Raw genomic sequence first — 64,128 nt, forward strand, 5'->3', positions numbered from 1 at the left:
AGTTTTGGCAAGTCGGTTAGGATATCTACTTTGTGCATGACACAAGTAATTTTTCAACAATTGTTTAGAGATATAGAGATTTAGATTTAGAGATTTATATTATTTCACTTGTAACTCAAGTGTTCTGTCTACTTTAGATGAAAGTACTTTGGTGCGAAAAGTGCAAATCAATCCCAGAACAACAGCAAAGGACCTTGTGAAGATGCTGGAGGAAACAGGTACAAAAGTATCTATATCAACAGTAAAAAAGTCATATATCGACATAACCTGAAAGGCCGCTCAGCAAGGAAGAAGCCACTGCTCCAAAACTGCCATTAAAAAGCCAGACTACGGTTTGCATCTGCACATGGGGACAAAGATCGTACTTTTTGGAGTAATGTCCTCTGGTCTGATGAAACAAAAATAGAACTGTTTGGCATTAATGACCATCGTTATCTTTGCAGGAAAAAGGGGGAGGCTTGCAAGCCGAAGAACACCATCCCAACCGTGAAGCACGGGGGTGGCGGCATCATGTTGTGGGGGTGCTTTGCTGCAGGAGGGACTGGTGCACTTCGAAAAATAGATGGCATCATGAGGGATGAAAATTATGTGGAAATATTGAAGCAACATCTCAAGACATCAGTCAGGAAGTTAAAGCTTGGACAATGACCCCAAGCATACTTCCAAAGTTGTGGCAAAATGTCTTAAGGACAACAAAGTAAAGGTATTTGATTGGCCATCACAAAGCCCTGCCCTCATTCCTATAGAACATTTGTGGGCAGAACTGAAAAAGTGTGTGCGAGCAAGGACTGACTCAGTTACACCAGCTCTGTCAGGAGGAATGGGCCAGAATTCACCCAACTTATTGTGGGAAGGTATCGGAAGGCTACCCAAAACATTTGACCCAAGTTAAACAATTTAAAGGCAATGCTACCAAATACTAATTAAGTGTATGTAAACTTCTGACCCACTGGGAATGTGATGAAAGAAATATAAGCTGAAATAAATAATTATCTTGTCATGAACCTCGCCGTGATGGTGCCTGTTCCTGTTCGGGCGGTGCTTATTAGCTGCCATCGATTCCCTTTCCATTTGTTTTTGGTTATTGGGTAATTGGGTACACCTGTTTTGTATTAGGGTTTGTTTGTAGGTTATTTAAGGGAACTAGGCACGCTGGGTATTTGTGCGGGCTTGTTTCTTGTTACTCTGTGTTGAATGGTGTTATTTGTTCGTGTCTTTATTCTCCGGACTATTTTTGTCCTGTTGTTTGGACTGGCAACTTGTATATGCCCTGTGTGTTGGCGTGACCGTTTTTGTTGCGCTGGTGAATAAATTTGACAAACGACTGAACCCTGCTCTCTGCGCCTGATTCCACCCACCACTCCTAGTTTATCGTAACAGAAGCCCGCACCTCTCAAAAATGGAGTCAGCAGGAGCAGCGACCACCCCTCTCCCCACTATGGAGGAGCGCGTCCATCACCACACAGCTGTCCTCCATCGGATCGGTACAGCGATGGACCAGATGATGGAGAGGATGGAACGATGGGAGAGGAGTGGTCTACCGACGTCTACCCCAGCTCCCCCACTTCCGACACCAACTACTCCACCTACGCCGTCCTCTGGGTCCAGCGCGCTGCGTCTCTCCCCCCCGAGGGAGTACGATGGAGCGGCGGCTGGGTGCCAGGGATTTTTGCTCCAGCTAGAGCTCTACCTGGCTACCGTGCGTCCGGTTCCCTCGGGTGAGGAGAGTGTGAGCCTCCTCATCTCCTGTTTAACGGGCAGGGCCCTGGACTGGGCTAACGCGGTCTGGTACAGTCCGGACTCGGCTCGGGACAACTACCTGGAGTTCACCCGCCATTTCCGAGCTGTGTTCGACCACCCACCAGAGGGTAAAGCGGCGGGTGAGCGACTGTTCCACCTCAGACAGGAGACGAGGAGTGCGCAGGACTTCGCGTTGGAGTTCAGGACCCTAGCTGCTGGTGCTGGGTGGAATGACAGGGCCCTGATGGACCATTACCGGTGTAGTCTCCGGGATGACGTCCGCCGGGAGCTAGCTTGCAGGGACACAACTCTCTCCCTGGATGAACTAATAGACATGTCTATTCGATTGGACAACCTGATAGCTGCCCGCGGGCGTTCAGAAGGGGTCCTGTCAATTCCACCTTCGAGCTCTCCCACTCCCACTCCGATGGAGTTGGGAGGAGCTGCATCTAGGGGGACCAGAGGAGGGGGCTCCTCCTGCTCCTATTGTGGACAGAGAGGACACACTTCGGACCGGTGCTGGAGGAGTTCCTCTGGGAGTCGAGATGGTTGAGTAAGCACACTCCTCGGCCACCCCAGGTGAGTAAGCACCAAACTCACCCAGAGCTCCCTGTTGGTCACATGTTTTTGTCAATTTTTTTCCCTGCGTTTTTCCCCTCTCTTCAGCATAAGGCGCTAGTCAATTCAGGCGCAGCTGGGAGTTTTATGGATCGCGGACTCGCCCGTAAATTGGGTATTCCGTTAGTGCAGATAGACCCACCTGTCCCCGTGCACTCCTTAGATAGCCGACCGTTAGGGTCAGGGCTGGTCAGGGAGGCCACGATTCCGCTGGACATGGTAACGCAGGGGAATCATAGGGAGAGGATCAGTTTCTACCTTATTGATTCACCTGGGTTTCCAGTGGTGTTGGGGGTTCCCTGGCTGGCTATTCACAATCCCCTTATTTCCTGGAAACAGGGGGCTCTTAAGGGGTGGTCAGACGAGTGTTCAGATAGGTGTATAGGAGTTTCCATCGGTGCCACGACGGTGGAGAGTCCAGACCAGGTTTCCACCGTGCGCATTCCCCCAGAATATGCTGATTTGGCTATCGCTTTTAGTAAGAAGAAAGCGACCAAATTACCACCCCATCGACGGTGGGATTGCATGATAAACCTCCAGGAGAACGCTGCACTTCCCCGGAGTCACGTGTACCCACTGTCACAGGAGGAGACGCTGGCTATGGAGACATGTCACGGAAGCTCTGAGACAGGGGTACATTCGGCCCTCCATGTCACCCGTCTCCTCGAGTTTCTTTTTTGTATGGAAAAAGGAGGGCGGTCTGCGTCCGTGCATTGATTATCGAGGGCTCAATTCGATCACAGGGGGTTTTAGTTATCCGCTACCTCTCATCGCTACGGCGGTGGAATCATTCCACGGAGCGCGTTTCTTCACAAAACTGGACCTCAGGAGCGCGTATAATCTGGTGCGTATTCGGGGAGGAGACGAGTGGAAAACAGCGTTTAGTACCACATCAGGCCACTATGAGTACCTCGTCATGCCGTATGGGTTGAAGAATGCTCCAGCCGTCTTCCAATCCTTTGTAGATGAGATTCTCAGGGACTTGCACGGGCAGGGTGTGGTAGTCTATATTGATGACATCTTGATTTATTCTACCACACGCGCATGTTTCCCTGGTGTGCAAGGTTCTTGGGCGACTGCTGGAGCATGACCTATACGTCAAGGCTGAGAAATATGTGTTCTCCAAACCAGCCGTTTCCTTCCTGGGTTATCGCATTTCCAGCTCGGGGATGATGATGGAGTGTGACCGCATTAACGCCGTGCGTAATTGGCCGACTCCGACCACGGTAAAGGAGGTGCAGCGGTTTTTAGGGTTTGCCAATTACTACCGGAGGTTTATCCGGGGTTTTGGCCAAGTAGCGGCGCCCATTACCTCACTGCTGAAGGGGGGGCCGGTGCGTCTGCGGTGGTCAGCAGAGGCTGATGGAGCCTTCAACCAGTTGAAGGCACTGTTCACTGGGGCTCCCGTGTTGGCGCATCCGGACCCTTCGTTAGCATTCATAGTGGAGGTGGATGCGTCCGAGGCTGGGGTTGGAGCTTTGCTGTCTCAGCGCTCGGGCACGCTACCGAAGCTCCGTCCCTGCGCTTTCTTTTCTAAGAAGCTGGGTACGGCGGAGCGGAACTATGATGTGGGCGACCGGGAGTTACTAGCTATGGTAAAGGCCCTGAAGGTGTGGAGACACTGGCTAGAGGGGGCTAAACACCCTTTCCTCATCTGGAGTGACCACCGTAATCTGGAGTATATTCGAGCAGCGAGGAGACTGAATCCGCGTCAGGCTAGGTGGGCCATGTTCTTTACACGTTTTAGATTTACGATCTCTTATAGACCAGGTTCCCTCAACACTAAGGCCGACGCGCTGTCCTGTCTCTATGACACCGAGGACCGGTCCATCGAACCCACTCCCATCCTTCCAGCCTCTCGGCTGGTGGCCCCAGTGGTATGGGACGTGGACGCGGACATCGAGCGGGCGTTGAGGGTTGAACCTGCGCCTACACAGTGTCCGACTGGTCGAAGTTACGTACCGCTTGGTGTCCGTGATAAATTGATTCGGTGGGCCCACACACTACCGTCTGCGGGTCATCCGGGGATTGATAGGACAGTGCGGCGTCTTAGGGGGAAATACTGGTGTCCCACCTTAGCTAAGGATGTCATTTCCGGTCACAACTTGCAGACTTGTTTTCGAGTTGCTGTGCGTTTTGTTGCCAACCTATTTTGCTACCTGACAACTTTACGGTTTTTACTTTTTAATTACCGTTTATATTTTTGTTTTTTTTCCCTCAACTTTTTCACTCCGGACGCTTTATCTGGACACGATTCGTCAGGACCTCCAACAGCCAAAGCTAAGTAGTAACATTAACATGATGCCTTCTAATTGCAGTCGCTGTACTCGCCTTACGGCGAGGATAGCTGTGCTGCAAGCCCAGCTTCAGACGCAATCGTTAGGCAAGGGTAATTTCAGTGTAGGAAAGGATGAAACAGCATCTGTGCCACCAGTAAGTACAGATAATAGTATAAATCCCCTGGCACAGTCCCCGCAGCCGGACAACTTTCTCACGGTTTCTGGAAGCAAATGCTGTAGGAACGCTCAACCGGTGTCGGTCATTCAGCCGACAGAAACTTTCAACCGGTTTTACCCAGCGAGTCGGAGTCAGAGGCCGAGTCTTCTCTGGTCTCTACTCCTCTCGTTACGGGGTCTGAGACGCCGAAGCTTCCCACCATTAGCTCTGACAAATTGAAAACTCTAGTCATTGGCGACTCCATTACCCACAGTATTAGACTTAAAACGAATCATCCAGCGATCATACACTGTTTACCGGGGGGCAGGGCTACCGACGTTAAGGCTAATCTGAAGATGGTGCTGGCTAAAGCTAAAACTGGCGAGTGTAGAGAGTATAGAGATATTGTTATCCACGTCGGCACCAACGATGTTAGGATGAAACAGTCAGAGATCACCAAGCGCAACATAGCTTCTGCATGTAAATCAGCTAGAAAGATGTGTCGGCATCGAGTAATTGTCCTCTGGCCCCCTCCCAGTTAGAGAGAGTGATGAGCTCTACAGCAGAGTCTCACAACTCAATCGCTGGTTGAAAACTGTTTTCTGCCCCTCCCAAAAGATAGAATTTGTAGATAATTGGCCCTCTTTCTGGGACTCACCCACAAACAGGACCAAGCCTGACCTGCTGAGGAGTGACGGACTCCATCCTAGCTGGAGGGGTGCTCTCATCTTATCTACCAACATAGACAGGGCTCTAACTCCTCTAGCTCCACAATGAAATAGGGTGCAGGCCAGGCAGCAGGCTGTTAGCCAGCCTGCCAGCATAGCGGAGTCTGCCACTAGCATAGTCAGTGTAGTCAGCTCAGCTATCACCATTGAGACCGTGTCTGTGCCTCGACCTGGGTTGGGCAAAACTAAACATGGCGGTGTTCGCCTTAGCAATCTCACTAGGATAAAGACCACCTCCATTCCTGTCAGTATTGAAAGAGATCATGATACCTCACATCTCAAAATAGGGCTACTTAATGTTAGATCCCTTACTTCAAAGGCAATTATAGTCAATGAACTAATCACTGATCATAATCTTGATGTGATTGGCCTGACTGAAACATGGCTTAAGCCAGATGAATTTACTGTGTTAAATGAGGCCTCACCTCCTGGCTACACTAGTGACCATATCCCCGGTGCATCCCGCAAAGGCGGAGGTGTTGCTAACATTTACGATAGCAAATTTAGAGCTTCTAGTCATGAAATCTATGCAGCCTATTCAATCACTTTTTATAGCTACTGTTTACAGGCCTCCTGGGCCATATACAGCGTTCCTCACTGAGTTCCCTGAATTCCTATCGGACCTTGTAGTCATAGCAGATAATATTCTAATCTTTGGTGACTTTAATATTCACATGGAAAAGTCCACAGACCCACTCCAAAAGGCTTTCGGAGCCATCATCGACTCAGTGGGTTTTGTCCAACATGTCTCTGGACCCACTCACTGTCACAGTCATACGCTGGACCTAGTTTTGGCCCATGGAATAAATGTTGTGGATCTTAATGTTTTTCCTCATAATCCTGGACTATCGGACCACCATTTTATTACGTTTGCAATTGCAACAAATAATCTGCTCAGACCCCAACCAAGGAACACCAAGGAAAAGTCGTGTCATAAATTCACAGACTACACAAAGATTCCTTGATGTCCTTCCAGATTCCCTCTGTCTACCCAAGGACGCCAGAGGACAAAAATCAGTTAACCACCTAACTGAGGAACTCAATTTAACCTTGCGAAATACCCTAGATGCAGTTGCACCCCTAAAAACTAAAAACATTTCTCATAAGAAACTAGCTCCCTGGTACACAGAAAATAGCCGAGCTCTGAAGCAAGCTTCCAGAAAATTGGAACAGAAATGGCGCCACACAAAACTGGAAGTCTTCCGACTAGCTTGGAAAGACAGTACCGTGCAGTACCGAAGAGCCCTTACTGCTGCTCGATCATCCTATTTTTCAAACTTAATTGAGGAAAATAAGAACAATCCGAAATTCCTTTTTGATACTGTCGCAAAGCTAACTAAAAAGCAGCATTCCCCAAGAGAGGATGACTTTCACTTTAGCAGTGATAAATTCATGAACTTCTTTGAGGAAAAGATTATGATTATTAGAAAGCAAATTACGGACTCCTCTTTAAATCTGCGTATTCCTTCAAAGCTCAGTTGTCCTGAGTCTGCACAACTCTCCCAGGACCTAGGATCAAGAGAGACGCTCAAGTGTTTTAGTACTATATCTCTTGACACAATGATGAAAATAATCATGGCCTCTAAACCTTCAAGCTGCATACTGGACCCTATTCCAACTAAACTACTGAAAGAGCTGCTTCCTGTGCTTGGCCCTCCTATGTTGAACATAATAAACGGCTCTCTATCCACTGGATGTGTACCAAACTCACTAAAAGTGGCAGTAATAAAGCCTCTCTTGAAAAAGCGAAACCTTGATCCAGAAAATATAAAAAACTATCGGCCTATATCGAATCTTCCATTCCTCTCAAATTCTGGCCTGGTTTAGATCTTATCTGTCGGAAAGATATCAGTTTGTCTCTGTGAATGGTTTGTCCTCTGACAAATCAACTGTAAACTTCGGTGTTCCTCAAGGTTCCGTTTTAGGACCACTATTGTTTTCACTATATATTTTACCTCTTGGGGACGTTATTCGAAAACATAATGTTAACTTTCACTGCTATGCGGATGACACACAGCTGTACATTTCAATGAAACATGGTGAAGCCCCAAAATTGCCCTTGCTAGAAGCATGTGTAGACATAAGGAAGTGGATGGCTGCAAACGTTCTACTTTTAAACTCGGACAAAACAGAGATGCTTGTTCTAGGTCCCAAGAAACAAAGAGATCTTCTGTTGAATCTGACAATTAATCTTAATGGTTGTACAGTCATCTCAAATAAAACTGTGAAGGACCTCGGCATTACTCTGGACCCTGATCTCTCTTTTGAAGAACATATCAAGACTTTCTGTCCAAAAATGATGCAGAAAAATTTATCCATGCTTTTGTCACTTCTAGGTTAGACTACTGCAATGCTCTACTTTCCGGCTACCCGGATAAAGCACTAAATAAACTTCAGTTGGTGCTAAATACGGCTGCTAGAATCCTGACTAGAACCAAAAAATTTGATCATATTACTCCAGTGCAAGCCTCTCTACACTGGCTTCCTGTCAAAGCAAGGGCTGATTTCAAGGTTTTACTGCTAACCTACAAAGCATTACATGGGCTTGCTCCTACCTATCTCTCTGAGTTGGTCCTGCCGTACATACCTACACGTACGCTACGGTCACAAGACGCAGGCCTCCTAATTGTCCCTAGAATTTCTAAGCAAACAGCTGGAGGCAGGGCTTTCTCCTATAGAGCTCCATTTTTATGGAACGGTCTGCCTACCCATGTCAGAGACGCAAACTCGGTCTCAACCTTTAAGTCTTTACTGAAGACTCATCTCTTCAGTGGGTCATATGATTGAGTGTAGTCTGGCCCAGGAGTGGGAAGGTGAACGGAAAGGCTCTGGAGCAACGAACCGCCCTTGCTGTCTCTGCCTGGCCGGTTCCCCTCTTTCCACTGGGATTCTCTGCCTCTAACCCTATTACAGGGGCTGAGTCACTGGCTTACTGGGGCTCTCTCATGCCGTCCCTGGAAGGGGTGCGTCACCTGAGTGGGTTGATTCACTGATGTGGTCATCCTGTCTGGGTTGGCGCCCCCCCTTGGCTTGTGCCATGGCGGAGATCTTTGTGGGCTATACTCGGCCCTGTCTCAGGATGGTAAGTTGGTGGTTGAAGATATCCCTCTAGTGGTGTGGGGGCTGTGCTTTGGCAAAGTGGGTGGGGTTATATCCTTCCTGTTTGGCCCTGTCCGGGGGTGTCCTCGGATGGGTCCACAGTGTCTCCTGACCCCTCCTGTCTCAGCCTCCATTATTTATGCTGCAGTAGTTTATGTGTCGGGGGGCTAGGGTCAGTTTGTTATATCTGGAGTACTTCTCCTGTCCTATTCGGTGTCCTGTGTGAATCTAAGTGTGCATTCTCTAATTCTCTCCTTCTCTCTCTCGGAGGACCTGAGCCCTAGGACCATGCCCCAGGATTACCTGACATGATGACTCCTTGCTGTCCCCAGTCCACCTGGCCGTGCTGCTGCTCCAGTTTCAACTGTTCTGCCTTCTTATTATTCGAACATGCTGATCATTTATGAACATTTGAACATCTTGGCCATGTTCTGTTATAATCTCCACCCGGCACAGCCAGAAGAGGACTGGCCACCCCACATAGCCTGGTTCCTCTCTAGGTTTCTTCCTAGGTTTTGGCCTTTCTAGGGAGTTTTTCCTAGCCACCGTGCTTCTACACCTGCATTGCTTGCTGTTTGGGGTTTTAGGCTGGGTTTCTGTACAGCACTTTGAGATATCAGCTGATGTACGAAGGGCTATATAAATACATTTGATTTGATTTGATGTGAGGCTCTATGTCTCTTCCTGTTCGGTATGCGCCCAGAGTAAGGCTCCTAGGCACCTTCCTAGAGGGAAGTTACAGCCCCTCCCGGTTCCACAACGGCCATGGTCCCATCTCTCGGTAGATTTCCTTACTGATCTTCCCCCATCTCAGGGGAACACTACCGTTCTGGTCGTTGTGGATCGGTTCTCTAAGTCCTGCCGTCTCCTCCCATTGCCTGGTCTCCGTACGGCCCTACAGACTGCAGAGGCTCTATTTACCCACGTCTTCTGGCACTATGGGGTTCCAGAGGATATCGTCTCCGATCGGGGTCCCCAGTTCACGTCCTGGGTTTGGAAGGCGTTTATGGAGCGTCTGGGGATCTCGGTCAGCCTTACCTCTGGTTATCACCCCGAAAGTAATGGGCAGGTGGAGAGAGTAAACCAGGAAGTGGGTAGGTTTCTGAGGTCGTATTGCCAGGACCGGCCAGGAGAATGGGCGAGGTACGTCCCGTGGGCGGAGTTGGCCCAGAACTCTCTTCGGCATTCGTCCACGAATATGTCGCCATTCGAATGCGTACTGGGCTACCAGCTGGTCCTGACTCCGTGGCATCAGAGTCAGACCGAGGCTCCTGCGGTGGAGGAGTGGGTACAGCGCTCTAGAGAGACCTGGCGGGCAGTCCAGGATTCTCTCAGGCAGGCCAGTGAACGGCAGAAGAGAGACGCTGACCGCCACCGCAGTGAGGCCCCGTTGTTCGCACCAGGGGACAGGGTCTGGCCCTCGACCCGAAACCTGCCCCTCCGCCTGCCCTGCCGGAAGCTGGGGCTGCAGTGTGTGGGGCCATTTAAAGTCCTGAGGAGGATAAACGAGGTGTGTTATAGATTGCAACTTCCCTCTTATTATCGCATTAATCCCTCGTTTCATGTGTCTCTCCTCAGGCCGGTGGTAGCTGGTCCCCTACAAGACAGTGAGGTACCGGAGGTCCCTCCACCCCCTCTGGACATCGAGGGGTCCCCGGCGTACACAGTACGAGCTATTCTGGACTCGAGACGCCGGGTGAGGGGCCTGCAGTACCTCGTGGACTGGGAGGGGTACGGTCCGGAGGAGAGGTGCTGGGTACCGGGGAGGTACATTTTAGATCCTTCCCTCTTGAGGGATTTCCACCGCCTCCACCCGGATCACCCCGCGCCTCGTCCTCCGGGTCGTCCTCGAGGCCGGGGTCGGCGCGCTGCGGGGGGGGGGGGGGGGGTACTGTCATGAACCTCGCCGAAGATGGTGCCTCTTCCTGTTCGGGCGGTGCTCGGCGGTCATCGTCGCCGGCCTATTAGCTGCCATCGATTCCCTTTCCGTTTGTTTTTGGTTATTGGGTAATTGGGTACACCTGTTTTGTATTAGGGTTTGTTTGTAGGTTATTTAAGGGCACTAGGCCCGCTGGGTATTTGTGCGGGCTTGTTTCTTGTTACTCTGTGTTGGATGGTGTTATTTGTTCGTGTCTTTATTCTCCGGACTATTTTTGTCCTGTTGTTTGGACTGGCAACTTGTACACGCCCTGTGTATTGGCGTGACCGTTTTTGTTGCGCTGGTGAATACATTTGACAAATGACTGAACCCTGCTCTCTGCGCCTGATTCCACCCACCACTCCTAGTTTATCGTAACATCTCTCTACTACTATTCTGACACATCACATTCTTAAAATAAAGTGGTGATCCTAACTGACCTAAGACAGGGGATTTTTACGAGGATTAAATGTCAGGAATTGTGAAAAACTGAGTTTAAATGTATTTGGCTAAGGTGTATTTAAACTTCCAACTTCAACTGTATATATATAATTTTGGGGGAGGCTTGCCAGTTTTGCTTGTTATGTTTTGCATTAATACGTGTCACATATCAGTTTGCAAACAATGTAAAAAATGTAATTGATTTAATGAATCCACATACAAACATGGTCTCTTTTTGGTTTTCTTCAGTAAGGCAGCTCCAAAATGCAGGTGTTTCAGCTGAGCTCAGTGGTTTCTGTGGTGGTGGGGCAGGCCAGCAGAAAATACAGAGCGTCGGGCCTGATTTGCTCAGTTTTCTGCACTCATGGGACAGTACGTCACACCATTGTCTAAGGTTAGAGCTCGAAGAATGTTGCCCCTTGGGTGCTGCCATAGAGTTATATTTGAAGTGCCCATCCAAGAAGCCTCAAAGTCATTGGCCTCAGATAGAATGACATCAAATCATGTTAAGTCTACAGTAGCTTTGATTGGATTGATCATGTCAACATCATACTTTCAAAATCATAGCTAGCAAGCTTGCAGTCGTCATCGTGAATCAAGTCGACAATCTACTGGCAAAACATTTTCAATCTTTGTCATATGAAGAGAAATTAGAGATTAAACATCTCAGTGCTCATCGGCCGTTGGACATAAACATTACACAACAAGTTTGAAATCGAGATATGTTACTGTAGCTAAGAAAGTAATACTAAGTGTATGTTGTGTAGTAAGCTGTTAGTAGCCCATGTGCCTCACCCTAATAATTTGGTCTATTTTCAACAACACGGTACTGTAAATAAATCATTTGTGGCAGGTGTGTGCTTGTTTGCAAACTTTTTTTGTACAGCTTTGAATGTGCTACTGATAGTAGCACACTGTAAGAACGGCCCATGTTCTGAATTCTGTCGCTGTATATTTCAAAGTGCTGAACAAATAGTTACACTGACTACGTCCGTCGTCGCTCGCTCATTAATGTCTTAATCGAAATTACGGATGGCCTCTTATCCGCTGGGCGTCTCCTTATGTCATAGTTTGTACATCTCAATTGTCAGTAGAAACCACATTTGTTTAAGCAAGTCAGCCATATTAGCTATGTTTTTTTTAAAGGAAGCAAATGAGGCTGAATGAACTTTTCTGCTGCCAGACAAGGCTCCGCTGAAAGCCAGTTGTAGCAGTGGTAAGGTGTTGGGACTGCTGTTGGGACTCTGCTGTTGGGACAGCTTTATGTAGGCCCAGTTTGTCACCGTTATAGTGTAATTAATGTATTGCTTAGTGTTGTGATGTGTAGTGGTTTTCCTGGAATTTAACCCACTTTTTTATAGACTATGATTTACATGCTAAAATCGCCACTGATAAGACTAAGCATAGGTGATTTGATGATGTTGAAATGTTGAAGTTGAAATGGTGCTGGAATAGTGGAGGCAGCTCCTGTTTTCTTTGTGACTTGCGGTAACTGTCCATGGTTCTAAATCAATAGTTGTTTAGTATTCTGAAAATGTCAGAAACATTAACTTACTTGACCATGCTGCAGGTCATGTAACTGTTTGTTACATGCCATATGCTTTGTGGGCTACAGCGGGAAGAGGTTGTTCTCCGGTTTTGTGATGAAACAAAGGTGTAGTTGAATTTATTGTCTGAGCCTTTAGGCCTAGAATCTCGATTGCAAGGCATATGAACTGGCAGCTTATAGAGCAAACCACTCCTTTATCACAACACATCGGTTGTAATATGGCTTTTTGGGGGGGGGATTGGCTTCCTCAATGATTTTACCCACGCAACTCTATTGGTGAGCATAGGCAGACGTTGCAATTGGAGAATGCATTTTATGCGTATTCTTTAACAGGGCTCTACAACCTTGTTCATGGAGAGCTATCATCCTGTAAGTTTTCATTCCAGCTCACCTGATTCTAATAATTAGCTGGTTTATAAGATTAATCAGGTTAGTTACAACTGGGGTTTGAGTGAAACCTGACAGGATGGTAGTGCTCCAGGAATAGGGTTGGAGAGCCCTGTAATGATAGGCTATTCAATAGGCTACATCTGTCGGTACAAACTTTGATTGAGGAAATGATAAAGTCATTTAAAAGACATTTATGCTCCCTCACCTGAAAAGTGTAGCACTACAACACTGCTTATTTTCAACATATCAAAAAACATGTCAAGATCAGGATATGGAAGAGAAGCTTCATATCTTGAATTTGACGGGAAAACACAGATATCCGATGTATACAGTCAGTATTTGTCAACATGAAGAGAGAAAATAGGATGACACATGCGTCCACAGGAAATGTCCATGTGTGATATTAGGAGTAATCCCAATATCATACACAGTATGTTAAAAAGACACATCGGGATTCAGAATTCATCAGGATATGGTTAACATCAATGAAACTCAAAACATGTATTGGAAATGGTCTGTATACACCGGAATATAAAAAATGTATATCCCCTGATATGGACCCTTTTTTACCCAGTTTAGTCTCAAAATATATGTAAACAGACCATAAATGTCTCAGATTTTTCTTTCCTTGGTAAACTGTGAGAGCTACTATAAGATAGTTGTTGAATTTACAACTTGTGTAAGTCCTATCATATACTGGTTTGAGTCAGTGTATGGCTGTGGATTGAGTACATTGTTTGAATGAAATGTTGGTATATTGGTAGTTAACTTGAACAAGGTATGGAATCATTCCTCTAAAACTGTCGGGCTAGCTAAGACACAGCACAGATATATTGTTTGCATGTTTGTTTTCAGGTCTGGGGCAAGGGGGTTGGGGATTGTTTTCATGTCTTTTTAAAAACATAATTTTTTACCTTTATTTAACTAGGCAAGTCAGTTAAGAACAAATTCTTATTTTCAATGACAGCCTAGGAACAATGGGTTAACTGTCGGTTTCAGAACGACAGATTTGTACCATGTCAGCTCAGGGATTCGATTTTGCCTTTTGGTTATTAGTCCAATGCTCTAACTACTAGGCTACTCTGCCTCCCCTATGGGAAGGGTTGTTGTCAGGTCTAGGGGAAGGGGGTAGGAGTAGAGGGCTGGGTTTAGAGGTATAGAGGTTGTTTTGGGGTCTAGGGGAAGGAGGTTAGGGGTTGTTTTGGGGTCTAGGGGAAGGAGTGAGGACTGGTTGGAGAGGTAGAAGGCTGGTTGGAGAGGTAGAGGGCTAGGTGGTGAGGTAGAGGCCTAGGTGGAGTGGTATCAAGGTTGTTTTGGGGTCTAGGGGAAGGAGTAGAGGGCTAGTCGGAGAGGTAGAGGGCTGGGTGGAGGGGCAGAAGGCTCGGTGGAGAGCTGGGTGAATGGGTAGAGGGCTGGGTGGAGGGGTAAAGGGCTGGGTGTAGAGAGTAAGGGTTGTTTTGGGGTCCAACCTCCCAGTTGTAGGGGTAGAGGGCTTCAAGGATCCGGTAACCGTTGGCCACACTGCAGTTGAGGGGCATGCCGCTCATGACGATGACGTACATGGAGCCAGGGTCTGGTGGACAGATGTCCGCCTCTCCAGCGAATGGCGACACAGTGAGGGTGTGTGCATAGGGAGAGGAGTGGGTTGGCTGGATACTGGACATACCACCGTCCACATAATACTGTGAGACAACACACACAGCTTTTATAGCATTCTTTTTCTATTCCAGAGATAGCATACCTGATTCAACTTCTCAACCAATCATCAAGCCCTTGACTACTTGAATCAGGTGTGCTAGTTCAGGGCTACAACAAAATTGTAAAGTGTTTGCTGATAGCCTGACTGGAGTGTGTATGTCTTGCATGCAGGTGTAAAAGTGTTTGAGGGTGTGCATTAAGTGAAAGTATGTTAGGATTATTATTAGCCTACAGACAGTGAGCAGTGTGAGCACTCACCACTCCTTTGTAAGACGGTGGCTGTATACCATGGTACCCAGGGATAAAGCAGCTGCACAACAGCGCCTCCATGTAGGGAAAAGAGGAATGCAGTTAAACATCACTGCCTAATATATAGACAGTATGACCAAGTTCTTCACATGTTGATTCTTCTATCTAATGCTTTAGGGTGAACAAGGGTCAACTGAGATTTACACAAAATATTAGCTTTCTTAATGTCATAGTCTATAGCAAAGCACATGCACTCAACCCCCACCCAAACACCTGCACAACGTCCTCTCGGGATGTGAACTCTGACACCACAGTATTCTGTCCATCTGGGATGCGTGTCATGGCGACGGCGAGGCGTCCACTGGCCCGGATGTGGGCGTCGTCTGGTAGTGAGCGGCGCAACAGACCTTCTATCCACACAAACACGTTCCTCGCCAGGTGCAGTGGCCCCCTACTCTGCAGCGCAAACCTCAGCATCTCATCACGCACCATGTCTGCATGTCACACAGTCAACATGGCACACACACAGACAGAGGCACAGAGAGACAGGCATAGACAGTCAGCATGACATACAGTCTGCATGGCACAGATGTAAGCTACACTTACAGTGTGATAAAACCATGAATCAATGCATCTCACATTACATGAGGGTCTGGGTGTTGAGGGCACTGCACTCCCCTGGCTACCCACTACATCTCCCTCAATGGCCACACCTCAGACTCAGCTACACTTTTACAGGGTGTCTGACCCCAAGTAGTTGTGCACGGCTCAGCTGTTTGTTCACCTTGCTAATAACCCATACACAACGCCGGATTATATGTGAAAAAGTGAAAATCTGAGGCCAGCCCCCAACCTTAACCCGCAAATATAGAACATGTGCTATAGGCCACAGTCAAAGATGGCAGAAAAATGTATTGATAGGTGGTGCAGGATTTCTTATGCTTGATTAAGATATGTTTCTTATTATAATTTCTGACATTTTGGTAGGCTATTTGTTAGTCATCTTGTCTATGATTAGATCAGCGGGGACCCGTCATTCAGGGCAGGTGGGACCGACCTGTTTTGCGCCCCGCATTTTATTAAAAATATTAAAATATTAATAAATCATTGAGTTAATAAAGCTGCATGCAAACATGGTCTCTTTTTTGCTTTCTTGAGTAAAGCAGCTCCAAAATTCAGGTGTTTCAGCTTAGCTCAGTGCTTTCTGTGGTGGTGGGTCAGCCAGGAGTTGGTAATGTTCTCTAGTTGCGCCGTGATTGGCTCAGTGTTCTTTCACCCATGGGGACACCACGTTACCGCCAAGTCTAAGGGTAGAACTTGAAAATTCAAGCCCCTTGGGTGCTGCAATAGCGTTACATTAGAAGTGCTCATTAAGGAAGGCTCAAGGTCATTGGCCATAGCTAAAATGACATCAAATCACGTTATATCTACAGTAGGTTTGATTGGAGTGATCAGGTCAACATCATGCTTTCAAAATTTTATTTTGAATTTTTTCATCATGAATCAAGTCGACAATCTTCTGACAAATCCTTTTTAATCATTGTCATAGAAAGATAAATAATGAAGGGAAATTATAGATAGAACGTATTGAACTGCTATTGAACATAAACATTACACAAGAAGTTGGGAATTCCTAATTCAACAATTAGTGGTTTGGAAGGAATCAGTGGCTAACTGCAAGCATTGCAAAGCAATCACTAGCCTGCTATTCAGTGGAGTGGCTGTGTGGTCCCAAGTCTGGGTTTAAGGGTCTCTTTTCCAAGCTTAAAATGATAAAAATTGACATTTGACCATGCTGTCAATGAAGCATGATTTTTTCCGCTCTCAAAACAACTGTTAACTCGGAACTGGGAAATCTGACTTCAGTGAGTTCAAGACAACTGGGAACTCTGGAAAAATACTTTTTGAACGGTCATCCAACTTGGAATTGTAAGTCAGGAACTCGGGCCTCTTTCTAGAGCAACGACCTGAAGATCACTGACGTCATCATGATTTGACCTCTCAGTTGTCTTGAAAGCACCAGAAATCCAGAGAATGCCAGACTTCGATGACAAAGTTTGATGACAAAATTCGCTCACGGAGGACTGCCACTCAACTTTCCTGTTCAAGTGAGTACAGCACAACAAAGTGAGTCCAAAAATGTCTTATATGCTGCTGCATAAAGGATGTAATATGACAGGGAGATATGTATACTGTAGCTAAGAAAGTAATACTAAGTATATGTTGTGTTGTAAGCTGTTAGTAGCACATGTGCCTCACCCTAATGATTTGGTCTATTTTCCCCTCTTAATTTCAACTACTGTTCTGAATTGGTGGTGCACATGTAGCCTATAAGCTGTTTTAGAGAAATATAATCATTGAATATTGTAAGAGCTTTCATTGTCTGCTTATATGCCCTCTTTATTTATCCTACGGTTCTGACCTGGTGTACAGGGAGAACGCTGTAAGAACGGCCCATATTCTGAATTCTGTCGCTTTACTTTTCAAAAGTGCTGAACAAATAGTTATACTGACTACGTCCATCCTAGCTTGCTCATTAATGTCTTAATCGAAATGACAGATTCCCTCTTATCCGCTTATTGTCCCCTTATGCCATAGTTTGTACATCTCAATGGTCTATAGAAATCACATTTGTTTAAGCAAGTCAGCCATATCAGCTATGTTTTTTTTAAATGCAGTAAATGAGGCTGAATGAACTGTTTCGCTGCCAGACAGGGATGCACTGATAGCCAGGTGTAGCAGTGGTACGATGTTGGGACAGCTTTATGTAGGCCCTAACAGTTTGTGGGTGTCACGACTCCTACCGAAGGTGGCTCCCCTTCCTGTTCGGGTGCTGCTCGGTGGTCGTCGTCACCAGCCTACTAGCTGCCACCGATCCCTTTTTCCCTTTTCTGTTGGTTTTGTCTGATTTGTTTCACCGGTTTCCTGTTTAGACTTTTAGTTTGGCTATTTAAGCTCTGGTGCACCACTCCCCCAGGTTGGATAACTACTCTAGCCCTAACCCTCCAGAGTGCAGGCACAGGTTGAACTGGGCTGTGGGTAAGCATCTCAGATCTAGTGCCTACTACCCGCACCTCTCCCTTAGGCTCCACTCCCACATTTGCCCGGCACGAGCGGAGCGCAGGCATAGGATGCACTGCACCCTCCCAGCACACCGGAGACACAGCGAGCAGAGCCGGCGCAGGATACCCTGGACCGAAACGGCGTACCGGCGACCAGACACGCTGAGCAGGCACCATACGCCCTGGCTGGATGCATACACTCGCATGACACTTTCGGGGGGCTGCCCTATAGCGCACCGGGCTATGGGCACGTACTGGCGACACCGTGCGCTTAACCGCATAACACAGTGCCTGACCAGTAACGCGCTGCTTATAATAAGCACGAGGAGTGAGCTCAGGTCTGCTACCTGGCTTTGCCCCACTCCTCGTGTGCCCGCCCCAAAAAATGTTTTGGGGCTGCCTCTCGTACCTGTCGCGCTGCCGTGCTGCCTCTGTCTGTTACCACGCCGCTTGGTCTTTGGTTGGTGGGTGTTTCTGTAAGGGTTTTCCTCCTCTTCGTCTGAAGAGGAGAGGCGAGAAGGATCGAAGGACCAATATGCGGCGTGGTAAGTGTCCATGGTTCTTTTAAGAAGAAATACTCAACATGAACACAACTGATACAAAAACAATAAACGTGAAACGAACGAAAACCGAAACAGTACCGTGTGGTGAAAAAACACAGACACGGAAACAAACACCCACAATCAAACAGTGAAACCCAGGCTACCTAAGTATGATTCTCAATCAGAGACAACTAACGACACCTGCCTCTGATTGAGAAGCATACTAGGCCGAAACATAGAAATCCCAAAATTATAGAAAAACAAACAGACTGCCCACCCCAACTCACGCCCTGACCACACTAAATAATGACAAAACATAGGAAATAAAGGTCAGAACGTGATACTATGCATATATTAGCAACTGAGACTGAGGAGCATGCCGTTTACTTTGGGCAACTTATTCATCCATGCTACTCAATACTGACCCCCAGCCATAAGAAGTTAACATAGCTAACATTTGCCACCTAGCTACAATTTGGATATATCATACATTTAGCAAATTTGTAAACATATTGTACATTTTTGCTAATTCATACCTTAATGCATATTGCTACTTTTAACATAAAATACAAATTGAAAGTAAAGAACTTGCAAAATGGGTGATGGCCATCAACAAATGTATACACACCATACGAAACATACTAAATGGAGTGTTGCGATTTACGTACAGAATAGTACGAAATGTTCTGAGAACAGGTGATCACACATACTGTAATTTAGCCAGCACTGCTATCATCCTCTTTCACCACCTCACCAAATCTTTCCCAAACACAACTTTTCTGGCCCTTCTCCTTATTTTCAACTCTCCTTTCACAGATTATGTCTCATTGAATTAATCTCTGACAATGTCCTTTTTGTCTCAATGGATTGACTAACTTTTTCTGCCTTTTAATTATAATAAAATAATTTGGCAATTGGCGTGTAGGCTATTTGGCGCAAGTACAGTTAGCCTAAAATAATGAAAGAAAAAAAATCGATGTAACCAATCAATATGAATTGTACAATAATTATAAATGTATGGATTTTTTAAAAGTATTTTATTTTGATTCAACCGCCCACAATATTTAACGATCCTAAACCCATCCACCCTGCAAATATAACCAGGGAGACTGCGGGTTATGAGTCAACCCATGCATTACTATACTCTAGAGCTCTGTGCTGGGTCCCTTACTCTTCATCATCTACATCCTCTATCTTGGTCAGATCCTACGTCACTTCAACCACTACTATAGCGATGACACCCAGATGTTCCTCAGCACCAAATATCTCCTCAACCCACCTCTGACCCACATTGAATCCTACCTCTCTGCAATAAAAACATGTATGCAACAAAACTTCCTTAATCCCTACAGTGATAAAACAGAACTTCTCCTCAGAGGGACCAAATCCACCCTCACCAAAGCTGGCTACCTCACCCTCGACATTGTTGGCACCACTGTCTCTCCCTCCCTCCATGCACTCAAGCCAAAATTCCAAAAGCTGGGCCTAAAATTGTGTATAAGAGATCATACAAAATATTTTGCTGTGACTCTTATGTGGATGATGTTCAAAATATTTGTTGATCTAATGTGATTAATAAGGAGCATCCAGATGCTGCACTTTTTGAAATTGCTTCTTCCAATTATTGATAAAGTAACTGACTGTTGGGTTGATGTTGGTTGATGAAGAAGTGAAAAACTGTATGGTTAAAATAGATGGGGCAAAGGAGTGGCTAATATTTATGGCTACATTATTGAAAATTACTGCAAATATGTGACTAAACTCAAAAAAAGATGAAGAAACTGTATTATGAAGCCAACATCAAGGATATAAAGAATGATGGAAAAAACGTTTGAGGGCAGAAAGACAAATTCAGCTCCATCTTTCATCGAATCAGATGGCTTATTCATCACAAAACCATTTGATGTAGCCAAATATTTTTGATTGATTACTTCATTGGCAAAGTGAGCAAACTTCTGCAGGAAATGCCAACAACGAACAGTGAGTCATTGTATTCATGCATAAACAAATCAATATTGAAAGAAAAACAATGGAAGTTGAATCTTGAAAAGTTGTGTAGGAGTGGCATTGACTAGAATACAGTAGAATACAATATATACATATGAAATGAGTAAAACAGTATGTAAACTATTATTATTAAAGTGATGTAATGTAAATTGTTGAGTCTTTTGTTTGTAATGTATTCTTTGTTATGTGTCGGACCCCGGTAAGACCAGCTGTTGCCATTGGCGTTGGCTAATGGGGATCCTAATAAATCAAATCAAATCCTGGACTCCACCCTCATTCTTCGACCTCCGCAACAATGCCAAAGTCAGGTCCTCCCTCTCCCATCCTGCCAATGAAACCCTCATACATGCATTCATCTCCTCCATCTTGACTACTGTAACTCACTACTCTCCGGCAAACTAAATCTCTCTCTATAAGCTCCTTGCTGTCCTCAGTCCACCTGGTCATGCTGCTGCTCCAGTTTCAACTGTTCTTCGTGCGGCTATGGTACCCTGACCTGGTCTCTAGATGTGCTACCTTGTCCCGGACCTGCTGTATTTGATTCTCTCTCTACCGTACCTGCTGTCTCTAACTCTGAATGATCGGCTATGAAAAGCCACATTTACTTCTGAGGTGCTAACCTGTTGCACCATCTAAAACCACTGTGATTATTATTATTTGACCCTGCTGTGTCAATGAAAATAAAACCTAATATAACTCAAACTGAAAGCATTTGCATTTTTGCGCAGTCCAGGCAGTGCTGAGAGGGATAGTTTGAATGTTTGAACATCTTGGCAATGTACTGCCTTGGTTCCTCTCTAGGGTTCTTCCTAGGTTCCTGGCTTTCTAGCGAGTTTTTCCTAGCCAGTGTGCTTCTACATCTGCATTGCTTGCTGTTTGGTGTTTTAGGCCGGGTATCTGTATAGCACTTTGTGGCATTGGGGGATGTAAAAGGGCTTTATTGATACATTTCATTTAATTTGAAACAGCCCGACACCTCACCCGCACGAAATCCTGGTAGCACATCACCACTTTCCTTCGTGAACTCTGCTGGCTCCCTGAAACTCCCTCCCTTCAGCCATCACTATCTTTCAGTCCATCCTAAAGCCCCACCTAAGCCCCCCCCCCCCCACACACACACAAATAAATACACTACAAAGACACTCCTCTTTTCACCATACTGAGCATAAACCTAACCCTTACCATACCCCTCACCCTAAACCAGATTCGTATCCTAACCCCAATCCCGTGCCTTACCCTAAACCGTGTTTGTATCCAAATCCCAACACTACCCTCCCCATACATCACAATCTTTCCCTTCTTGGAGCTCACCTCTCTCTTAAATTATGTTTTGTTTTGACTCCTGTTGTTTTTGTATACTTTAAAAAATATATATTTTTTATTGTAAAGCGACTTTGGGTCCTTGAAAATCACTCTATTGGTCCAATGTTATTACATGTACATTCAGCCAACAATAAAACATTAACAATGTAATGTACCGAATAAACCTTCTCACCTAGGCTGGATCCACAGACCAAAGCAGCAGCTACCAGGGACCCGGCCGAGGCCCCCATTACCTTAGGGGCTGCTTGTAGCACCAACGGGGCCAGGTCCAACATGCTCTGGGCCACACCCAACTGGTAAGTGGCTTGGAACCCTGATGCAGAGAAGGAGATGGACAGAGGAGCAGGCTCAGATTGACCAGCCATAAGCGGACTGGACAGAGAAGGAACAGACGTATACTGTTGACCAGTAGAGAGAGATTCCATCGACTGCCCAGTGGAGAGAGACTGACCATGCACAGACTGAACATCCACAGAATGACCAGACACAGACTGCCCCCTGGGAAGCGGTTCCATAGACTGACTAGCAATGAACTGACTAGCAACAGACTTCCCACTGGATATAGACTGAACAGCATCAGATAGACCACTGGACTTTGCTGGAGACATGTTTAGGCTGCAGGAATAACAACCGGACTGTCTTTGGTGTCCAAGGAGAGGAGAGGAGAGAAGAGGAGAGGATGTCTGACTAGTCTTCTTCTCAACCTCTATGGGGTATCAGTCTTCTTCTCACCAGGAGAATATCTGAGCTTTTAGCAAGCAGAGCAGTAGCGTGGTTCTTTTCCAAACTTCACATCAATGTCTATCTAGACTTGTTTGAGGTTCTTGTTTGAGGAGGTGAAACAGAGTGAATAGAACCGAAATACTTCACTTGAGTTGCTCTTTAAGTAGTCCAGTAGAGAGTAAGTGTATCAGTCCACACTAGTTCAGTCTGATGACAGTGATTAGCAGCCCCTGGCTCTCTAGGTGAAAGGTGTGCCGTCCTCAATTTTACACATCATAGACTATCAATCAAATTAGATTAAACACAATCAGTTGGAGGTCTCTTCTCTCCCAGACCTCTTCTATCCCAGTGTGTGCATGTGTCTCTCTGCTGTGTTGTGAATGAATAGTCTGCTCTGATGTCTCTCTGTACTGTAAAAACAGGAAGCTGATCTACATAGCCATGGTAATCAGAGCCCAGGGCCCTATTCACAAAGCGTCTCTGATAGTTACTGCTGATCTAGGATCAGTTCCCATCTTTTACTCATTATAATCTAAAAGGCATAAGTGATCCTATATCAGCACCCCTACTCTGAGGTGCTTTGTGAATACGGCTCCATGTGATGTTCTAAAGCATCAATCTGATTTTGTTTCAGCTCCCCACTGAGACTGATCTGATTTCCTCACTGCCTCACAACTTCAACCAGGGTGCCTTGCTGCCTACACATACATAAGAAGGGTGTATTCACTAGAAACCAAACAGAAGCAAACAGAACAAAACTGGGCAGGATCCACCTTCATTCATCCAATAGAAACATTTCATTGCAATTTTTATTTCGTTAGGAGTAAACAAACCGTATCCATTTAAAACAGTTTTGCTACGGTGTCTGACTAATACATACACCACTGATAAGGGTGCCCACCCCCATAGGGTCTCAAAGACTGGAGTCTGTGTATTGTGTGGTTTAAGGATCAACTCTGCATGTGTTGCTTGTTCAGTTCAGTGATATAACAGTGTCATGAACTACAGTCATACACACACTACAGTCATTCACAACCACCGGTTCAGGAACATCACAGATTAAATCATTTTTACAAAACATTTGAATTGAAGCATTAAAGGATAATCTGGGATTCAAAAACATCAAACTGGACACCCTGACACTTTTTTTGGTAAACAGCTGAGGGACTGGGCTGGAGAAATGTGGATGTACCAATAATCAATTACCCCTTTAATACACTTTCTGAAATTGGCCAGCAGACAGGGCACAGGAGCTGGTAAGAATTTGTTCTTAACTGGCTTGTTTAGTTTTAAAAAACAAAGTAGAAAAGCTATATAGGTAGATTATTTTCAATTTTTTTTAACAAAGATCAGAAAGAAAACTTATCAAAGATACCAAAACCTTTGTCTTCATCAGACTCCTCCTTCTTATTCGTCTCCTTTTTCTCTTCATCTGAAAGAAGAGATGAACAGATTAACATTTAGGAAAAAGTCTAGTCCACATAATGACCGTTCATTTCACAATTGGTCATTTCATTTATTTCCACTAGATGGAAGCAGTGTATAATGTAGCTGGGACAGGCTGGTATTTACCCCACACAGTGAAAAACATGGAGTCTATTTCACTGACATTCATAATCAAATAACTATTAAAAAAACACAAAACGTTATCAAATTAAGAAATGATGATGCAAATTTTTATGTTATATGCAATTTTAGTAAATCAATAAGAAATAAGATGGTGCGATACTGTATAAAGTGTGATATATACTGTACAGATCAAACATACTGTATAAGGTGTTATTACTGTATAGGCCAAACATACTGTATACAGTGTTATTACTGTATATGCCAAACATACTGTATACAGTGTTATTACTGTACGGGCCAAGAATACTGTATAAGGTGTTATTACTGTATAGGCCAAACATACTGTATACAGTGTTATTACTGTACGGGCCAAACATACAATATACAGTGTTATTACTGTACGGGCCAAACATACAATATACGGTGTTATTACTGTATGGGCCAAACATACAATATACGGTGTTATTACTGTACGGGCCAAACATACAATATACAGTGTTATTACTGTGTAGGCCAAACATACTGTATACAGTGTTATTACTGTATAGGCCAAACATACTGTATACAGTGGTATTACTGTACGGGCCAAACATACTGTATACAGTGTTATGACTGTACTGGCCAAACATATTGTATAAGGTGTTATTACTGTATGGGCCAAACATACAATATACAGTGTTATTACTGTACGGGCCAAACATACTGTATACAGTGTTATTACTGTATAGGACAAACATACTGTAAGGTGTTATTACTGTACAGGCCAAATATACTGTATACAGTGTTATTACTGTATAGGCCAAACATACTGTATACAGTGTTATTACTGTACGAGCTAAACATACTGTATAAGGTGTTATTACTGTATAGGCCAAACATACTGTATACAGTGTTATTACTGTATAGGCCAAACATACTGTATACAGTGTTATTACTGTATAGGCCAAACATACTGTATAAGGTGTTTTTACTGTATAGGCCAAACATACTGTATACAGTGTTATTACTGTATAGGCCAAACATACTGTATACAGTGTTATTACTGTATAGGCCAAACATACTGTATAAGGTGTTATTACTGTATAGGCCAAACATACTGTATAAGGTGTTATTACTGTATAGGCCAAACATACTGTATACAGTGTTATTACTGTATAGGCCAAACATACTGTATACAGTGTTATTACTGTATAGGCCAAACATACTGTATAAGGTGTTATTACTGTATAGGCCAAACATACTGTATAAGGTGTTATTACTGTATAGGCCAAACATACTGTATAAGGTGTTATTACTGTATAGGCCAAACATACTGTATACAGTGTTATTACTGTATAGGCCAAACATACTGTATACAGTGTTATTACTGTATAGGCCAAACATACTGTATAAGGTGTTATTACTGTATAGGCCAAACATACTGTATAAGGTGTTATTACTGTATAGGCCAAACATACTGTATACAGTGTTATTACTGTATAGGCCAAACATACTGTATACAGTGTTATTACTGTATAGGCCAAACATACTGTATAAGGTGTTATTACTGTATAGGCCAAACATACTGTATACAGTGTTATTACTGTATAGGCCAAACATACTGTATACAGTGTTATTACTGTATAGGCCAAACATACTGTATACAGTGTTATTACTGTATAGGCCAAACATACTGTATACAGTGTTATTACTGTATAGGCCAAACATACTGTATACAGTGTTATTACTGTATAGGCCAAACATACTGTATAAGGTGTTATTACTGTATAGGCCAAACATACTGTATAAGGTGTTATTACTGTATAGGCCAAACATACTGTATAAGGTGTTATTACTGTATAGGCCAAACATACTGTATACAGTGTTATTACTGTATAGGCCAAACATACTGTATACAGTGTTATTACTGTATAGGCCAAACATACTGTATAAGGTGTTATTACTGTATAGGCCAAACATACTGTATAAGGTGTTATTACTGTATAGGCCAAACATACTGTATAAGGTGTTATTACTGTATAGGCCAAACATACTGTATACAGTGTTATTACTGTATAGGCCAAACATACTGTATACAGTGTTATTACTGTATAGGCCAAACATACTGTATACAGTGTTATTACTGTATAGGCCAAACATACTGTATACAGTGTTATTACTGTATAGGCCAAACATACTGTATACAGTGTTATTACTGTATAGGCCAAACATACTGTATACAGTGTTTTTACTGTATAGGCCAAACATACTGTATAAGGTGTTATTACTGTATAGGCCAAACATACTGTATACAGTGTTTTTACTGTATAGGCCAAACATACTGTATAAGGTGTTATTACTGTATAGGCCAAACATACTGTATACAGTGTTTTTACTGTATAGGCCAAACATACTGTATAAGGTGTTATTACTGTATAGGCCAAACATACTGTATACAGTGTTATTACTGTATAGGCCAAACATACTGTATACAGTGTTATTACTGTATAGGCCAAACATACTGTATACAGTGTTATTACTGTATAGGCCAAACATACTGTATAAGGTGTTTTTACTGTATAGGCTTACAGTGGCTTACACAACATGCCAAGTGGCTGTTTGGCCCTGTCCGTGGGTATCATCGGATGGGGCCACAGTGTCTTCTGACCCCTCCTGTCTCAGCCTCCAGTATTTATGCTGCAGTAGTTTATGTGTCGGGGGACTAGGGTCAGTTTGTTATATCTGGAGAACTTCTCCTGTCTTATCCGGTGTCCTGTGTGAATTTAAGTATGCTCTCTCTAATTCTCTCTTTTCTCTTTCTTTCTCTCTCTCGGAGGACCTGAGCCCTAGGACCATGCCTCAGGACTACCTGGCATGATGACTCCTTGCTGTCTCCAGTCCACCTGGCCGTGCTGCTGCTCCAGTTTCAACTGTTCTGCCTGCGGCTATGGAATCCTGAGCTGTTCACCGGACGTGCTACCTGTCCCAAACCTATTATTTGACCATGCTGGTCATTTATGAACATTTGAACATCTTGGCCATGTTCTGTTATAATCTCCACCCGGCACAGCCAGAAGAGGACTGGCCACACCTCATTGCCTGGTTCATCTCTCGGTTTCTTCCTAGGTTTTGGCCTTTCTATGGAGTTTTTCCTAGACAACGTGCTTCAACACCTGCATTGCTTGCTGTTTGGGGTTTTAGACTGAGTTGCTGTACAGCACTTTGAGATATCAGCTGATGTACGACGGGCTATATAAATACATTTGATTTGATTTTGATTTATGTTGCCTCTCTGATTAATGCCCTCCTTGCCTGGTCCGTGAGTTTTGGTGGGCGGCCCTCTCTTGGCAGGTTTGTTGTGGTGCCATATTCTTTCCATTTTTTAATAATGGATTTAATGGTGCATCGTGGGATGTTCAAAGTTTCGTATATTTTTTTTATAACCCAACCCTGAACTTCTCCACAATATTGTCCCTGACCTGTTTGGAGAGCTCCTCAGGCAACACTGCCTGAGCCATGTTCCTGTTTTAGGGTGGCCTAAACAGAATGTGTGAGGTGACAGGTGAGTCAAATTGTTTTGTGTCACATAACATCATATGAAATATCATTCATGATCAGGTTTTATTTGGATTAGACATGGAACATGGTGGACCAAGACCAGGTTGCACAAGATATGTATCATGTGGTTTTAAGATGTCAGATTAAAATCTCCAACAGTAAACATTGTATATCTGCTATGGATGTGGTTATGAAGCTACTGAGAATAGTTTGTTAGTTAATAGTATTTTGATAAAGTGGTGACATTTTGTTCCAGTGGTGCAGTTTAGTGTGTTGACATTTTTAAGTGGTTAAAAGCAAGCTCCTGTGAGTCTGGTTTGTGCAATGTAAGCTGTGTGCTTAGGGTGTTTGCGTACACACTCTGGCTCATATGCTTTAGGCCCTGGATTGTGAAAGCCCTTAGTGGCAGAAAACATTCTGATTGTGAAGACATCAGTGGCACGACTGTGGGCTTTGTTCTTAGTTCTTACACATTAGCACTACACGTGCACTACAGTTTAAGGTCAATGAAATGCCTATGAAACTGAATGTAGAAACACAGTCATTTTATAACCGCCACCTCTGACAGACCATGAGAGAACTTTTACCCCTAGGGATAGATTTCCTACCTAAGAGGACTCAACCTCGCTAAGAACTGTCACACCCTGACCATAGTAAGCTGTTTATTCTCTGTGTTGGTTGGGGCGTGATAGTGACTTGGGTGGGTCATCTAGGTGTTTTTGTAGTTCTATGGTGGCCTGATATGGTTCCCAATCAGAGGCAGTTGTTTTTCGTTGTCTCTGATTGAGGATCATATTTAGGTAGCCATTCCCTCATTTGTGTTTGTGGGATCTTGTCTATGTTTAGTTGCCTGTCAGCACTATTTGTATAGCTTCACATTTCTTTTGTTGATTTTGTTGTTTTTGTTCGGTGTTCATTTAAAAGGAAAATGTAAGCCTACCACCACGCTGCACCTTGGTCTAATCATTAGGATGAGTGTGACAAAGAACCAGGATTCAATACAGGCACCGGAGGGGATGGCTGCCTTTTTGCGGGCTCCCAACTACCTGTGCTATTTTGCTTGATTTTTCACATTGTTTATAACTAATTTTGCACATAATGTTGCTGCTAACGTCTCTTATGACTGAAAAGAGCTTCTGGACATCAGAACATCGATTAATCACCTCAAACTGGACAACAATTTCAACAAGAGTCCGACGCAAAGTCAATACAAGTGTCACAATGTTAGAGAGGAGTAGGCAGGAGGCAGTCACAGGATTAGAACTACTGAGTTTATTAAAGCAATATATATATATTTATATATAAAAGCGTGACGATACCCAAAGTGCAAAATATTAAAGTACTTAGGAAAATAGTAGGAGAGATTCCTCTCAGGAAAACAAGCAACATTTACAATGACCGACAAAGACAAATGACAGAGGGAGTATATATATACAGTGATAGAGTCGGGATTGGAACCAGGTGTGTGTAATGATGACGAGACAAGTCCGGGGTTGATGATTGAAGGGTGTTTGCCAGCAGCAGGTTCAGCAGCAGCTAGAAGGCCAGCGACGCTGAACGCCTGAGATGGACACGAGGGGGATTCAAAGCAAAGGCTGGTGTGACTACAAGGCCCAAATCGTAGTCCACAGCGTGAAGAAAACATGGAGGAAAAGTGGGAGGAGTGCGGGTTGCCTTGTAAGAATTTGCAGACAAGTAGATAAACCACCACTACCCTCCGTATTATTGGCCAACATGCAATCATTGGAAAACAAACTGGACAATCTACGATTGAGACTATCCCACCAATGGGGCATTAAAAACTGTAATATCTTACAAATCTCTGAGACGTGGTTGAACGACGACACAGATAATGAAGAGCTGGCTGGCTTCTCTGTGCATCTGCAGGACAGAGCAGCTACGTTTGCTAAGAAAAGGGGTGGGGGTGTGTCTATTTGTCAATAACTGCTGGTGCGCAATGTCTAATATTAAAGAAGTCTCAAAGTATTACTCGACTGAGGTAGAATACCTCATGATAAACTGTAGACTACACTATCTACAAAGAGAGTTCTCATCCATATTATTCGTAGCCGTCTATTTACTACTACAAACCGATGCTGGCACTAAGAAGGCACTTAATGAGCTGTATAAGGCCATAGGCAAACAAGAAAATGCTCATCCAGAAGCGGGGCTCCTAGTGGCCGTGTATTTTAATAATGCAGGTTGTCACATGTGCAACCAGAGGATATAAAACTCCAGACCACCTTTACACCACACACAGAGACTCATACAAAGTTCTCCATCGCACTCCACTTGGCAAATCTGACCATAATTCTATCCTCCTGATACCTGCTTACAAGCAAAAACAGGAAAGTACCAGTGACTCAATCACTCAATAAAGCAGGAAGTGCCAGTGACTCAATCAATATGGAAGTGGTCAGATGACATGAATGCAGGACAGTTTTGCAATGATACAGACTGGAAAATGTTCCGGATTTCATCCAATGGTATTGAGGAGTATACCACCTCAGTCACCGGCTGTACAGTGACCGTACATACATTTCCCAAATAAAATCCATGGGTTACAGGCAATATCCGCACAGAGCTAAAGGCTAGAGCTGTCGCTTTCAAGGAGCCGGAAACCTATCCGGACACTTATAAGAAGCCCTGTTATGCCCTCAGACGAAATATCAAACAGACAAACCGTCAATACAGGACTAAGATTGAATCCTACTAAACCGCTCGTCAGATGTAGCAGGGCTCGAAAAATATTACTACAAAGGGAAACCCAACTTCGAGCTGCCCAGTGACGTGAGCCTACCAAACGAGCTAAATACCTTTTATACTCGCTTTGAGGCAAGCAACACTGAAGCATGCATGAGAGCACCAGTTGTTCCGGACGACTGTGAGATCACGCTCTCCGTAGCCGACGTCGGTAGCCATGAAGTGCTTTGAAAAGTTGGTCATGGCTCACATCAACACCATCATGCCGTAAATGCTAGACCCACTCCAATTCACATACCCCCCAACAGATCCACAGATGACGCAAGCTCAATTGCACTCCACACTGCCCTTTCCCACCTGGACAAAAGGAACACCTATGTGAGAATGTTGTTCATTGATTATAGCTTAGGAATGAGGCAGTTTCAAAAAATGCGGCACTTCCTGATTGGATTTTTAACTGGGTTTCGCCTGTAACATCAGTTCTGTGGCACTCACAGACAATAACTTTGCAGTTTTGGAAACGTCAGAGTGTTTTCTTTCCAAAGCTGTCAATTATATGCATAGTCGAGCATCTTTTCGTGACAAAATATCTTGTTTAAAACGGGAACGTTTTTCATCCAAAAATTAAAAGAGCGCCCCCTATATCGAAGAAGTTAAAGTAATGATGGACTGCCATTTCTCTTTGTTTATTTGAGTTGTTCTTGCCATAATATGGACTTGGTCTTTTACCAAATAGGGCTATCTTCTGTATACCACACCTACCTTGTCACAACACAACTGATTGTCTCAAACGCGTTAAGAATGATATGAATTCCACAAGGCACACCTGTTAATTGAAAGGCATTCCAGGTGACTACCTCATGAAGCTGGTTGAGAGAATGCCAAGAGCCAAGGCAAAGGGTGGCTACTTTCAAGAATCTCAAATATAAAATACATTTTGATTTGTTTAACACTTTTTTGTTGACTAAATTATTCCATATATGTTATTTCATAGTTTTGATGTCTTCACTATTATTCTACAATATAGGAAATTGTCAAAATAAAGAAAAACCCTTGAATGAGAAGGTGTATTCAAACTTTTGACTGATATTGTATTTATATATATTTATTTTCAGTTATAATGAAAAACGAAGAGTTATGGATGCTGGATACCCACGGTACATCACTGACTTCCCATGGCTCAATAATACTATCGATGCAGCTGTCTACAAAGATGGTAAGTTACTATTATATCACAACAACAAAGGCCATGCCAGCTCAATTTGAACATGTTATTTTGTAAAACTCCTTTTAATTGTTACATTTTTGTTTATCCAAGACTTCATCTACTTCTTCGTTGGACAACAAGTTTCTAAGTACGATTATACCCAGAAACAAGTTGTTGGAACTGAGAAAGCAAATACCTAGCCCGGATGCTGAAGGATTTTGATATGAAGTGACCAAAACATTTAATGGGAAATTAAATGTTTGTGCCCAAAATGCAATAAAGGCTATGCAAAGCTGTATAAAATTGTTGGCATACTTCTAACATGTTGAGTTCAGTCCAATGTATTGGGTTGTCTGTAAGAAAAAAAATTTGGAAAAATTTGCAGGTTCACGAATCAATACCGTGAGAAAGGAATGTGTTACATAATACCAACATGCTCCCAGCACATCAGGCAGAAATTAGTGGGTGAGTTTCTATGGCTAATTTCATAAACATTTCCTAAATCACATATTTCAATACAGACATCTACAAGTACGGTTGAGATTGTAATGAAGATGTCAAACCAAACCGAGAGTATCTATGTTATTGGAGCTGTGTGCCAATGTCACGAATATTACCGAAGGTGACTCCCCTTCTTGTTCGGGTGGCCCTCGGCGGTCATCGTCGCCGGTCTACTAGCTATCACCGATCCTTTGTTCTGTGTTCGTTTGGTTTTGTCTAATTGGTATCACCTGTTTCTTGTTTGGTTGTTAGGGTGGGGTTATTTAAGTTTGTTCAGCCCGCTTCTGTTTCGTGCGGGCTTGTTCGTCTGTTTTATGTTAGAGTGTATTTTGTTGGCATTTTGGGTTTCGCGCTGTCCGTTTATATTTCTGTTCATTTGTTTTCCTACTTTTGTTCATGTTATTTTTCCTGGACATCAAAGCGTGTTTTTCCCCACATCCTTTTGCTCTCTGCGCCTGACTCCACACCTCTTCACTCATTGCATGCTACAGAAGCCCGCACCTTAATATGGAGTCAGCAGGAGCAGCGACCACTCCTCTTCCCACGATGGAGGAGAGAGTCCTTCATCACACGTCCATCCTCCATCGCCTCGGATCAGCAATGGATCAAATGATGGAGAGGATGGATCGTTGGGAGAGGAATGGTCTCCCTACTACCCCACCGACCCTCCCACCAGCAACTCTACCATCTCCCCCCTCGGGATCCAGTTCCAGCGCACTGCGCATTACGCCTCCGAGGGAGTACGATGGAGCAGCGACGGGGTGCCAGGGATTCCTGCTTCAACTAGAACTCTACCTGGCCACCGTTCGGCCGGCTCCCTTGGACGAGGAGAGCGTGTGTGTCCTCATCACATGCCTTACGGGTAGAGCCCTTGAGTGGGCCAATGCGGTCTGGAACGGGCCCGACTCAGCGAAGGGCAATTACCCGGAGTTCACCCGCCGTTTCCGGGCCGTGTTCGATGACCCTCCAGAGGGTCGAGCGGCGGGTGAGAGGTTGTTCCATCTCAGGCAGGGGATGAGGAGCGCGCAGGACTTCGCGCTGGAGTTCCGGACCTTGGCCGCTGGAGCAGGGTGGAACGACAGGGCCCTGATAGACCATTACCGGTGTAGCCTGAGAGAGGACGTTCGCAGGGAGCTGGCTTGTCGGGACACTACACTCAGCCTGGATGGACTGATAGACCTGTCGATCCGGTTGGACCATCTGCTAGCTGCTCGCGGATGTTCTGAAAGGGTCCTGTCAGTTCTACCTCCTGACCCTCCCGCTCCTATCCCGATGGAGCTAGGAGGGACCGCATCTAGGGAGATCGGAGGAGGAGGCTCCTCCTGTACCAGTTGTGGCCGGAGAGGGCACACGTCTGGTCGGTGCTGAAGGAATTAATCTGGGAGTCGAGAAGGCAGGCAGAACACTCCTCGGTCACCCCAGGTGAGTAAGCACCACACTCTCCCAGAGTTTCCTGTTGGTCACATGTTCTTATTAATTTGTTTCCTTAATTATTCTCCCTCTCTCCAGCATAAGGCACTGGTAGATTCAGGTGCAGCTGGGAACTTTATAGATGGCGGACTCGCTCAGAGGTTGAGGATTCCGTTAGTAAAAGTAGACCCCCCTTTTCCTGTGCACTCTTTAGATAGTCGACCATTAGGGTCAGGGCTGGTGAGGAAAGCCACAATTCCGTTGGAGATGATTACGCAGGGGAATCACAAGGAGCGAATTAGTCTGTTCCTTATCGATTCACCTGCGTTTCCGGTGGTGCTGGGGATTCCCTGGCTAGCTATTCACAATCCTACAATTTCGTGGAAACAGGGAACTCTCCAGGGGTGGTCTGATGAGTGTTCAGGCAGGTGTGTAGGGGTTTCCATCGGTGCGACAACGGTGGAGAGTCCAGACCAGGTTTCCACCGTGCGCATTCCAGCTGAGTATGTCGATTTGGCTATCGCTTTCAGTAAAAAGAAGGCGACCCAATTACCACCCCATCAAATCAAATCAAATCAAATTGATTTATATAGCCCTTCGTACATCAGCTGATATCTCAAAGTGCTGTACAGAAACCCAGCGTAAAACCCCAAACAGCAAGCAATGCAGGTGTAGAAGCAAGGTGGCTAGGAAAAACTCCCTAGAAAGGCCAATACCTAGGAAGAAACCTAGAGAGGAACCAGGCTATGTGGGGTGGCCAGTCCTCTTCTGGCTGTGCCGGGTGGAGATTATAACAGAACATGGCCAAGATGTTCAAATGTTCATAAATGACTAGCATGGTCGAATAATAATAAGGCAGAACAGTTGAAACTGGAGCAGCAGCACAGTCAGGTGGAAGTTGAAACTGGAGCAGCAGCATGGCCAGGTGGACTGGGGACAGCAAGGAGTCATCATGTCAGGTAGTCCTGGGGCATGGTCCTAGGGCTCAGGTCAGATGAAACTGGAACAGCAGCATGGCCAGGTGGACTGGGGACAGCAAGGAGTCATCATGTCAGGTAGTCCTGGGGCATGGTCCTAGGGCTCAGGTCCTCCGAGAGAGAGAAAGAAAGAGAGAAGGAGAGAATTAGAGAACGCACACTTAGATTCACACAGGACACCGAATAGGACAGGAGAAGTACTCCAGATATAACAAACTGACCCCAGCCCCCCGACACATAAACTACTGCAGCATAAGGGGTCAGGAGACACTGTGGCCCCATCCGAGGACACCCCCGGACAGGGCCAAACAGGAAGGATATAACCCCACCCACTTTGCCAAAGCACAGCCCCCACACCACTAGAGGGATATCTTCAACCACCAACTTACCATCCTGAGACAAGGCTGAGTATAGCCCACAAAGATCTCCGCCACGGCACAACCCAAGGGGGGGGGGGCGCCAACCCAGACAGGATGACCACAACAGTGAATCAACCCACTCTGGTGACGCACCCCCTCCAGGGACGGCATGAGAGAGCCCCAGCAAGCCAGTGACTCAGCCCCTGTAATAGGGTTAGAGGCAGAGAATCCCAGTGGAAAGAGGGGAACAGGCCAGGCAGAGACAGCAAGGGCGGTTCGTTGCTCCAGAGCCTTTCCGTTCACCTTCCCACTCCTGGGCCAGACTACACTCAATCATATGACCCACTGAAGAGATGAGTCTTCAGTAAAGACTTAAAGGTTGAGACCGAGTTTGCGGCTCTGACATGGGTAGGCAGACCGTTCCATAAAAATGGAGCTCTATAGGAGAAAGCCCTGCCTCCAGCTGTTTGCTTAGAAATTCTAGGGACAATTAGGAGGCCTGCGTCTTGTGACCGTAGCGTACGTGTAGGTATGTACGGCAGGACCAAATCAGAGAGATAGGTAGGAGCAAGCCCATGTAATGCTTTGTAGGTTAGCAGTAAAACCTTGAAATCAGCCCTTGCTTTGACAGAGGTAAAATATATAGTGAAAACAATAGTGGTCCTAAAACGGAACCTTGAGGAACACCGAAATTTACAGTTGATTTGTCAGAGGACAAACCATTCACAGAGACAAACTGATATCTTTCCGACAGATAAGATCTAAACCAGGCCAGAACATGTCCGTGTAGACCAATTTGGGTTTCCAATCTCTCCAAAAGAATGTGGTGATCGATGGTATCAAAAGCAGCACTAAGGTCTAGGAGCACGAGGACAGATGCAGAGCCTCGGTCCGATGCCATTAAAATGTCATTTACCACCTTCACAAGTGCCGTCTCAGTGCTATGATGGGGTCTAAAACCAGACTGAAGCATTTCGTATACATTGTTTGTCTTCAGGAAGGCAGTGAGTTGCTGCGCAACAGCCTTCTCTAAAATTTTTGAGAGGAATGGAAGATTCGATATAGGCCAATAGTTTTTTATATTTTCTGGGTCAAGGTTTCGCTTTTTCAAGAGAGGCTTTATTACTGCCACTTTTAGTGAGTTTGGTACACATCCAGTGGATAGAGAGCCGTTTATTATGTTCAACATAGGAGGGCCAAGCACAGGAAGCAGCTCTTTCAGTAGTTTAGTTGGAATAGGGTCCAGTATGCAGCTTGAAGGTTTAGAGGCCATGATTATTTTCATCATTGTGTCAAGAGATATAGTACTAAAACACTTGAGCGTCTCTCTTGATCCTAGGTCCTGGCAGAGTTGTGCAGACTCAGGACAACTGAGGTTTGGAGGAATACGCAGGTTTAAAGAGGAGTCCGTAATTTGCTTTCTAATAATCATAATCTTTTCCTCAAAGAAGTTCATGAATTTATCACTGCTAAAGTGAAAGTCATCCTCTCTTGGGGAATGCTGCTTTTTAGTTAGCTTTGCGACAGTATTAAAAAGGAATTTCGGATTGTTCTTATTTTCCTCAATTAAGTTAGAAAATAGGATGATCGAGCAGCAGTAAGGGCTCTACGGTACTGCACGGTACCGTCCTTCCAAGCTAGTCGGAAGACTTCCAGTTTGGTGTGGCGCCATTTCCGTTCCAATTTTCTAGAAGCTTGCTTCAGAGCTCGGGTATTTTCTGTGTACCAGGGAGCTAGTTTCTTATGAGACATTTTTTTTGTTTTTAGGGGTGCAACTGCATCTAGGGTATTGCGCAAGGTTAAATTGAGATCCTCAGTTAGGTGGTTAAATGATTTTTGTCCTCTGGCGTCCTTGGGTAGGCAGAGGGAGTCTGGAAGGGCATCAAGGAATCTTTGTGTTGTCTGTGAATTTATAGCACGACTTTTGATGTTCCTTGGTTGGGGTCTAAGCAGATTATTTGTTGCAATTGCAAACGTAATAAAATGGTGGTCCGATAGTCCAGGATTATGAGGAAAAACATTAAGATCCACCACATTTATTCCATGGGACAAAACTAGGTCCAGCGTATGACTGTGACAGTGAGTGGGTCCAGAGACATGTTGGACAAAACCCACTGAGTCGATGATGGCTCCGAAAGCCTTTTGGAGTGGGTCTGTGGACTTTTCCATGTGAATATTAAAGTCACCAAAGATTAGAATATTATCTGCTATGACTACAAGGTCCGATAGGAATTCAGGGAACTGTATATGGCCCAGGAGGCCTGTAAACAGTAGCTATAAAAAGTGATTGAGAGTTCGGTGTGCGCCTGTTCGTTGTGTTCCTGTTCGGTGTGCGCCCAGAGTAAGGCTCCTAGGCACCTGCCACGAGGTAAATTACAACCTCTCCCCGTTCCACAACGGCCGTGGACCCATCTATCGGTGGATTTTCTTACTGACCTTCCCCCCTCTCAGGGTAACACAACGATCCTGGTCGTTGTGGATCGGTTCTCTAAGTCCTGCCGTCTTATCCCATTGCCCGGTCTCCCTACGGCCCTACAGACTGCGGAAGCTCTTTTCACCCATGTCTTCCGGCACTACGGGGTGCCCGAGGATATAGTTTCTGATCGGGGCCCCCAGTTTACCTCCCATGTATGGAGGGCATTTATGGAACGTCTGGGGGTCTCGGTCAGCCTGACATCAGGGTATCACCCGGAAAGTAATGGGCAGGTGGAGAGAGTGAACCAGGAGGTGGGTAGGTTTCTGCGGTCGTATTGCCAGGACCGGCCAGGGGAGTGGGCGAGATACATTCCCTGGGCAGAAATGGCCCAGAACTCACTAAGCCACTCCTCTACCAACATGTCACCATTTGAGTGCGTGTTGGGGTACCAGCGGTCCTGGCACCTTGGCATCAGGGCCAGACTGAGGCTCCTGCGGTGGAGGAGTGGGTGCAGCGCTCTAAGGAGACCTGGAGGGCTGTCCAAGAGTCATTACGCCAAGCGAGTGTTAGGCAGAAGAAGAGCGCTGACCGTCACCGCAGTGAGGCCCTGTTTGCACCTGGGGACAGGGTCTGGCTCTCGACCCGAAACCTGCCCCTCCGCTTGCCCTGCCGGAAGCTGGGTCCGCAGTGTATAGGGCCATTTAAAGTCCTGAGGAGAATAAACAAGGTTTGTTATCGATTATTACTTCCTTCGTATTATCGTATTAACCCCTCGTTTCATGTGTCTCTTCTCAGGCCGGTGGTAGCTGGTCCCATGCAGGAAGGTGAGGTTCCGGAGGTCCCTCCGCCCCCTCTGGACATCGAGGGGTCCCCGGCGTACACTATACGAGCTATTCTGGACTCGAGACGCCGGGTGAGGGGCTTGCAGTACCTCGTTGACTGGGAGGGGTACGGTCCGGAGGAGAGGTGCTGGGTTCCGGTGGGGGATATTCTAGATCCATCTATGTTGTGAGAGTTCCATCGCCTCCGTCCGGATCGCCCGGCGCCTCGGCGCCTGGGTCGTCCCCGAGGCCGGCGTCGGCGCGCTGCGGGAGCTACGCGTCAAGGGGGGGGTACTGTCACGAATATTACCGAAGGTGACTCCCCTTCTTGTTCGGGTGGCACTCGGCGGTCGTCGTCGCCGGTCTACTAGCTATCACCGATCCTTTGTTCTGTGTTCGTTTGGTTTTGTCTAATTGGTATCACCTGTTTCTTGTTAGGTTGTTAGGGTGGGGTTATTTAAGTTTGTTCAGCCCGCTTCTGTTTCGTGCGTGCTTGTTCGTCTGTTTTATGTTAGAGTGTATTTTGTTGGCATTTTGGGTTTTGCGCTGTCCGTTTATATTTCTGTTCATTTGTTTTCCTACTTTTGTTCATGTTATTTCTCCTGGACATTAAAGCGTGTTTTTCCCCCACAACCTTTTGCTCTCTGCGCCTGACTCCACACCTCTTCACTCATTGCACGTTACAGCCAATTGACACATTACGACTAAGGGAAGACAACACTGGCTATTTGACACGTGCAATTCAACAGTTCAGCCAAATAATTCCAGTATAGTAAAGATAGTACAAATAACTCTAGTCTAATACAGTTGTTGTTTAAAAATCATGGCCAAAATAAGGCCAAATAAGGCCATATGTCATTTGGACATTTAGGAAATATTAGAAAGACTATTGACATGCAAAATCAGGAAACAATATACTTGGTAACCAAAGTAACAAGCCCAGTGTTGACAGGTAGGGCTATAGGACATCCCTTTATCCCGTTTCACACTTGTTTACCTCGATTGAGGTAAACAATATATAGTTCAGGGTTTTCCATAGACTAATTATTCTTACCACACACCTCATGGTAATAGCTGCAGGTAGAACTGCTGCAACTGGAGGATTGAGGGCTTGGAAACCATGTGATTCACCACAGACCTTAAGCATGCTCTTATCTATAAAGCCATGGGCTGTAAAGAGCTTGTTCATTTAAAGATGGAGTGGCTCTGGCCCTGGATCCAAGTTCTGTGCTTTCTAGTGCTCACAGACCTGTTGTGGACTTCACCTATCTCTAAGGAACAATGGCCAAGGCTTGAGGACATGGAACTGGCTGAGGTTTGTGTCTTCATCCACTCTTTAGAAAATCTTCTGGAAAATCCTATCTCTAGAAAAAAAAACTGTATTGGAATACATTGATTGTGTTTTGACTATTTTCCCAGGTATTGCATTTCTAGTTATTGTCTGTTTTTCAATGGTAAATGTTGAGTACATTTATGAAGTGCACTTTAGAACAACTTAATGTTAAGACTACTTTAGGTCAAGCAAAATCTGTCATCTTCTGGACAACTTAAAGTTGTGCCTACTTTAGGACAAATAAGACTTACCAAGAGAAGTGACCTGCTATCAGTGGAAGTTTGGTTAGTAACCAGCTGTATGATAGGGTTACCTGAGGAGGTTCTACCACATGAGCCCCAGCAGTGGCCCCCAGCCCCGTAATAGGAGGGCCACCGCCACCTCAGCCCTGGGGGAAAAGATCAGGGAGATGCAGGGTTTCTTCAGTCTGAAGCAGACTGGCAGACTGGACCTCCAGACACTCTCTGTGATGAGGAAGCATAGGTGTGGAGTGCCTGACATGGAAAACTACAGCTTTTACCCTGACCAGATCAAGTGGAAGAATTCCACCATCACATACAGGTGCATATTATTATCTGTTATCTGTCTAGTATCGGTTGTCGGTCACAATGTCTTCTTTTTTGCTGACAATTGTCTTCCATCTGTGTTATCCATCTTGTTGTACAATTTTTTTAATCCCCTGCCCCTGCCACACAGGATGCCTTTGGCCTCTAGCCAGGCCGTCATTGTAAATAACAATTTGTTCTTAATAGACCTGACTGGAAAAAATAAAGATAAAATAAATACATTTCATCTTTTGGGATTTGCTCTATTGATATTCAAAATATCTGTCAGAATATAGATATTACTTCCTAAAACAGACTTTCAAATGTTTTAACTGCAGGGAATTACACTGAGTGTAGTAAACATTAGGAACACCTGCTCTTTTCATGACATAGACTGACCAGGTGAATCCAGGTGAAAGCTATGATAGCTATGATATTGATGTCACCTGTTAAATCCACTTCACTCAGAGTAGATGAAGAGGAGGAAGCAGGTTAAAGAAGGATTTTAAGCCTTGAGACAAGTGAGACATGGATTGTTTATGTGTACCATTCAAAGGGGGAATGTGCAAGACAAAAGATTTAAGTGCCTTTGAACGGGGTATGGTAGTAGGTGCCAAGCACACCAGTTTGAGTGTTTCAAGAACTGCAACGCTTCTGGATTATGCTCAACAGTTTCCCATCAAGAATAGTCCACCACCCAAAGGACATCCAGCCAACTTGACACAACTGTGGGAAAATTTGGAGTCAACATGGGCCCGCATCCCTGTGAAATGCTTTCGACACCTTGTAGAGTCCAGACCCCAATGAATTGAGGCTGTTCTGAGGGGGAAATGGGGTACAACTCAATATTAGGAAGGTGTTCCTGTTTTGTACACTGTGTATAAAAGGAGTGACATAATCCCCAAAATGAACCATGTTTCATCATAAAATCACAGTTTTGTTTCATCACTGAATTGTATAGTGGTTCAAGCGTTGGGCCAGTAACCAAAAGGTTGCTGGTTTGAATCCCCGAGCTGGCGAGGTAAAAATCTGTCGTTTTGCCCCTGAGCAAGGCAGTTCCCCAGGCGCCGAAGACGTCGATGTCGATTATGGCTGCCCCCCCCCCCCCCCCCCCCCCCGCATCTCTCTGATTTAGAGGGGTTAAATGTGGAAGACACATTTCAGTTGAATGCATTCAGTTGTTAAACTGACTAGGTACCCCCCTTTCCCTTTTAAAACCAGACAGCTGCCAATAGATTACCAGCTCACTGGATCTAACTAGCCCAGCTTTTTATGCTTTCTTTCAGGCTGCTTCATGTTTTTCTGTGTTGTCTGTGTGCCAATGACCTGCAGGGTTGATCAGTACACCACTGACCTTACACAGGAGGAGGTGGATACTTCCTTCCGTTTGGCCTTGAAGATCTGGAGTGACGCGGCCCCACTGAAGTTCATCAAGGTCAACCACGACAAGGCAGACATTATCCTGTCCTTCGCAAAAAAAAGTATTCTGACCCCGAATCATTCTCCGTTCAGTTCAGCGTATTTTCTAATAGAGGTGGTAGAGAATGTATGTGGCTGCATGTGAGGTTTTAATTGTGCTATAATTATATACTCATTGGAGCCAGTTTCCAGGTACATGCCTGATAATCCATCTCGCTCCATCCATCCTAGCTCACGGAGACTTCTTTCCCTTTGACGGCCCCAAGGGTGTTCTGGCCCACGCCTTCGCACCAGGGGAGGACATGGGGGGAGATGTGCACTTTGACGAGGACGAAATCTGGACGATGGGGCATTCCAAGCAAGGTAGGGCCACTGTTATAAGCATAACATGATCTGAATTTATTTTAAAAAACACAATGAATTAGGATTCAAAATATGGTTGTAGACAAATAAACATTTTCTTATTGGATGCTGTTTTAGGTTATAACCTGTTCACTGTTGCGGCTCATGAGTTAGGCCACTCCCTGGGCCTCTCCCATTCCAAAGACCCCTCATCTCTCATGTACCCCAACTACAATTATTACATTGGAGCACAGTACACACTTCCACAAGATGACGCACTGGGAATCCAGGCGCTGTATGGTAAGTAGAAATGAACAATAACATAATTATCACATGGTACATTTTTGGGTGGATTTCTATCTAAACATTGGAGACTTTGCTTTTATTTCCAAGGCAAGCCAGTCAGAAAACAGGATCCACCAAACCTTCCTAAGAAGTGCGATCCCAACTTTTCTGTTGATGCAGTGGCAGTGTTCGGGAAAGAAATTATGTTCTTTAAAAACAGGTAAAGGAGTTTTGAATTATGCAATATCATTTTTATAGTATAGGTTCTTATTTGCCCCAACACAGCGGTTTGTTTTCCTCCAGGTACATGTGGTTGAGGACAACATGGACGACATACTGGAACCGCCTGAGAGAGGGCCCCAGCAGCACATACCTCCCCAGCATCAACTCTCCTGTGGACGCAGCCTATGACATCCCTGCCAAAGGCGTGACATATGTCTTCACTGGTAATGTGCTGTCTGATCATCTCAAAGGCCTCACTTAGGCCTCACAGCATGACAGGGCTAGATTTGAAACAGAACGTTGTTTCAAAGAACCACTGGACCTAAATTATAACCCTGCGTCAAAATTGTCGCACTTCATGCAAGAAACTCTCAAAGCTCATTGGCATCTGGCAGTTCTTGTTGTATGTTTTCATAGGGTTCCAAATGCAGTAAAAGTGTCCTGTGTTTCAGGTCCTAAGTACTGGGTGGTTCGACAGCTTAAGAAGAAAAGCCACTTTGGCTCCATATATGACTATGGATTCCCAGCCAGAGTAAGGAACATTGACGCTGCTGTTCATATCAGTGAATATGGAAAAACCTTCTTCTTCATAGGACACGATTACTATAGGTAAACAGCCTCTAACAAAATGTTTTTGGGTAAATGACAAACAAAGTGAACGGTTATTACAGTATAATACAATATTATGTTGCAGAAAATATACTGTTCCAAAGTCCACTGTTTAGGTAGGAGCAGTATGTTTTCACTGTAGCAATGTTTTGATGAATAGGCATTCCAGCTCCTGAGAGGCAAAGCCTGCCATCTAGTGTTTAACAATGAGACATTTGTTAGAAAGGAACTGCACATAAGCTATCCATCATTTATTTATAAGTTCAATGGTTATTTGTTATCTATTGTACAGATACGATGAACACAGACGTAGGATGGATCCAGGATTTCCAAGAAACATCCAAACAGACTGGCCAGGTATTGGGAGGAGTGTTGATGCTGCATTTGAGTTACAAGGTAGCCATAAAACACTTCACCATGTCACCTTGACTTAAATCGCATACATTATAATATCATGACACTTTTGTGTTATCTTGATTACTAGGCCCACTTTAAGAAAACATGATCATATTTCTCATCAACAGGTACTATCTATCTCTTCAGTGGAACAAAGGCATACAACTATGACTACAGACAGAACCGGGTGCTGAATCAAATCCTAGCCAATGCATGGCTGGACTGCTAACATATCTGTCAAAGACATTAGATGTGACCCCACCTACAGACACTCTTATACAGAGCAACTTACATAAGCAATTAGATTTAAGTACATTGCTCAAGGGCACATCGACAGATCTGTTTCACCAATTTGGCTCGGGGCTATGAACCAGCGACCTTTTGGTATCTGGCCTAACGCTCTAACCGCTAGGCTACCTGTCTCTGTTACAAAGCTTGTTACCGACCTAGCCCAACTTTGAAAGAACATCTGACAAGAGTGTACCTGCTCAATCAATTGAACATATCCTGAAGTATACCTTAGGGATATGAGTATGCCAGATTTTATACGTAGCAATCGGTTTATTGTTCCGGCACAAACACGTCTTTTGTAGCTTTGATGCAAATATCAAGAATTGCTGTTCAAAGTAGTTTATTTATTTGATATTTTAAATCGGATTCATTGAATCTTGTATTGAGTAAGATTAATATGCAGTATCTAAGTACCTCAGGGCTACCTCATCTAGCATGAACCAAGATAATTCACTAGCTGAATGTTGATGAAAGTGTTGCAAGAAGTGAAATTGCATCATCAAGCAACCATCTTCAAGGCCATTTAACTTAAATCCTTGTGGTAACTTACTCTATAGGTACAGAACATGAATTACAAATGGATTAATTGTATTTTAATGTGGTAACATGTTATGCTTTGAAATGTTTTTTGAAGTTTGATTGTTAATAAATGTGCTTGACTGATCAAAGATATTCAAACTAGCCACTGTTTTTTTCCTTACAATGTTAACTTATGTGTACCTACAGTATGCCTAAACCTCACCTTAACAATCACCCAAAACTCTACACACCACCTCCAACAATGTTATCAGGAGAACTCTCCCTCTTCCTTGAGGATAGGAGTTTGTCCAAAAGTTTACAGGAATGTTCAAGAGCACAAAGCTTACCTTGGCATCTCACTCATGTTCTGAATGGAACCATGTAAACATGACAGCTAATGATTTGTGTACTCCCACTCTCAAACTCTCTCTCGTACAAACAGTATTTACTTCTCATATATCCACAGGTGACAAAAACTGGGGATTAAGGACTTATGCAAAGACGATCCTCCCTGGCTATCCAAAGCCAACTTTGGCTTCCACTCATCAGTGACTAAGGGAAAACCTTATTTGCGGGCAACAAATACTGGAGGTGTTTGGAACATGGTTTAATTAGACGGCAATAATTGATATGTCATGCATTTTTCTGTATGATAATATGCATTATTAGATTTATTAAAAAATGTAAATAAAATGATTTGATATTATGTTTCAGCTTTGATGAGGCAAGATGCCAAATGCACTATGGATATCCCCAATCCATAACTCAGGATTTTCCAGGCATTGACTCCAAAGTGGATGCTGTCTTTCAGAACTTTGATGATCATTTACTGTAAAACTATATTTATTATTATTACATACATGAGTTAATAAAGCATTCAGCACAACAGTAAAAATAATTTAACTGATAAAGACAATTTTTATAGGTTACCCTCTGGAGAGCCTTGCGGTTGAGGGCGGTGCAGTTGAAGTACCAGGCGGTGATACAGCACAAAAGGATGTCTCAATTGTGCATCTATAAAAGTTTGTCATGGTTTCAGGTGACAACCTGAGGTACGCTTACCACCAGTGGTAGCTCAATCCCGTCTGGGGTAAGCCAAATAAACTTGTGATTCACATTTTAAAAAACTATAAAACAGTATATACTGTAAAACTATATTCATTCTTATTACAAACATGAGTTTATAAAGCCTTCGGCACAACTTTCTTTTACTGATATGGCCATTTTATTCTCCTATAGGTTACCTTTACTTCTCAGATGGTCCAAGGCAGAGTGAGTACTACTGGGTGATACATGTTCTCCTGAACTACAGCTGGCTGGATTGCTGCTAAGATACTACTACTAGTTATTATTTAGGGAGGGTTTGGCCAGCAGCGATATCCTTGTCTCATCGTGCACTAGTGACTCCTGTGGCTGGCTGGGTGCAGTGCATGTTGACCAGGTTGCCAGGTGTACGGTGTTTCCTCAGACACATTGGTGTGGCTGGCTTACAAGTTGGATGTGCATTGTGCTTTGTTGGGTTATGTTATGGGAGTTGCAGCAATCAGACAAGACTGTAACTACTACCAATTGGGGAGAAAAAAGGGGTAAATATTTTTTTTCAAAATAAATAAATAATGAAGACAATTTATAGATAAAACTTATCAGTGCTCATCGTGTCATGTCTTGTCATATTATGTCTTGTTCCTGTTCTTTCTCTTCACTCTGTCTCCCTCTGCTGGTCGTATTAGGCTACCTTCTCTTTCTCTCCTCCTCCAGCTGTTCCTCATCTCCTCTAACTACCTCGTTCACCCTTTTCCCACCTGTTCCCTTTTTCCCTCTGATTAGGTCTCTATTTCTCTCTCTGTTCCTGCTTCTTTCTTTGTCAGATTCTCGTTTGAGTTTCTCATGCCAGAACCAAACTATCGTCTTGTTTGCTTCACCCTTGTCCCATCCTGTTGGAATCTGCCTGTTCTTCTGATGCTACGTGTGATCAGGTACCTCTGTCCGCTACGACCCGCGCCTACCCAGAGAGACCAGCAGTCTGTCGCCGCAACCCAGCTATTCTCCTCTGCTGCTAAGAAGGGGACTCTTTTGTAAATATCAGAAGGACTTTCTGTTTCATTTGTCGCCCTCTCTGAGGGTTGTCTATTTTGCCATTTTCTACATCTGAAGAGGATCTATGTCTTCCCTGTGTTTTTACATTAAAGGACTCTGTTTTTGTTAAATCGCTTTTGGGTCCTCACTCAAGTGCACAACAGAAGAATCTGACCAAGAATGGACCCAGCGATTTCGGATCCTTTCCACTCAGCCGTCGAGATCCAGGGAGCGATGCTAGGCAGACACGAGCAGGAATTGTCTGTTGCTCGACATGCCGTTGAGACCCTGACCGCCCAAGTCTCCGACCTCACAAGACAGGTTCACCATCTCCGCCTCGATCCACCGGCCACTTCCAGGGCTTCCGAATCTCCGGAGCCCAGAATCAATAACCCGCCGTGTTACTCTGGGGAGGCCACTGAATGCCGCTCGTTCCTCACCCAGTGTGATATTGTGTTTTCTCTCCAGCCCAACACTTACTCCAGGAGCACAGCTCGTATCGCCTACATCATATCTCTCCTTACTGGACGGGCTCGTGAGTGGGGCACGGCTATCTGGGAGGTGAGGGCTGAGTGTACTAACCAGTATCAGGACTTTAACGAGGAGATGATACGGGTTTTTGATCGTTCTGTTTTTGGGGAGGAAGCTTCCAGGGTCCTGGCTTCCCTATGTCAAGGTAATCGATCCATAACAGATTACTCTATTGAGTTTCGCACTCTTGCTGCCTCCAGTGACTGGAACGAGCCAGCTTTGCTCGCTCGTTTTCTGGAGGGTCTCCGCGCTGAGGTAAAGGATGAGATTCTCTCCCGGGAGGTTCCCTCCAGCGTGGATTCCTTGATTGAACTCGCTATTCGCATAGAGCGACGGGTTGATCTTCGTCACCGAGCTCGGGGAAAGGAGCTCGTGTTCTCCGTTGCCCCCCTCTCCGCATCACTACCATCTTCCTCCGCCGGCTCGGGTGCTGAGCCTATGCAGCTGGGGGGTATCCGCATCTCGACTAAGGAGAGAGAACGGAGAATCACCAACCGCCTCTGTCTCTATTGCGGTTCCGCTGGTCATTTTGTCACTTCATGTCCAGTAAAAGCCAGAGCTCATCAGTAAGAGGAGGGCTACTGGTGAGCGCTACTACTCTGGTCTCTCCTTCAAGATCCTGCACTACCTTGTCGGCCCATCTACGCTGGACCGGTTCGTCAGCTTCCTGCAGCGCCTTGATAGACTCTGGGGCGGAGGGCTGCTTTATGGACGAGACCTGGGCTCGGGAACATGACATCCTCTCAGACAGTTAAAGGAGCCCACGGCCTTGTTCGCTCTGGATGGGAGTCCTCTCCCCGGGATTCAGCGTGAAACGCTACCTTTAACCCTCACTGTCTCTGGTAATCATAGCGAAACCATTTCTTTTTTAATTTTTCGTTCACCTTTTACACCTGTTGTTTTGGGTCATCCCTGGCTAGTTTGTCATAATCCTTCTATTAATTGGTCTAGTAATTCTATCCTCTCCTGGAACGTCTCTTGTCATGTGAAATGTTTAATGTCTGCTATCCCTCCTGTTTCCTCTGTCTCTTCTTCACAGGAGGAGCCTGGTGATTTGACGAGGGTGCCGGAGGAATATCACGATCTGCGCACGGTGTTCAGTCGGTCCAGGGCCACCTCTCTTCCTCCGCACCGGTCGTATGATTGTAGTATTGATCTCCTTCCAGGAACCACCCCCCCCCCCCCCCGGGGTAGACTATACTCTCTGTCGGCTCCCGAACGTAAGTCTCTCGAAGATTATTTGTCTGTAGCTCTCGACGCCGGTACCATAGTCCCCTCCTCCTCTCCCGCCGGAGCGGGGTTTTTTTTTGTTAAGAAGAAGGACGGGTCCCTGCGCCCCTGCATAGATTATCGAGGGCTGAATGACATAACAGTTAAGAATCGTTATCCGCTTCCTCTTATGTCTTCAGCCTTCGAGATCCTGCAGGGAGCCAGGTTTTTCACTAAGTTGGACCTTCGTAACGCTTACCATCTCGTGCGCGTCAGGGAGGGGGACGAGTGGAAAACGGCGTTTAACACTCCGTTAGGGCACTTTGAATACCGGGTTCTTCCTTTCGGCCTCGCAAACGCTCCAGCTGTCTTTCAGGCATTAGTAAATGACGTCCTGAGAGACATGCTGAACATCTTTGTTTTCGTCTACCTTGACGATATCCAGATTTTTTTCACCGTCACTCCAGATTCATGTTCAGCACGTTCGACGTGTCCTCCAGCGCCTTTTAGAGAATTGTCTTTATGTGAAGGCTGAGAAGTGCACTTTTCATGCCTCCTCCGTCACATTTCTCGGTTCTGTTATTTCCGCTGAAGGCATTAAGATGGATCCCGCTAAGGTCCAAGCTGTCATTGATTGGCCCGTTCCTAAGTCACGCGTCGAGCTGCAGTGCTTTCTCGGCTTCGCGAATTTCTATCGTCGTTTCATCCGTAATTTCGGTCAGGTGGCAGCTCCCCTCACAGCCCTTACTTCTGTCAAGACGTGCTTTAAGTGGTCCGATTCCGCCCAGGGAGCTTTTGATCTTCTCAAGAATCGCTTTACATCCGCACCTATCCTCGTTACACCTGACGTCTCTAGACAGTTCGTTGTCGAGGTTGACGCGTCAGAGGTGGGCGTGGGAGCCATTCTTTCTCAGCGCTCCCTCTCTGACGACAAGGTCCACCCTTGCGCGTATTTTTCTCATCGCCTGTCGCCGTCGGAACGTAACTATGATGTGGGAAACCGCGAACTGCTCGCCATCCGCTTAGCCCTAGGCGAATGGCGACAGTGGTTGGAGGGGGCGACCATTCCTTTTGTCGTTTGGACTGACCATAGGAACCTTGAGTACATCCGTTCTGCCAAACGACTTAATGCGCGTCAGGCTCGTTGGGCGCTGTTTTTTGCTCGTTTCGAGTTCGTAATTTCTTATCGTCCGGGCTCTAAGAACACCAAGCCTGATGCTTTATCTCGTCTCTTCAGTTCTTCAGTAGTCTCCACCGACCCCGAGGGGATTCTCCCTGAGGGGCGTGTTGTCGGGTTGACTGTCTGGGGAATTGAGAGGCAGGTAAAGCAAGCACTCACTCACACTCCGTCGCCACGCGCTTGTCCTAGGAACCTTCTTTTCGTTCCCGTTCCTACTCGTCTGGCCGTTCTTCAGTGGGCTCACTCTGCCAAGTTAGCCGGCCACCCCGGCGTTCGGGGTACGCTTGCTTCCATTCGCCAGCGTTTTTGGTGGCCCACTCGGGAGCGTGACACGCGTCGTTTCGTGGCTGCTTGTTCGGTCTGCGCGCAGACTAAGTCCGGTAAGTCCCCTCCTGCCGGCCGTCTCAGACCGCTTCCCATTCCCTCTCGACCGTGGTCTCACATCGCCTTAGATTTTATCACCGGACTGCCTTCGTCAGCGGGGAAGACTGTTATTCTTACGGTTGTCGATAGGTTCTCTAAGGCGGCTCATTTTATTCCCCTCGCTAAGCTCCCTTCTGCTAAAGAAACGGCACAAATCATCATCGAGAATGTTTTCAGAATTCATGGCCTTCCGTCAGACGGCGTTTCGGACAGGGGTCCGCAATTCACATCTCAATTTTGGAGGGAGTTTTGCCGATTGATTGGAGCTTCCGTCAGTCTCTCTTCCGGCTTTCACCCTCAGTCTAACGGTCAAGCAGAACGGGCCAATCAGACTATTGGTCGCATCTTACGCAGTCTTTCTTTTCGTAACCCTGCGTCTTGGTCAGAACAGCTCCCCTGGGCAGAATACGCCCACAACTCGCTTCCTTCGTCTGCGACCGGTCTATCTCCTTTTCAGAGTAGCCTCGGGTACCAGCCTCCGCTGTTCTCGTCTCAGCTCGCCGAGTCCTGCGTCCCCTCCGCTCAGGCTTTTGTCCAACGTTGTGAGCGCACTTGGAAGAGGGTCAGGTCTGCACTTTGCCGTTATAGGGCGCAGACTGTGAGAGCCGCTAATAAGCGTAGAACTAAGAGTCCTAGATATTGTCGCGGTCAGAGAGTATGGCTCTCCACTCAAAACCTTCCCCTTAAGACAGCTTCTCGCAAGTTGACCCCGCGGTTCATTGGTCCGTTCCGTATTTCTCAGATCATTAATCCTGTCGCAGTGCGACTTCTTCTCCCGCGATATCTTCGTCGCGTCCACCCGGTCTTCCATGTCTCCTGTGTTAAGCCCGTTCTTCGCGCCCCCGCTCGTCTCCCCCCCCCCCCCATCCTTGGCGCACCTATCTACAGGGTCCGTAAGATTTTGGACATGCGTCCTCGGGGCCGTGGTCATCAGTACCTAGTAGATTGGGAGGGGTACGGTCCTGAGGAAAGGAGTTGGGTTCCCTCTCGGGACGTGCTGGACCGTTCGCTGATCGATGATTTCCTCCGTTGCCGCCAGGTTTCCTCCTCGAGTGCGCCAGGAGGCGCTCGGTGAGTGGGGGGGTACTGTCATGTCTTGTCATATTATGTCTTGTTCCTGTTCTTTCTTTGTCAGATTCTCGTTTGAGTTTCTCATGCCAGAACCAAACTATCGTCTTGTTTGCTTCACCCTTGTCCCATCCTGTTGGAATCTGCCTGTTCTTCTGATGCTACGTGTGATCAGGTACCTCTGTCCGCTACGACCCACGCCTACCCAGAGAGACCAGCAGTCTGTCGCCGCAACCCAGCTATTCTCCTCTGCTGCTAAGAAGGGGACTCTTTTGTAAATATCAGAAGGACTTTCTGTTTCATTTGTCGCCCTCTCTGAGGGTTGTCTATTTTGCCATTTTCTACATCTGAAGAGGATCTATGTCTTCCCTGTGTTTTTACATTAAAGGACTCTGTTTTTGTTAAATCGCTTTTGGGTCCTCACTCAAGTGCACAACACATCGGCCATTGGACATAAACATTTCACAACAAGTTGGAAATCGCAAATTCAACAATGAGTGGTTTGAAATGAATCAGTGTCTAATTGCAAGACTTTGCAAAGCAATCATTATCCTGCTATTCAGTGGAGTGGCAGTGTGGTCCCTAGTCTAAAATTAAGGGTCTCTTTACCTAGTTTGAAATGATAAACATTCAAAATTGGACATGCTTTCAATAAAGTATGATTTCTGCCACGCTCAAAACAACTGTTAATGTAAACATTACTAAAGTGGCATTATTTAAAGTGACTAGTGATCCATTTATTAAAGTGGCCAATGATTTGAGTCTGTATGTAGGCAGAAGCCTCTCTGAGGCAATCACCATATGTACATACTACCTCAATCAGCCTGACTAACCGGTGTCTGTATGTAGCCTCGCTACTTTTATAGCCTCGCTGCTGTATATAGCCTGTCTTTTACTGTTGTTTTATTTCTTTACTTACCTATTTTTCACCGAACACCTTTTTTGAACTATTGGTTAGAGCCTGTAAGTAAGCATTTCACCTGTTATATTTGGCGCACGAGACAAACTTTGATTTGATATAGAACTAAATCTTATTATCAATAGTAGTAGTAGACTCCGGCAGCGGCGCCACGGGAGACTCCGGCAGCGGCGCCGGACAGGCGGGAGGCTCCGGCAGCGGCGCCGGACAGGCGGGACCACCTGCAGGGTGGAGACAGAGAGACAGCCTGGTGCGTGGGGCTGCCACAGCAACCACCAGGCTGGGGAGACCTTCAGGAGGCTTGGTGTTAGGAGGCACCTGAAGGACCGGGCTGTGGGGGAGCACTGGAGCTCTGGTGCGCAACCTTGGCACCACTTCCCCAGGCTGGACAACTACTCTAGCCCGGACCCTCCAGAGTGCAGGCACAGGTTGAACCGGGCTGTGGGTAAGCACGGGAGATCTAGTGCTTACTACACGCACCTCTCCCTTAGGCTCCACTCCCACATTTGCCCGGCACGAGCGGAGCGCAGGCAGAGGACGCACTGCACCCTCCCAGCGCCCCGGAGACACAGCACGCAGAGCCGGCGCAGGATAACCTGGACCAAAACTGCGTACCGGCGACCAGACCCGCTGAGCAGGCACCATACTCCCCGGCTCAATGCCCACACTCGCATGGCACTTTCGGGGGGCTGCCCTATAGCGCACCGGGCTAAGGGCACGCACTGGCGACACCGTGCGCTTAACCGCATAACACGGTGCCTGACCAGTAATGCGCTGCTTATCATAAGCACGAGGAGTGAGCTCAGGTCTGCTACCTGGCTTAGTACCACACCTCGTCTGCCCCCCCCCCCCCTTCTTTGGGGGGGCTGCCTCTCGTACCTGTCGCACTGTCGTGCTGCCTCCTCATATCGCCGCCGCTCAGCTTTTGCTGCCTCCAGCTCTGCTTTGGGGCGGCGATGTTCCCCAGCCTTTGCCCAGGGTCCCTCTCCGTTCAGTATCTCCTCCCATGTCCAGGAGTCCTGTGATGCTGGCCGCTGTTGTTGCTGCTGCTGCTGCTGTCGTCGCTGCTGTTTACCACGCCGCTTGGTCCGAGTTGGGTGGGTGATTCTGTCAAGGATTTCCTCCTCTTCTTCTGAAGAGGAGAGGCGAAAAGGATCAGAGGACCAATATGCGGCGTGGTAAGGGTCCATGGTTCTTTTAATATGTAAACGTACACATGAACAACTGATTACAAAAAAACAAGAAACGTGTGAAACCCTAAACAGCCCTATCTGGTGCAAAACACAGAGACAGGAACAATCACCCACAAACACACAGTGAAACCCAGGCTACCTAAGTATGATTCTCAATCAGAGACAACTAATGACACCTGCCTCTGATTGAGAACCATACTAGGCCGAAACATAGAAATACCCAAATTATAGAAAAACAAACATAGACTGCCCACCCAACTCACGCCCTGACCATACTAAATAAATACAAAACAAAGTAAATAAAGGTCAGAACGTGACAAGTAGTATCTTAGTAGCAATCCAACCAGCCGTAGTTCAGGAGAACTGGACCATCTGAGAAGTTACCTATAGGATAAAAAAATGGTCTTTATCAGTAGAACAAGTTGTACTGAAGGCTTTATTAACTCATGTAATAATAATAAATATAGATTTACAGTATTTATTTATTATTTTAACAAATAAGTAATGTGAATCACATTTTTATTTGGCGTACCCCTGTCGGCATTGCGCATCCCCCTTCATCTTTAAATACTGTAAATAAGTGATTGCTGTCTTTGATTTATATCAAATTAGATTCAAATAACTGTTGGAATATAATAGATAACTGCCGGGTTATTATATATATATTTTTTTCTTCACATTTTCAAACAGTCCATTTCTATTTTCCAAAGGTTCAATGCATTTGGATGATGTTTTTCCGAGTAGCCTCGTTTCAATGCCCAAAATAAAATGAAACCATCTAGTGTTCAGCAAAATAACAACACAATGTCAAATACACAGGTAGCCTAGTCAAATAATTAACATCAAAACACATTAACCGTTACTCTCTCGCGGGAATTCCACTAACGGTCCGAATGAAGCCAAACATAGCTGCTGCTCATTCCGTTTGCTCGAAAATTGATAAATGGTTAACAAAAGTAAGGCCTGCCTCCATAGAGACACATACTGTACCAGCTATACTGGTAGTACTGCTACTACCAGTAGTACTACACCTGCACCTGTCGATGACACAAGTTGTTCTGCTTCCACGAGCACATCCAATGCTAGCATCAGTAATTCTACATTTGTTGTTAGCCCAGCTAGCATGGACACTGACAGTTGTGATCCTGATGCAGCCGAAGAGTTACTGCCCCCTTCCCCGGGAAAGCACCGAACAACAGACATTGGACGTTGGACCATTGAAGAGGCACAAATATGATGAGAACTACATTGATTTGGGGTTCACTTATACTGGGAGTAGTGCCTTTCTTCAGCCACAGTGTGTTATATGTGCAAAAGTCCATCTCAGAACTCAATGAAATGTTCACTCTTGCGCAGACGTTTAGAAACAAAAATAAGCCAAAAATAAGCCACAGGAGATTTTGGAGCGAGAATTAAGATGACTTTTGAGTAGTAAAACATGTATAAAAACAACAAATACCATTAATAAGAAGGGACTAGAAGAGCCTTATATGGTGAGCTACCGAGTGGCAAGGACAGGCAAGCCCCATACTATTGTAGAAGACTTAATTATTCCTGCTGCCGCGGATATGGCTGCGACAATGCTGGGGGAAAAAGGCCCCCCCCCCAAAAAATCTAAAAATACTTTCACGACGCATCAGTAATATGGCAGGAAATGTTTTGAAACAATTACTGCTTCGCATAAAAGCCAGTTATTTCTATGCGTTACAGCTGGATGAGTCAACAGACGTGGTGGGCCTTGCACAGCTCCTGGTATATGTCCGTTACGTTTATGGGGGGTCAATTAAGGAAGACATCCTCTTCTACACACCACTGGAAACCAGGACAACAGGAGAGGATCTTTTTTAAGTACTGGACAGCTTTGTGACATCAAATAGACTTAGAGGTCAAAATGTGTTGATATCTGTACTGGTGGAGTAAAATCCATGACAGGGAGACATAGTGGAGTTGCTCTCGATGCCACTTGGGTACACTGCAGCAACCATCGAGAGGCTCTTGCTGCCAAAGGAATGCCTGTCAGCTTGAAAGACATTTTGGAGACTACAGTGAAAATGTTAAACTTTGTTAAAGCAAGGCCCCCTGAACTTTTGTGTATTTTCTGCACTAAGCAGTGACCATGTAACTTTTACAGCATACAGAAGTGCGTTGGCTATAAGGCGGCAAAGTATTGACACATTTTTTTAAATTGAGAGACGAGCTTAAAGTTTCTTTAATGACTATAATTTTCACTTGTGTGACCGCTTGCATGATGACGAGTTTCTCACACGACTCGCCTATCTCGGTGATAGTTCTCTCTCTGCTACAGTGTGCAGGACTAGAACATTCATCATGATGCTCTCTAAGTTGCACTTAATACAGACTAGATCTTAGTCATTCAAGGTTACAACAGTGAAACCCACCCTTATTAAGACATGTCAGTTCCCTATTACCTAGTCTTTGCCTCAGTATCCCACTATGTTGCAGACACAGAAAGACAGCAGGAGGTTCATGAGGATTGAGAACAGAAATGGGGTCTTTGCTCTCATTATGCAAAGGTTATTAGAATAAATTCCTTTAGTTCAGTTATATCACTGCTGATCTGACAAATATACACATTTAGGGGAGTGCAGTTGAAGATCAATGTGTTTGGATAATGAACATTCTTATAAAGAACAAATAGTCATTGTAGCTATGTTACTTTGCTCTGTCACAATTTTTCTTTTGAGTTGCATCAGTTACTTTTCCAGATATACCTCATCCACATAAGATTGTCATTGTATACACAATCTTTTGAAATGGTCAAGAGTGTGGATCGTGGCCTACATTGCCACTAGTATTTGGATGTGGTGTTATGATGCAATGCCCACTCTATCCATCCACAGACAGATGATGAGGGGCAGCAGGCTCTACAGTCCTTCACCACCCAATCTCCCCCCCAGTCAACCTGGGGGTCTCCCCCCCAGTCAACCTTCTCCAGCTTGGGTTCTGCATCCTCTATGCCTCCCTTCCGCTTCCCCACAGGTCTCTCCGAGACCAGGTCCAAGACCAAACAGGCCCAAGCAGGAACCTAACCGATTAGTACCGGCTAAAGTACTTCAGACTAACAGCACGGGCCATGATATTTGTGAGTAAAGTCTACACACAAAGCAGCAAGGGACATGATAGTTGTGAGTAACCTCTAGGCTACCCTGCCATCCCAAGTACTACATACTTGGGGCGGCAGGGTAGCCTAGTGGTTAGAGCGGTAACCGGAAGGTTACAAGTTCAAATCCCCGAGCTGACAAGGTACAAATCTGTCGTTCTGCCCCTGAACAGGCAGTTAACCCACTGTTTCTAGGCCGTCATTGAAAATAAGAATTTGTTTTTAACTGACTTGCCTCGTTAAATAAAAAATACTAAAGACAATGATTTGAATCACTATTATTCAAGTCATTTCTGTAACACAATGAATTCAGATGCTACATGCTTCCCCCATTACACTTAGATGCATGGAGGAGAAATGTAGGTGATGTGTAGTAGACTATGGTACTATAAGCTGAGGGCTGAAGTCACTAATTGAAGTCACATGGTATGTAACCCACAGGAGAATCGGGCTCTCTGTGATGAAGTTGCACACTTGGAGAAGTTTGTGCGAGTAAAAGAGGAGCACAGGTGAGTACACTTATGGCTGTGCATGCAACCCTATAACTTCCTTCGAACTGCATTGTATTGATGCAAAAACATTTTTACTTTCGGCCACTGATTGACAGGTACTTTGAAAACTGTTTTTGTTGTCTAATCAGACATCTCTTGTGCTTTGTTTTTCAGGTTCTTACTGAAATCAATTTTGCAGTACCAGTCTGTGTCAGAGGGGGAGATGCTTATCGCTGCCAGTACCAGTTCTCACCCCCCTATGACATTCAGCTCCAGCCCAACGTGGGCGTCTGGCCCCTAAGCCTGGCCTTCCTAAGAAGCCCAAGAAAGAACGAAAGGAAGGAGGCAGGGAGAATGGAGAAGAAGACGGTGCGTAGAGCCATGTTTATACCAGACTACCTGTAGATTAGACACATTCTTATGTCCTGTGATGATGGGCAGCACAAGGTATTCTCCATAAAATATATTTTCCTCAGGACCAAAAAGAATGTTGAAAAAGCAGAAGGTTGCTGACAGGGGGTCTCGTAAGCTGGTTCAGCTCATCGCTCTGGACTCATCAGGACATCCTGTCTTCCCCATAGTACTTGGGGGTCTGACTGTGTACAGTCAAGGGGATGTCTGTATCTCAAATCATACTTATGCCTCACATTTGCTCTGTATAAACACTCTCCAAATGATCTTACATGGTTTTCTCCATATCTCCTCATTAGCATGACCACTCTTAGTTGAAGGTTCTGAACAGATTTTCACCAAATTGTCCTCCCCGATCATTTTGCTCAGGGTCATTATCCATGAAAGGAGACCAGGAGAAGCTATTCAAGACTGTTGGGACACAGCTCATGACTGTTCTCAGATCAGTGGCTAGAGAATAATGAATGATGTCCTTCCCTGTTCCAGATGATCACAGGCAGCATGCTATTCCATGACCAGTGTGCCATCTACCCAGTGGGTTACTGTAGCACACGCTTCTTCGCCAGCATGAAGAGCCCTGATCAGCAGTGCCTCTACACCTGCCAGATTAAGGACAGGGGTGGTGGCCCACAGGTACCCTCACACTAATTTAGCTACAAAACATTATGGAGTCAAATGCTAAGTAAGTCAATTTGGTGTTGAGACAGCTTATGAATGTGCTTGCGAGAAGTGTTTTCCTTATCAAACCATCTCTTTTCCCCCCACTTTGAGATAGTGCCTGAGGAAAACCATAAGAATCCATAGCTGCTTCCTCTGCCCTCACCTGCCATTCCAACCTGCTGAAGGCCATTGGTGCTCTAAGGTACCTGCTTGCTGTTTAGACTGGCTTATAGAATCGGTGGATACATTTCATTGTATTGTTTTTCTCTCATTATCTTACATTTATGGCCCACATCATGCCTTCAGGAGCAGACTTCTTTTGTTTCTCCCACTCCACCGTCCAGAACCTTATCCAGTACTTCCCAGGAGCACACAAGCACTGCAAGTGTGTCTCTAGTACTCAAGTATGTCAGATACCTCACAGGAAATGAGTTGAACATTGCACATTATCTTTGTGGAGATTGCAATTGGTGCATTTCCTGAATTCAGAGGAACTGACCTTAATATGCTCTCTCATATCTGCTAAAGTACATATAGCTGAACGACTTATGTATTGCTTATTGGTTTGATATGTCCCTGTACAGTTATCTGTGGATCCGTTTCGAGGTGTGTCGTCCATGGCCAGGCTCTACACAGCCTGTTGGAGGACAACGCCTCGGTCAACTTTGAGCCCTACCAGAGACACCAGGGCTTTGATGACAGCATGAGGGTGGAGCACAATCTAGTAGGTGAGGCAGAGCAGTTTGGCACAGACTTTCTCTACCTAGCTGTACCCTCTAGGCTATTTCTCTACCTACAGTGAGGGAAAAAAGTATTTGATCCCCTGCTGATTTTGTTTGCCCACTGACAAAGAAATGATCAGTCTATAATTTTAATGGTAGGTTTATTTGAACAGTGAGAGACAGAATAACAATAGTGGAGAGTTAGGAGAGTTAGGAATCTTCTTCTGTGGACAGGTGTCTTTTATACAGGTAACAAACTGAGATTAGGAACACTCCCTTTAAGAGTGTGCTCCTAACCTCAGCTCGTTACCTCTATAAAATACACCTGGGAGCCAGAAATCTTTCTGATTGTGAGAGGGGGTCAAATACATATTTCCCTCATTAAAATGGAAATCAATTTATAACATTTTTGACATGCGTTTTTCTGTATTTTTTTGTTGTTATTCTGTCTCTCACTGTTCAAATAAACCTACCATTAAAATTATAGACATTTCTTTGTCAGTGGGCAAATGTACAAAATCAGCAGGGGATCAAATACTACTTTTTTCCCTCACTGTACCTATAGCCCCTAGGCTATTTTTCTACCTAGCTGTACCCCCTAATCCCTTTCTCTACCTTCCTGTACCCCCTGGGCTCTAGGAATGGAATCATGTAGTAACCAAAAAAGTGTTAAACAAATCTAAATATATTTTACATTTGAGATTCTACAAGTAGCCAGCCTTTGCCTTGATGACAGCTTTCCACACTCTTGGCATTCTCCCAACCAGCTTCGTAGTCAACTGGACTGCATTTCAATTAACCGGTGTGCCTTGGTAAAAGATTTGTGGAATTTCTTTCCTTCTTAATGCATTTAAGCCAATCAGTTGTGTTGTGAGAAGGTATGGGTGGTATGCAGAAGACAGCCCTATTTGGTAGAATACCAAATTCATATTACGGCAATAACAGCTCAAATAAGCAAAGAGAAAGACATTCCATCAGTACTTTAAGACATGAAGATCAATCAATACGGAATATTTCAAGAAATTTGAATGTTTTTTCAAGTGCATTTGCAAAAACCATCAAGAGCTATGATGAAACTGGCTCTCATGAGGATAAGTTCATTAGAGTTAGCAGCCTCAGAAATTTCAGCCCAAATAAATGCTTCACAGAGTTCAAGTAACAGACACATCTCAACATCAACTGTTCAGAGGAGACTGCGTGAATCAGGCCTTCATGGTCGAATGGCTGCAAAAAAAACACTACTAAAGGATACCAATTCGAAAAAGCGACTTGGTTGGGCTAAAAAACACGATTTGTCCTTTCGTCTAGAGTCCAACATGCCATGCCATCTGGTTTGGGCTTAGTGGGACAATCATTTGTTTTTCAAAAGGACAATGGCCCAACAAACCTCCGGGCTGTGATCTTTCACCTAGATATCCCTAATATGATGACTGCTTGCTTTTTTCAATTTTTAATAATGACATGCCACTGACTTTGAGTAAAGCCAGAGTGTCTATGTATGCGGATGACGACTCAACACGATACACGTCAGATACTACAGCAACTGAAATGACTGCAACACTCAACAAAGAGCTGCAGTTAGTTTCAGAGTGTGTGGCAAGGAATAACTTAGCCCTAAATATTTCTAAAACTAAAAGCATTGTATTTGGAACAAAACACTCACTAAACCCTAAACATAAACTAAATATTGTAATAAATGTGGAAATTGAGCAAGTTGAGATGACTAAACTGCTTGGAGTAACACTAGATTGTAAACTGTCTTTGTCAAAACATAATGATGCAGTAGTAGCTAAGATGGGGAGAAGTCTGTCTATAATAAAGTGATGCTCTGCCTTCTGAACAACACTATCAACAAGGCAGGTCCTACAGGCCCTAGTTTTGTTGCACCTTGTCTACTGTTCAGTCGTGTAGTCAGGTGTCACAAAAAAGGACTTGCAAAATTTGCAATTGGCTCAGAACAGGGCAGCACAGCTGGCCCTTGGATGTACACGGAGAGCTAATATTAATAATATGCATGTCAAGTGGAGGAGAGATTGGCTTCATCACTACTTTTATTTATGAGAGGTATTGACATGTTGAATGCACCGAGCTGTCTGTCGAAAGTAATGGCACACAGCTCGGACACCCATGCATACCCCACAAGACATGCCACAAGAGGTCTCTTCACAGTCCCCAAGTCCAGAACAGACTATGGGAGGTACACAGTACTACATAGAGCCATGATTACATGGAACTCTATTCCACATCAAGTAACTGACACAAGCAGTAAAATTTGATTTAAAAAACTTCTCTGGGATATGTGGGACGCTAGTGTGAAATTGCAGGGCGCCAAATTCAAAACAACAGAAATCAGAAATCAAAACAACAGAAATCTCATAATTAAAATTCCTCAAACACACAAGTATTGTACACCATTTTAATGATAAACTTCTCGCTAATCCAGCCACAGTGTCAGATTTCAAAAAGGCTTTACGCCGATAGCACACCTTGCGATTATGTTTGGTCAGCGCCATGTCACAGAAAAATATACAGCCATTTTCCAAAGAAGGAGAGGTGTCACAAAACTCACAAATAGCATTATAAATATTAACTTACCTTTGATGATCTTCATCAAGGAATCCCAGTTCCACAATAAATGTTTGCTTTGTTCGATAAAGTCCATTTTTCACATACCTTTGATGATCTTCATCAAGGAATCCCTGTTCCACAATAAATGTTTGTTTTATTCGATAAAGTTCATAATTTATGTCCAAATACCTCCTTTCTGTTAACGCGTTTAGACCAGTAATCCAAATGCTCAATGCGCGATCACTTAGTTCAGACAAAAAGTCAAAAAAGTTAGATTACAGTTCGTAGAAACATGTCAAACGATGTATAGAATTAGGATGTTTTTAACATACATCTTCAGTAATATTTCAACCAGACAATTCATTGTCTTTAGAAATGAAAAGGACCGTAGCTAGTTCTCACGGTCGTTCGCCTGACTCTGCTCATAGCATTCTGCCAGACATCTGACTCAAACAGCTCTTATTTTTCTCCCCCTTCAAAGTAGAAGCTTGAAACAAGGTTCAAAGTCTGTTGGCATCTAGTGGAAGCCTTAGGAAGTGCAATATAACCCCATAGACACTCTATATTGGATAGGCAATGACTTGAAAAACGAAAAACCTCAGATTTCCCACTTCCTGGTTGGATATTTTCTCAGGTTTTTGCCTGCCATATGAGTTCTGTTATACTCACAGACATCCTTCAAACTGTTTTAGAAACTTCAGAGTGTTTTCTATCCAAATATACTAATTATACACATATTCTAGCTTTTGGGCCTGAGGAGCAGGCAGTTTACTCTGGGCACCTTATTCATCCAAGCTACTCAATACTGCCCCCCAGTCCCAAAGAAGTTAAAAAACAGATTAAAAAAACACCTCATGGAACAGCGGGGACTGTGAAGCAACACAAACATTGGCACAGACACATGCATACACACACACTCACACACACATATTTATTTTTATTTTTTTTATTTTACCTTTATTTAACCAGGTAGGCAAGTTGAGAACAAGTTCTCATTTACAATTGCGACCTGGCCAAGATAAAGCAAAGCAGTTCGACAGATAAAACGACACAGAGTTACACATGGAGTAAAAACAAACATACAGTCAATAATGCAGTATAAACAAGTCTATATACAATGTGAGCAAATGAGGTGAGAAGGGAGGTAAAGGCAAAAAAGGCCAAGATGGCAAAGTAAATACAATATAGCAAGTAAAATACTGGAATGGTAGTTTTGCAATGGAAGAATGTGCAAAGTAGAAATAAAAAAATAATGGGGTGCAAAGGAGCAAAATAAATAAATAAATTAAAATTAAATACAGTTGGGAAAGAGGTAGTTGTTTGGGCTAAATTATAGGTGGGCTATGTACAGGTGCAGTAATCTGTGAGCTGCTCTGACAGTTGGTGCTTAAAGCTAGTGAGGGAGATAAGTGTTTCCAGTTTCAGAGATTTTTGTAGTTCGTTCCAGTCATTGGCAGCAGAGAACTGGAAGGAGAGGCGGCCAAAGAAAGAATTGGTTTTGGGGGTGACTAGAGAGATATACCTGCTGGAGCGTGTGCTACAGGTGGGAGATGCTATGGTGACCAGCGAGCTGAGATAAGGGGGGACTTTACCTAGCAGTGTCTTGTAGATGACATGGAGCCAGTGGGTTTGGCGACGAGTATGAAGCGAGGGCCAGCCAACGAGAGCGTACAGGTCGCAATGGTGGGTAGTATATGGGGCTTTGGTGATAAAACGGATTGCACTGTGATAGACTGCATCCAATTTGTTGAGTAGGGTATTGGAGGCTATTTTGTAAATGACATCGCCAAAGTCGAGGATTGGTAGGATGGTCAGTTTTACAAGGGTATGTTTGGCAGCATGAGTGAAGGATGCTTTGTTGCGAAATAGGAAGCCAATTCTAGATTTAACTTTGGATTGGAGATGTTTGATATGGGTCTGGAAGGAGAGTTTACAATCTAACCAGACACCTAAGTATTTGTAGTTGTCCACGTATTCTAAGTCAGAGCCGTCCAGAGTAGTGATGTTGGACAGGCGGGTAGGTGCAGGCAGCGATCGGTTGAAGAGCATGCATTTAGTTTTACTTGCATTCAAGAGCAATTGGAGGCCACGGAAGGAGAGTTGTATGGCATTGAAGCTTGCCTGGAGGGTTGTTAACACAGTGTCCAGAGAAGGGCCGGAAGTATACAGAATGGTGTCGTCTGCGTAGAGGTGGATCAGGGACTCACCATATGAGTCACTCATATGATAACATACGCACTAGACATACACATGGATTTAGTACTGTAGCTATGTGGTAGCGGTGGAGTAGGGGCCTGAGGGCATACAGTGTGTTGTGAAATTTGTGAATGTATTGTAATGTTTAAAAATCATATAAACTGCCTTCATTTTGCCGGACCCCAGGAAGAGTAGCTGCTGCTTGGGCAGCAGCTAATGGGGATCCATAATAAATACAAATACAAATACTGCAGTATACAACATAGAAGCTTATTAAGTTCGGATCATCTTACTATGCTTCTTTACCCAAGATTGGCCCCCGATTGCTAATTAATCAGTTAATTATTCTCCAGGCTCCGCTTTGCATTAAAATTGATAACCTTGCAATGAGTGACATGTATCCATCTTGATTTTCCCTGGACTTTTATTGCTGGACTCGTTATGAGCAAGACTTGATAAGGACCTTCCCATTTTGGCCCTAATGTGTCTGTTACATATGCATATCACCCATTGTCCTGGTACTACGTCATGTCTCCCCTCGGGAGTTATTCCCCACGTCTCTTTACCTTGTCTGTCTGCTTCCCCTACTGCATTAGAGATTTGTATGCAATAGTTAAGCATTGTGTCACTCATAAGGTGAAAGTCTGCTTTTTTCAAATCTAACATACCTGGTAGTGACATGGGTCAACCTGTGACAACATCAAATGGACTCAACCCTGTGGTTTTGTTATGTGTTGCCCATATACTACATAATACCGTAGGCAATGCATCTGGACATGCGAACCCTTCTTGATGCAACTTTGAAAGTCACTCTTTCAAAACTCAATTTGTGTGTTCTACCTGTCCACTCGATTGAGGATGATAAGGGCAGTGTAAGTTGCCAGTCTATGTTCAGAAGACGAGCTACCTCCCCACACCATTTTCCTGTGAAATGAGTGCCTTGGTCAAAATCTAATTGTTCCAGATATCCCCATCTGGGTATGATTTCTTGAATCAGATTTTTAGCTGCGTGTTGTGCAGATCCTTTCTTTGTAGGGGAAGCTTCAACCCATTGTGAGAAATGATCATCAAGGACGAGCACATCTTCATGTCCTTTACATTTTGGCAGCATGATGTAATCAAGCTGTAGATGTCTGAAGGGTCCTGGTGGGGCAGGTGCTTGTCGTGTCTGTACTTTCACTCGTCCCTTGGTGTTGTTTTCCATACAAGTGTTGCAATTTGCCACGACAGCCTCAGCCTCTTTCCCCAGACCAGGATTCCACCATTTTCCCACAAAATGATAAACTATCTTGTCCACACAAATTTGTCCCAAAGAGTGGATCTGTGTCACCAAGTAGGGTAAGAGTGCATTTGGCGCTACACATCTCAGGTTGTAT

At 44.9% G+C, this 64,128-nt stretch overlaps 2 protein-coding genes and 1 pseudogene across 2 annotated transcripts; 2 read left to right on the top strand and 1 right to left on the bottom strand.

The window, feature by feature from the left end:
* Positions 1-14,259: 14,259 nt before the first annotated feature.
* On the bottom strand, positions 14,260-32,625 carry LOC109909462 (patatin-like phospholipase domain-containing protein 2). Its single transcript, XM_031795272.1, has 6 exons — positions 32,586-32,625; positions 23,899-23,955; positions 21,973-22,113; positions 15,140-15,360; positions 14,876-14,941; positions 14,260-14,601 (listed from the first exon to the last, which is right to left on the bottom strand). The coding sequence occupies exons 1-6, from the start codon at positions 32,623-32,625 to the stop codon at positions 14,260-14,262; spliced, it is 867 nt and encodes a 288-aa protein (XP_031651132.1).
* A 15-nt stretch (positions 32,626-32,640) lies between these two features.
* Positions 32,641-43,714, top strand: mmp20a (matrix metallopeptidase 20a (enamelysin)). The gene is given in 11 exon segments (XM_031795273.1): positions 32,641-33,032; positions 37,127-37,154; positions 39,664-39,917; positions 41,234-41,382; positions 41,552-41,683; positions 41,801-42,010; positions 42,056-42,167; positions 42,251-42,393; positions 42,622-42,778; positions 43,071-43,174; positions 43,303-43,714. Coding segments are annotated over 11 exon segments (1,782 nt in total). The 3' UTR covers positions 43,404-43,714.
* Positions 43,715-54,831: 11,117 nt separating this feature from the next.
* LOC109909460 (transforming growth factor beta regulator 1-like) lies at positions 54,832-58,068 on the top strand (annotated as a pseudogene).
* Positions 58,069-64,128: the final 6,060 nt, after the last annotated feature.

Source organism: Oncorhynchus kisutch, linkage group LG18, assembly GCF_002021735.2.
Source record: "Oncorhynchus kisutch isolate 150728-3 linkage group LG18, Okis_V2, whole genome shotgun sequence".
Taxonomy (NCBI): Eukaryota; Metazoa; Chordata; class Actinopteri; order Salmoniformes; family Salmonidae; genus Oncorhynchus; species Oncorhynchus kisutch.

Coding starts and splice junctions, on each gene's coding strand:
- LOC109909462 (XM_031795272.1), bottom strand. CDS start 32,625: ATGGAGGATGGACGTGTGATGAAGGACTCTCTCCTCCATC. Junction 23,956..32,585: donor GAAGGACTCTCTCCTCCATC/GTGGGAAGAGGA, acceptor CTCTTCTTTCAG/ATGAAGAGAAAAAGGAGACG. Junction 15,361..21,972: donor GGTCTGTGGATCCAGCCTAG/GTGAGAAGGTTT, acceptor TGTGACATGCAG/ACATGGTGCGTGATGAGATG.